General features: G+C 44.6%; 3 protein-coding genes across 3 annotated transcripts; 1 reads left to right on the top strand and 2 right to left on the bottom strand.

Moving 5' to 3' along the window:
• The first annotated feature begins 9,637 nt into the window (after positions 1–9,637).
• Positions 9,638–15,436, top strand: LOC130405711 (uncharacterized). Its single transcript, XM_056610879.1, has 5 exons — positions 9,638–9,819; positions 11,094–11,488; positions 11,665–12,727; positions 12,932–15,130; positions 15,256–15,436. The coding sequence occupies exons 1-5, from the start codon at positions 9,638–9,640 to the stop codon at positions 15,434–15,436; spliced, it is 4,020 nt and encodes a 1,339-aa protein (XP_056466854.1).
• A 7,395-nt stretch (positions 15,437–22,831) lies between these two features.
• LOC130406303 (uncharacterized) lies at positions 22,832–24,963 on the bottom strand. The gene is made up of 5 exons (XM_056611798.1): positions 24,694–24,963; positions 24,465–24,593; positions 24,204–24,344; positions 24,024–24,129; positions 22,832–23,921 (listed from the first exon to the last, which is right to left on the bottom strand). The coding sequence occupies exons 1-5, from the start codon at positions 24,796–24,798 to the stop codon at positions 23,755–23,757; spliced, it is 648 nt and encodes a 215-aa protein (XP_056467773.1). The 5' UTR covers positions 24,799–24,963; the 3' UTR covers positions 22,832–23,754.
• Positions 24,964–28,243: 3,280 nt separating this feature from the next.
• LOC130406302 (uncharacterized) lies at positions 28,244–32,702 on the bottom strand. The gene is made up of 2 exons (XM_056611797.1): positions 30,150–32,702; positions 28,244–28,532 (listed from the first exon to the last, which is right to left on the bottom strand). Exon 1 carries the CDS (start codon positions 32,656–32,658, stop codon positions 31,063–31,065), a length of 1,596 nt encoding a protein of 531 aa, XP_056467772.1. The 5' UTR covers positions 32,659–32,702; the 3' UTR covers positions 28,244–28,532; positions 30,150–31,062.
• Positions 32,703–72,089: the final 39,387 nt, after the last annotated feature.

The raw sequence follows: 72,089 nt of genomic DNA, 5'->3' as shown, positions 1-72,089 counted from the left end.
TTCTATTACTGGCCTTATTTGTTTTAGCCTATTTTAATTAATTACGTTCACGTTCTTCATGTTCTGTGTGTTCAATTCAGTTCAGTTCAGTGTTCAGTTCAATTCAATTCAATTTTATTTGTATAACCCTTAATCACCATTACAGTCTCAAAGGGCTTAACAGGCCAAATATTTGTGACACCCTCCTTTACCCATGCCCCCACACGGGCAAGAAAAAACTCCCTTGAATCAGCAAGGAAGAAATTTTGAGAAGAAACGCAGTGTAGGGGATCCCTTCTACCAGGGATGGTCAGGAGTGCAATGGGTGCAATAGCCACCCTTCCTTTTCTGACCACCATTGTACACTGTATTGTATTGTAGTATTGTATTGTATTGTAGCACTTAACTGTGTAGCAACTGCAGCAGCTGCTATCATGTCTGTAATACGGGGAATTGATTAACCTAGCGATTGTGGTACTTGCACTTGGTTCTATGAACATCCTTTCTGTACCGACAGCGATATATTGATGCACTTCTTATGACAAATGTACTTATTGTAAGTCGCTTTGGATAAAAGCGTCTGCTAAATGCCCTAAATGTAAATGTGCCACAATTGACATACAGGTAAATACATGCACATCATATAAAAATGGTGATAATTTCTGTAGACATTATGCGCTATAGCTTTGGCTATAGGCGTACAATTAAATAATTCATTCATCTGTCAAGGCAGTAGCTCGTTGTGTAAACATTTTATATGGATATGAATTAATGAGTTTGACGTAAACCAAAAAAAAAAAAAAATTAGAAGTCATGCTTCCAAGTGAACAATACGTTTATAGGTCAGTGCCCAATCGTAGCACATTGTACTGGTGGGGAAACACGCCAGCATCCGACAGAAAATAATCTGCCAGCTGCTCCCTGACAAGTGCCGCTCTTTGAGATGGTCTGGCTCTGCCGACCGAACACCGTGGTCCGTCGACCATATTCCGGTCCCCCTCGACATGCTGCCTCCACTCTCCAGGCTGGACCTCTCCGGTGTCAGCGGTCGTATCCACAAAGGAGGCGGGCATGTATCTGGCTCGTTCGGTGGATGCCAGGAAGTTGTGGAGAGCCACGCACGCCTTCACAATCTTCACGGCCTTTTCAGGTTGGCAGTCAATTGGACGGCCAAAGATTCGGAAGCGCGCAGCCAATATGCCAAAGGCATTCTCCACTACGCGTCTCGCCCTGGCCTGTCGGTAGTTGTAGATGCGCTTCCTATCCTGCAGGTTAGTACCTAATGAGAAGACAAATAAGTGTCATGCAGGAACACAGAACAGATGACAGAACAGATGACTTGGCTGACTCCAACTTTACACGGCTTTTGAATAGTAATGGTCAAGTGTGCCATTGCGCGCACTGTGCCTTCCTGGGTAGGCTATGCATTTTTTTCGTCAGACTAATTCATGTATAATTAATTCAAACATGTATAATTAATTAATGTAATTAAAACAATAAATAGATATTCAATATTTTTATTCTCACCTGGATAGGGACGCATCAGGTTCACCTGTAGGGGAAAGGCCTCATCCCCCAGAAAAAAATAAGGACTGGGCGTTGTGGTGCCTGGTAGGACAACAGGGGCGGGTAGATTGAGGTTGCCCTCTGCCAGTCTGGATCCGAAGGCACTGCGACCCAAGACACCTCCATCGCTCTCACGCCCGTATGCGCCAACATCTACATAAATGAATCTGTAGTTGGCATCAGCAGCAGCCATAAGGGCAATTGAAAAAAAACCTTTGTAGTTGTAGTAGTCACTTCCCGATCGTGCTGGAGCTCTGAGTCTGACATGCTTCCCGTCAATCGCCCCGACACACAGGGGAAACTGCCACTGCCTCCAAAATTCCTCCGCTATGTCCTGCCACTGACCGCGGGAAGGAAAGGCCATGAACTCCCCCTGAAGGGCGTCCCAGATGGCAGAACACATCTCCTCCACGATGCCCGACACAGTGCTGGTGCCCATCTTGTAGCTCGCCGAAAGAGCTTGCAGGCCGATGCCGGTTGCCAGGTACCTCAAGGTAACCGCAAGCCTTTGGGAAGCCCCGATCGGGTTCCGGTGGTTTTGGTGCGAGTCGGGAAGGTAACGGATGACTCGCGAAAGGAGATCATCGAACTTTGGCGCCGACATACGGAAATATTGGAAACGCCTCTCCTCATCCAGGCTTCGCATTGGAAGCACCAGAGAAACAAACTCCCCATCCCGATCTCGTGTGGTATTCAAAGGGCGCACATACCACCGCCTATCTCTGCGCTTCCTGCGTTGTCGTTGCCGGTGTAAAAGGAGCAATAAAATGCACTCTTCTTCCGTAGACATTTTGATCGGAATGGCACTCGGAATGTCACCCGCAATATAAGCCGCGAAAACACCGGCGATTTTGCTGCCGCCCGTGGCGTAAGTGGTGTATTGCATGTAATGCAATACACCACTACGCCTGCGACGTTCGCGTATGTTGTGTAGACTATGAAAGGAAGCGCGACGCTCGCGTCACTCACGTCGTTTACGCGCGTCGCTCGCGTCGACTATGTAAGGGCCCTTACTCTAAACATCCTTTGGGTGGAGTCTCGCAACGTTTTCAAAATAAAACCCTTCACCTACGTGCGTAGATATATAGAACACTAGCTGTCTTACGGCGGCGTCTAGAATGTCCGCACTTGCGGACATCTTGCCAGGCAGCTGCTCACCCATAACATTGTGTTGGTAGTGGTACATGTACTTTTTAAATAACCAAAACTTGCTACATTTTCAACCGGTTTACCAACGGTTTGGTTTCTTACAAACCTTATTAACGTGGTTATAATATTGTACCTATTTTAGAACATTTAAACTAAGAATCTAACATAATTATTCATCAGTATCAAGTATACAGTGCCGTAACTACATCTCTGACGTTTATAACAAAACAAACCGTTTGAAAATGTAGCAAGGTGGTTATGGTTATTTAAAAAGTACATGTACCACTACCAAGTCAACACGGTGTTATGGATGAGCAGCTGACTGTGGCAAGTTGGTCGCCAGTGCGGACCTTCGACTCCATTGGCCAGCAGAATATGCATGTGTACGTTTTTCAAGTGACATTTTCTCTAAATCTATACAGTAAAATCAAATGGTTCCTTGTGTACAAGTAGTCGGTACAACAGTTAGTATGGTCATATCAGTCAGTGCCTGAACTTATGTGAAATTCGGTCTATAGCTCACTTCAAAGTGCTGACATAATGCAATTTTGCAAAGGCGAGAATATGCATGTGTACGTTTTTCAAATGACATTTTCTCTAAATCTATAAAGTAAAATCAAATTTTTCCTTGTGTACAAGTAGTCGGTACAACAGTTAGTATGGTCATATCAGTCAGTGCCTGAACTTATGTGAAATTCGGTCTATAGCCCACTTCAAAGTGCTGACATAATGCAATTTGCAAAGGCGAGAATATGCATGTGTACGTTTTCAAATGAAAATTTCTCAAAATCTATACAGTAAAATCACATAGTTCCTTGTGTACAAGTAGTCAGCACACCGGTTAATATGGTCATATCAGTCAGTGCCTGAACTTATGTGAAATTCGGTCTATAGCTCACTTCAAAGTGCTGACATAATGCAATTTTGCAAAGGCGAGAATATGCATGTGTACGTTTTTCAAATGACATTTTCTCTAAATCTATACAGTAAAATCAAATGGTTCCTTGTGTACAAGTAGTCGGTACAACAGTTAGTATGGTCATATCAGTAAGTGCCTGAACTTATGTGAAATTCGGTCTATAGCCCACTTCAAAGTGCTGACATAATGCAATATGCATGTGTACGTTTTTCAAATGAAAATTTCTTAAAATCTATACAGTAAAATCACATAGTTCCTTGTGAACAAGTAGTCAGCACACCGGTTAATATGGTCATATCAGCAGAGGTGGAAAGAGTACTAAAATATTTTACTCAAGTACAAGTACTGTTACTCTGTTGAAATTGTACTCAAGTACGAGTAAATTTACCGGTCAAAAAATCTACTCAAATAAAAGTAAAAAGTAAATTATTTAAAATGTACTTTAAGTAAAAGTAAAAAGTTACTTTTTTACAATCAGTGTTTTCTGCCTCTACTGTGATGTGCAAAAGCCCACCTGGGAAATTCCCATTGTCATTGTGACACAGCACACAGTGCTCAGTCACTGCACACAACAAAATTGCATTTATGCCTCACCCATGCAAGGGAGCAGCCCCAAATGGCAAAATGACTACTCACGGTAAAATCATTTCCAAAACACATGACTTACCTCAACGTGCTTTCGGAGATTCGACGTCGAATTCTTGTAAGCTGATATGTTGGACTTCTTCGGCACACATAGTTTACATTGCATGATATAGCTTTCTCCACGTTTCTCCACGAAGCTGAACATGTTTTCAAGATAGGGCCAGGGGTGCACTAGGTTAGAGGATGAACGGCTCGTGTTGGTCTCCTCTGAAGTACCAGGTGAATCTCCATCGTCTGCCTCCATGTCAGCCATCATCGTTTCAGTGATAGACAGATCGTACGCGCCAACACTCATTATCAAAGAACTAGGTTCTAGGCTAGAATTCTAGAGCTGCCGGCGCGCAGGGGCACAACGTTCAGTTTTTTACATCCCATAATTCATTACCAGAACACGTTTTTTTTTGTTTCAGTGAGATTTTTTTTTACTCAGTAACACTTGTGCTGTAAAATGTACCGAAGTACATTACTCCAAAGAAAATGTACTGAAGTAAAAGTAAAATTACACATTTTAAAAAGTACACAAAAAAGCTACTCAATTACAGAAACGCGAGTAATGTAATTCGTTACTTTCCTCCTCTGCATATCAGTCAGTGCCTGAACTTATGTGAAATTCGGTCTATAGCCCACTTCAAAGTGCTGACATAATGCAATTTGCAAAGGCGAGAATATGCATGTGTACGTTTTTCAAATGACATTTTCTCTAAATCTATACAGTAAAATCACATGGTTCCTTGTGTACAAGTAGTCAGCACACCGGTTAATATGGTCATATCAACCAGTGCCTGAACTTATGTGAAATTCTGTCTATAGCCCACTTCAAAGTGCTGACATAATGCAATTTGCAAAGGCGAGAATATTCATGTGTACGTTTTTCAAATGACATTTTCTCTAAATCTATACAGCAAAATCACATGGTTCCTTGTGTACAAGTAGTCAGCACACCGGTTAATATGGTCATATCAACCAGTGCCTGAAGTTATGTGAAATTCGGTCTATAGCCCACTTCAAAGTGCTGACATAATGCAATTTGCAAAGGCGAGAATATGCATGTGTACGTTTTTCAAATGACATTTTCTCTAAATCTATACAGTAAAATTACATAGTTCCTTGTGTACAAGTAGTCAGCACACCGGTTAATATGGTCGTATCAGTCAGTGCCTGAACTTATGTGAAATTCGGTCTATGGCCCACTTCAAAGTGCTGACATAATGTATTGTAATGACCACGCATGAAAGCCACTGCATGCGTCTCAGCACGCGTTCTTAAAGGGGTAGTTTGGAATTTTGGACATAGGGCCTGATTCCCAAGTGAGCATTGGTATTCTATATCACTGGAGACAGTTTTCAACCCTTTTTATTCAGTCCTTCTAGTTGCGGAGTTCTCTCGTGCTAGGCTAGCGCAAGTGAACGGGAAAAGCTAGCCTGCTATTAAAAACAGTCTTACCCACTCCACAGTACACCCGAGGTCAATCAATAATAACACCAGACTATAGATTTAAATGTCTGTTTATAGAATAATGTTAGAAATAAAACCAACCTTGCATTGCATTGCATTTTGAGGGAATTGCTGGGTCTCAGCAGCAGTGTTATATTCCTGGTAGTAGGCTACGGCAGCGGCGGACTGATACCTAGGTTGGTTACCTAGATGGATGCTCAAAGGGCAGAACGAGAAAGAGCGTCTTTAGAGACCGTCCCCGCTGGAGCTGCAGTAGAGAACCGGGACAGAACAACGGGAGACTGGTGGTGCCAGTGCAGAAAATGTATTCAAATGCCAACAGGGGACGAATGCTTTTGTTGCAGGGAGTGGGACTTAGTCATGAGTCACATGTAGACTTAGTCCGCCGCTGCCGTAGCCTACTACCAGGAATATAACACTGCTGCTGAGACCCAGCAATTCCCTCAAAATGCAATGCAATGCAAGGTTGGTTTTATTTCTAACATTATTCTATAAACAGACATTTAAATCTATAGTCTGGTGTTATTATTGATTGACCTCGGGTGTACTGTGGAGTGGGTAAGACTGTTTTTAATAGCAGGCTAGCTTTTCCCGTTCACTTGCGCTAGCCTAGCACGAGAGAACTCCGCAACTAGAAGGACTGAATAAAATGGGTTGAAAACTGTCTCCAGTGATATAGAATACCAATGCTCACTTGGGAATCAGGCCCTATGTCCAAAATTCCGAACTACCCCTTTAAGGCACTTCGGCGCGCGTTCCAGAACGTTCAGGAAAGTTCAGGAAAGTTCAGAATGCGTTCCAGTTATACGCTAATTAGCTCCTCCTCTGAATTACTAAGCCAATAGCTTTGAACATTTTTCACCCAATCATATGCGTGGCTAAACACACAGACAACATCAGTCTATTCCAGAGATCTTCTTTCGCAAATCTTTCCTATTGCAAAGTTTGCTCAAACTTACCTACTCTACACTACAGGCCTACTTGTTTATGGTGATGGTTTAGTGTATAGTGTGTCACAGCATACAGGCAGGTTGTCCGCTGGGCGGAAGGAGTTCTAGGCAGGGACAGGGAATTCTAGGAGTTCTAGGCAGGGATTGCAAATTGCATTATGTCAGCACTTTGAAGTGGGCTATAGACCGAATTTCACATAAGTTCAGGCACTGACTGATATGACCATATTAACCGGTGTGCTGACTACTTGTGCACAAGGAACTATGTGATTTTACTGTATAGATTTTGAGAAATTTTCATTTGAAAAACGTACACATGCATATTCTCGCCTTTGCAAATTGCATTGTCAGCACTTTGAAGTGAGCTATAGACCGAATTTCACATAAGTTCAGGCACTGACTGATATGACCATATTAACCGGTGTGCTGACTACTTTTACACAAGGAACTATGTGATTTTACTGTATAGATTGAGATTTTGAGAAAATTTCATTTGAAAATCGTACACATGCATATTCTCGCCTTTGCAAATTGCATTATGTCAGCACTTTGAAGTGGGCTATAGACCGAATTTCAAATAAGTTCAGGCACTGACTGATATGACCATATTAACCGGTGTGCTGACTACTTGTGCACAAGGAACTATGTGATTTTACTGTATAGATTTTGAGAAATTTTCATTTGAAAAACGTACACATGCATATTCTCGCCTTTGCAAATTGCATTGTCAGCACTTTGAAGTGAGCTATAGACCGAATTTCACATAAGTTCAGGCACTGACTGATATGACCATATTAACCGGTGTGCTGACTACTTTTACACAAGGAACTATGTGATTTTACTGTATAGATTGAGATTTTGAGAAAATTTCATTTGAAAATCGTACACATGCATATTCTCGCCTTTGCAAATTGCATTATGTCAGCACTTTGAAGTGAGCTATAGACCGAATTTCACATAAGTTCAGTCACTGACTGATATGACCATATTAACCGGTGTGCTGACTACTTGTACACAAGGAACTATGTGATTTTACTGTATAGATTTTGAGAAAATTCCATTTGAAAAACGTACACATGCATATTCTCGCCTTTGCAAAATTGCATTATGTCAGCACTTTGAAGTGAGCTATAGACCGAATTTCACATAAGTTCAGGCACTGACTGATATGACCATATTAACCGGTGTGCTGACTACTTGTACACAAGGAACTATGTGATTTTACTGTATAGATTCTGAGAAATGTTCATTTGAAAAACGTACACATGCATATTCTCGCCATTGCAAAATTGCATTATGTCAGCACTTTGAAGTGAGCTATAGACCGAATTTCACATAAGTTCAGGCACTGACTGATATGACTATATTAACCGGTGTGCTGACTACTTGTGCACAATGAACTATGTGATTTTACTGTATAGATTTTGAGAAATTTTCATTTGAAAAACGTACACATGCATATTCTCGCCTTTGCAAAATTGCATTATGTCAGCACTCTGAAGTGAGCTATAGACCGAATTTCACATAAGTTCAGGCACTGACTGATATGACCATACTAACTGTTGTACCGACTACTTGTACACAAGGAACCATTTGATTTTACTGTATAGATTTTGAGAAATGTTCATTTGAAAAACGTACACATGCATATTCTCGCCTTTGCAAAATTGCATTATGTCAGCACTTTGAAGTGAGCTATAGACCGAATTCCACATAAGTTCAGGCACTGACTGATATGACCATATTAACCGGTGTGCTGACTACTTGTGCACAAGGAACTATGTGATTTTACTGTATAGATTTTGAGAAATTTTCATTTGAAAAACGTACACATGCATATTCTCGCCTTTGCAAATTGCATTGTCAGCACTTTGAAGTGAGCTATAGACCGAATTTCACATAAGTTCAGGCACTGACTGATATGACCATATTAACCGGTGTGCTGACTACTTTTACACAAGGAACTATGTGATTTTACTGTATAGATTGAGATTTTGAGAAAATTTCATTTGAAAATCGTACACATGCATATTCTCGCCTTTGCAAATTGCATTATGTCAGCACTTTGAAGTGAGCTATAGACCGAATTTCACATAAGTTCAGTCACTGACTGATATGACCATATTAACCGGTGTGCTGACTACTTGTACACAAGGAACTATGTGATTTTACTGTATAGATTTTGAGAAAATTCCATTTGAAAAACGTACACATGCATATTCTCGCCTTTGCAAAATTGCATTATGTCAGCACTTTGAAGTGAGCTATAGACCGAATTTCACATAAGTTCAGGCACTGACTGATATGACCATATTAACCGGTGTGCTGACTACTTGTACACAAGGAACTATGTGATTTTACTGTATAGATTCTGAGAAATGTTCATTTGAAAAACGTACACATGCATATTCTCGCCTTTGCAAAATTGCATTTTGTCAGCACTTTGAAGTGAGCTATAGACCGAATTTCACATAAGTTCAGGCACTGACTGATATGACTATATTAACCGGTGTGCTGACTACTTGTGCACAATGAACTATGTGATTTTACTGTATAGATTTTGAGAAATTTTCATTTGAAAAACGTACACATGCATATTCTCGCCTTTGCAAAATTGCATTATGTCAGCACTCTGAAGTGAGCTATAGACCGAATTTCACATAAGTTCAGGCACTGACTGATATGACCATACTAACTGTTGTACCGACTACTTGTACACAAGGAACCATTTGATTTTGCTGTATAGATTTTGAGAAATTTTCATTTGAAAAACGTATGTCGCGGAAGGCGACTAAAGGGGGGAACAGTATATTAACTAAAAAGACTGCTTTTCCCCCCCCAGATCCCAAACAATAGACTCTGGCTAGAGCCGATATTCCCTGCCCCTAGGGGCACTGTGGGTTGGGGTGTACGTTGTGTTTTCAGTGTTTCCTGTACACAGAAGAAGAGACCAGGAAATAAAAGGGGCGAAAACATGGAGTTCAGGGCGCTCCTCAGCCCGAGGACACAAGGATTTATGCCTGGACGCCGACAACCCGGACCGCTCATCACTACCCGCTACCTCCGGAGGACTACGCGACCAGACTTTGCAAGCCAGGAAGGACCTTTCGACCCTACAACGCCTGCGAGTCCCGTCAGAAAGGGACGTACTCTAGCGTAAGCGTGAGTGAGTCGGATTCCGTAACGTCTGATCACCCTGACGCATCGTTTTGTCTGTTCTGTCTAGAGGATCTGGTGCAGGTCTTCTGGCCCGCTCCGGCCTCCGTGACCAGCGAGGGACGGCGTCGGCGGACGGATCTCCACTATACATCCTAGAGCACTGTTTATTTGGTTTGCTCTGTTTTTCCAACTCGCCGGTTGAGGGACTGGTCTGGCGCGAGTTGGAACGAACGATTTTATACTCTTTTACTGTTTTGTCTGTTATAGGGATATTTTATCAACAAGTCTGTCTTCCTTGTATGGGATCCCTATAAACCAGTGGGTGGCTACGGCAGGCCCTGGTGGATACCAGGCTGAATCGTTCAGCGAGCCCTTCCTTCTGTGTTCTTGAGGTTGGTCCCCCTCACGTGTGTTCAACGTGTGCTGTGTGTAGCGTTCAGCGTTCAGTGTTCGCAGTGTGCAGTGTGTAGTGTGCAGTGTGTAGCGTTCAGCGTGTGCAGTGTGCAGAGTTCAACGTTTGCTGTGTCTATAGGCTTGCAGTGAGGGCAGGGTGTGCAACGTGTGCGGTGTCGAGGTTGGCTCATGAAGGTATGGTTACGGTTATCCAGAGTACCAGCCTACCCCCTGGCTTTCTCTCTCCCATATTAAGTGATAGGTAGATTTGACTTGCTTGTGCTCTATGTTTTATGAAATTGTATTAATAAAGCATTTCTGTTAATAATTGATCCATCGACTGCTGTTGTGGTATTTGGGGGAATCCTTAGTTAGGGGTTTGCGCGACACCTCTTTTGGCGTTGTCGGCAGGATCCCCCAATTCATCACAACAACATGTCTGTAGACGGTCATGCTGAGTCCGAAGAGCATCCAGGGGGTAGCCAAGAACAGGCGTCTGTTAGACCACTAATGAACACAGTGATGATGCCATGGTTTATGAGCTCTTCTTGGGTCCCTAAGTTCACAGGCGAGGACGACGGGCCTCGATTTAGCAAATGGCAACCTAAAGTAAGGTCCTACCTCAGAGCACAGGGATTAGACGCTAGTCAGACAGTAGACTTTGTGCTAGATGCGCTAGAAGGGAAAGCTCACCGACAAGTCATGTTGCTTCCCCCCGAACGGAGACAGTCAGAGGAAACTATTCTGGCGGAGTTGACCAAATTATATGGAGACACTGGGACATCATCCAGCATCCGTGCAGACTTTTTTGCCTGTAGACAAGAACAGGGGGAGGGAGTGGAAACTTTCACGTTGCGTCTTTGTGAGTGTTTCTCCAGATGGCAGAGGAGCTCCCCCGACACCACAGGCCCTCGAGACGAGGTCCTGAAGGACCACTTCGTTAAGGGCCTAAGGGAGGGCCCACTGAAGATCGAGCTGGAGCGACATGGCAGACGTAACCCTACGGTGACCTTTGGAGCTCTCTGCGTCGAGGCCGAGGCAGTGGAGAAGGAGACAACCAGGAGGGAAACGCTGGCTTGTAGGGCCTATGTGGCCCCCACCACCACAGCCTCACACCAGGGACCCATCCCTCCATCGGAGTGGGACCGGCTGAAGGAAGCTCTCCACGCGGAGCTGAAACAGGAGATACAAAGCCAGGTGTCCCTCCTGGGCAAGACCATTGTAGAGGACATACGCAGTCAGTTACAGCAGGAACCAGCCCTGGCCCCTCGAAGTAACTACCAGCCTACCCGGGGAGGACAACCGACGGGACGAGAGACCCAATCATTCCAGTGGGATGACCAAGGGCGCCCCCTATGTGCTGAGTGTGGAGTCGCTGGCCACGTTCAACGTTACTGCCCACGACGACGTTCCAATCGGTCGGGTTTTCCTGCTCCTCGGCCACTGTAGGGCAGGTGACCGAAGAGGGTAGCCCCAGCGAGACCCTAGACAAGCCCTTCTTGGTGGGCCAATGCCCCGAAGTAGAGCTGATGATCCATGGGGTTAAAATTCCCTGCGTTTTGGACACGGGTTCCCAAGTCACTCTGTTTAGCTACTCCTTATTTCAGCGCTGCGTGGCTCCAGAACTGCTACAAGACCCGGAAAGGATCCCCTGGCTAACCCTCAAAGCCGCCAACGGACTGCGGATCCCCTACGTAGGATATGCAGTTTTAGACTTTGTCGTTGGAGGGATCGAGGTCAAGAACAAAGGGATAGTGATTGTAGAGGACAGCTGTATGGGCACAGAGTATGGCCTTCTAGGGATGAACGTGATCAAAGACTGTTGGGAGAAGCTTTTCCTAAATGGCCATCCTGGGGAAATGGCGTTCAAGTCCACCGTACCCAAAGCCTCGGTCAAGGCGTGGGACAAGGCATTTGCCATATGCAAGAGGATCCAGGCCCCAGACGAGCCCCTTCAAGTAAGGGCAAGGCTGACTCAGCAGAGCCCCATCTCCATCCCCCCACGCACGGAGATGATCGTCTGGACTGATGTTTCCCCAGTAGCAGGCTCCCCTGATCATCTCGTTCTGGTGGAAAACCTCCCAGACGATACCGGAGCAGAGGAGCGCGGTTGGCGAGTGGCCCGGACCTTGAGCTGGGCACGAGGGGGTAAAGTCCCAGTACGTATCTGTAACCCCCAGCTGTTCCCTGTGTTTCTCCCCCACCGACAGGCATTGGCAACCGTTACTTCAGTTGACCCCGGGGACGTCCAGGGGCGGAACCATTTGGTACTACGAGACTCAACCCCAGGAGTGGTGGAGGTGGACGTGCGGCCCGTGTGCCAGGGCCCAGCAAGAGAGACACCACTGCAGGGAGAGGAGAGCACTGAACTTCTTCCAGGGCAGTCGGAACAGTTCTCAGCCTTGCTACGAAAGTGGCCAGGGGTGTTTTCTGCCCACGAGGAGGACTTTGGTTTTACCACGGCCGTGCACCATCGTATCCCTACCGGAACGGCACCCCCCATCCGGGAAAGGTATAGACCTGTTCCACCCACATTGTACCCTGAACTACGCGGACTGCTGAAGAGTATGCTGGACAGTGGTGTGATTCAAGAGAGTTCGAGTCCCTGGGCCGCCGCAGTAGTCCTTGTTAAGAAGAAAGATGGCTCATTGCGCTTCTGCGTAGACTATCGGAGACTTAACGCAGTGACTCATAAAGATTCGTTTCCCCTCCCTAGGATTGAGGAGTCCCTGACGGGCCTCCACCAGGCGGAATGGTACTCGACGCTGGACTTAGCCAGTGGGTACTGGCAGGTCGGGGTGGCACCCCCTGACCAGGAGAAAACTGCGTTTGTCACCCCACTGGGCCTGTATGAGTTCTCCCGGATGCCTTTTGGTTTGTGCAATGCCCCCGCCACATTCCAGCGACTGATGCAACGTTGCCTAGGGGACAAGGTACACGACCACCTTCTGATATACCTGGACGACATCATCATTTACTCCCCTGACTTTGAGACCCACCTGCGACACCTGGAACAGGTTTTCGAACGCCTCCAAAGCCATGGCCTTAAGCTGCAGCCCAAGAAGTGCCAGTTCTTCCAGCGACAGGTCCTCTACCTGGGACATGTTGTAAGTGGCCGAGGAGTGGCCACCGATCCAGAGAAGACGAGAGCGGTCCAAGATTGGCCTGTCCCCACCACTGTCAAACAGGTACGCTCCTTCCTGGGCTTTGTAGGGTATTATAGGAGATTTATCGCTTCCTTCTCAAAGTTAGCTGCCCCCCTCAATCGCCTTCTCCAAGGGACAGCCAGCCGTTCCTCGGCACCAGTAACGTGGACCGCAGAGTATCAAACTGCTTTTGAATTCTTGAAACAACAGTTGCTCAGTGCACCCATTCTGGCGTTTGCTAATTTCAATCTACCCTTTAAGCTATACACTGATGCCAGTCTGGACGGCTTGGGTGCAGTACTAGCCCAGGTGCAGGATGGCAAGGAACGAGTGATAGCTTACGCGAGCCGCAGCCTGGTTCCGGCCGAACGCAACGACCAGAACTATAGCTCCTTTAAATTGGAGCTACTCGGTATGAAATGGGCTATAACCGAAAAGTTTAAGGACTACCTTTGGGGTGCAACGTTTACCGTATTCACTGACAACAACCCGTTAGTACACCTCGACACCGCCCGTCTTGGAGCGACCGAACAGAGATGGGCCGCCCAACTGGCCAATTTCTCTTACGACATCAAGTATCGGCCAGGTGCCTCTAACCAAAATGCAGACTTGTTGTCCAGGCTCCCAGGGGCCCTGAGTGCAGGTGTCCAGGTGACAGAGGACAGAGCGGAGGCCACCCCTGCTGAACCCCTGACCCACCTGGGAGACCCAGAAGAGACGCCCTGGTTGGAGTGGCAACGCCAGGACCCCGACCTCCAACAGATCTGCCTCTGGGTAGAAGTGGGCACTCTACCACCGGACCTGGACAAGCGTTCCCTCTCTCTCCAGATGCGCCAACTACTGCGTGAGTGGGACCGACTGAAGATGGACAGGGGTCTCCTGATGAGGCAGGTGCTAGAACCTGATACTGGGGTGACAAGCCTCCAAATAATCCTCCCGCCTAAGTGCTGTTTTGGACTTTGGCTGGAGTACCACCGGGCCGCGGGGCATAGTGGAGTGGAGAAGGTCCTGTCCATTCTAAGACGACGGTTCTTTTGGCCAGGAATGAGTAGGGACGTCCGAGTGTGGACGCAAGAATGCCCTACGTGCCTTGTAAGTAAGGCCGGCCCTGAGATTCGTGCACCCCTGCAGTCAATAAAATGTAGCTACCCCTTTGAACTAGTAGGGCTAGATTACCTATCCTTGGGGAGACCGGCTGATGCCTTCCCATACATCTTAGTTATTACGGACTTATTTTCCCGCTACGCTCTGGCCGTACCCACACGGGATCAGACAGCCACAACCACGGTAAAAGCTTTATGGACAGCCCTAATCCAGCCGTTTGGGTGTCCAGAACGAATTCTGACCGACCAAGGGGGCGCCTTCGAGTCGGCATTGATGCGTCAACTCTGCGAGTTGTATGGCTGTACAAAAAGTCGTACCACCCCGTATCACCCCCAAGGGAACGGGGCATGTGAGCGGTTCAACCAAACAATTCTGGGATTGCTGAGCTCGCTGGATCCCACAGACCACCCGCGATGGCATCACAAACTTCCAGCCCTGATACAAGTTTATAATAACTCTGTCCATGCAAGCACAGGGATGACACCCCACTTTGTTCTGTTTGGACGCCATGCCAGACTACCGATCGACATGATCCATGGAGTGACCCCGCCCCAGCGGCGAGGTGACCTCGAAGAATGGGTCCACCAGCACCATAATACCCTGATGGACGCTTACGCCCGAGTGCAGCGAAACGTCTCCCGCCGGCAGGCGTGGGACCAGAAACGGTACAATAGACGGGCATTGGCTGTTCCTCTGCTACCTGGCGAGCGAGTGCTGATCAAGAACTTCCGCAGAAGGGCGCAAGGGAAACTGACATCAAGGTGGCTTCCCACACCTTATGTTGTGCTAGATCGACCCCGGCCAGAACAGCCCGTCTACCTCATTCGTCCGGAAGGGGAAGAAGGGCCCACTCGCACTTTGCATCGGAACAACCTCCGCCCATGCCCAGCAGGAGTGCTGGGCAGCCCGCAGGTACAAGAGGAAGGCCCACCTGGGGCCAATGTGGATGTTCAATCTTCCCAGTTTCCTAGTGCCCCCGTGCCCCTCCCGTCCAGCCGTCACTGGTGTCTCGCCTAGGGCAGTATACCCCACGCTACCCCCCGGTCGTTTTTCCCCTATACGATCCACCTCCATTCCCATAGGTCCTCCAAGGCCTTCCTTAAGCATCCCCACAATGATGCCTCCTCACCCCCCTACTGCCCGACCCTTTGAGTTGGGGACCCAAGGTAGGACCACTGGGGGGGGACCAGGGTTAGTAAGTGATAGGAATGTTGTTAACAATGATTCGTTGTTGATTAATGATAGGAATGTTGTTAATTATGATCCGCTGTTGGTTGATGATGAGGATGTTGTGTTAAATGATGAGGTATCCGTGTCCACTGATTCGGAAGCGGACCAGCACACAATGGGGCCTCGTCGCTCCCAGCGAAGCAACTTTGGGGTACGACCTACACGCTATACTTGATTCACCAGGTCGGGCGACCATGGTTAAAGAGGGGGGGAGTGTCGCGGAAGGCGACTAAAGGGGGGAACAGTATATTAACTAAAAAGACTGCTTTTCCCCCCCCAGATCCCGAACAATAGACTCTGGCTAGAGCCGATATTCCCTGCCCCTAGGGGCACTGTGGGTTGGGGTGTACGTTGTGTTTTCAGTGTTTCCTGTACACAGAAGAAGAGACCAGGAAATAAAAGGGGCGAAAACATGGAGTTCAGGGCGCTCCTCAGCCCGAGGACACAAGGATTTATGCCTGGACGCCGACAACCCGGACCGCTCATCACTACCCGCTACCTCCGGAGGACTACGCGACCAGACTTTGCAAGCCAGGAAGGACCTTTCGACCCTACAACGCCTGCGAGTCCCGTCAGAAAGGGACGTACTCTAGCGTAAGCGTGAGTGAGTCGGATTCCGTAACGTCTGATCACCCTGACGCATCGTTTTGTCTGTTCTGTCTAGAGGATCTGGTGCAGGTCTTCTGGCCCGCTCCGGCCTCCGTGACCAGCGAGGGACGGCGTCGGCGGACGGATCTCCACTATACATCCTAGAGCACTGTTTATTTGGTTTGCTCTGTTTTTCCAACTCGCCGGTTGAGGGACTGGTCTGGCGCGAGTTGGAACGAACGATTTTATACTCTTTTACTGTTTTGTCTGTTATAGGGATATTTTATCAACAAGTCTGTCTTCCTTGTATGGGATCCCTATAAACCAGTGGGTGGCTACGGCAGGCCCTGGTGGATACCAGGCTGAATCGTTCAGCGAGCCCTTCCTTCTGTGTTCTTGAGGTTGGTCCCCCTCACGTGTGTTCAACGTGTGCTGTGTGTAGCGTTCAGCGTTCAGTGTTCGCAGTGTGCAGTGTGTAGTGTGCAGTGTGTAGCGTTCAGCGTGTGCAGTGTGCAGAGTTCAACGTTTGCTGTGTCTATAGGCTTGCAGTGAGGGCAGGGTGTGCAACGTGTGCGGTGTCGAGGTTGGCTCATGAAGGTATGGTTACGGTTATCCAGAGTACCAGCCTACCCCCTGGCTTTCTCTCTCCCATATTAAGTGATAGGTAGATTTGACTTGCTTGTGCTCTATGTTTTATGAAATTGTATTAATAAAGCATTTCTGTTAATAATTGATCCATCGACTGCTGTTGTGGTATTTGGGGGAATCCTTAGTTAGGGGTTTGCGCGACACGTACACATGCATATTCTCGCCTTTGCAAAATTGCATTATGTCAGCACTTTGAAGTGAGCTATAGACCGAATTTCACATAAGTTCAGGCACTGACTGATATGACCATATTAACCGGTGTGCTGACTACTTGTGCACAAGGAACTATGTGATTTTACTGTATAGATTTTGAGAAATTTTCATTTGAAAAACGTACACATGCATATTCTCGCCTTTGCAAATTGCATTGTCAGCACTTTGAAGTGAGCTATAGACCGAATTTCACATAAGTTCAGGCACTGACTGATATGACCATATTAACCGGTGTGCTGACTACTTTTACACAAGGAACTATGTGATTTTACTGTATAGATTGAGATTTTGAGAAAATTTCATTTGAAAATCGTACACATGCATATTCTCGCCTTTGCAAATTGCATTATGTCAGCACTTTGAAGTGAGCTATAGACCGAATTTCACATAAGTTCAGGCACTGACTGATATGACCATATTAACCGGTGTGCTGACTACTTGTACACAAGGAACTATGTGATTTTACTGTATAGATTTTGAGAAAATTCCATTTGAAAAAAGTACACATGCATATTCTCGCCTTTGCAAATTGCATTGTCAGCACTTTGAAGTGAGCTATAGACCGAATTTCACATAAGTTCAGGCACTGACTGATATGACCATATTAACCGGTGTGCTGACTACTTTTACACAAGGAACTATGTGATTTTACTGTATAGATTGAGATTTTGAGAAAATTTCATTTGAAAATCGTACACATGCATATTCTCGCCTTTTCAAATTGCATTATGTCAGCACTTTGAAGTGAGCTATAGACCGAATTTCACATAAGTTCAGGCACTGACTGATATGACCATATTAACCGGTGTGCTGACTACTTGTGCACAATGAACTATGTGATTTTACTGTATAGATTTTGAGAAATTTTCATTTGAAAAACGTACACATGCATATTCTCGCCTTTGCAAAATTGCATTTTGTCAGCACTTTGAAGTGAGCTATAGACCGAATTTCACATAAGTTCAGGCACTGACTGATATGACTATATTAACCGGTGTGCTGACTACTTGTGCACAATGAACTATGTGATTTTACTGTATAGATTTTGAGAAATTTTCATTTGAAAAACGTACACATGCATATTCTCGCCTTCGCAAAATTGCATTATGTCAGCACTCTGAAGTGAGCTATAGACCGAATTTCACATAAGTTCAGGCACTGACTGATATGACCATACTAACTGTTGTACCGACTACTTGTACACAAGGAACCATTTGATTTTGCTGTATAGATTTTGAGAAATTTTCATTTGAAAAACGTACACATGCATATTCTCGCCTTTGCAAAATTGCATTATGTCAGCACTTTGAAGTGAGCTATAGACCGAATTTCACATAAGTTCAGGCACTGACTGATATGACCATATTAACCGGTGTGCTGACTACTTGTGCACAAGGAACTATGTGATTTTACTGTATAGATTTTGAGAAATTTTCATTTGAAAAACGTACACATGCATATTCTCGCCTTTGCAAATTGCATTGTCAGCACTTTGAAGTGAGCTATAGACCGAATTTCACATAAGTTCAGGCACTGACTGATATGACCATATTAACCGGTGTGCTGACTACTTTTACACAAGGAACTATGTGATTTTACTGTATAGATTGAGATTTTGAGAAAATTTCATTTGAAAATCGTACACATGCATATTCTCGCCTTTGCAAATTGCATTATGTCAGCACTTTGAAGTGAGCTATAGACCGAATTTCACATAAGTTCAGGCACTGACTGATATGACCATATTAACCGGTGTGCTGACTACTTGTACACAAGGAACTATGTGATTTTACTGTATAGATTTTGAGAAAATTCCATTTGAAAAATGTACACATGCATATTCTCGCCTTTGCAAAATTGCATGTCAGCACTTTGAAGTGAGCTATAGACCGAATTTCACATAAGTTCAGGCACTGACTGATATGACCATATTAACCGGTGTGCTGACTACTTGTACACAAGGAACTATGTGATTTTACTGTATAGATTCGGAGAAATGTTCATTTGAAAAACGTACACATGCATATTCTCGCCTTTGCAAAATTGCATTTTGTCAGCACTTTGAAGTGAGCTATAGACCGAATTTCAAATAAGTTCAGGCACTGACTGATATGACCATATTAACCGGTGTGCTGACTACTTGTGCACAATGAACTATGTGATTTTACTGTATAGATTTTGAGAAAATTCCATTTGAAAAACGTACACTTGCATATTCTCGCCTTTGCAAAATTGCATTATGTCAGCACTTTGAAGTGAGCTATAGACCGAATTTCAAATAAGTTCAGGCACTGACTGATATGACCATATTAACCGGTGTGCTGACTACTTGTGCACAATGAACTATGTGATTTTACTGTATAGATTTTGAGAAAATTCCATTTGAAAAACGTACACTTGCATATTCTCGCCTTTGCAAAATTGCATTATGTCAGCACTTTGAAGTGAGCTATAGACCGAATTTCACATAAGTTCAGGCACTGACTGATATGACCATATTAACCGGTGTGCTGACTACTTGTATACAAGGAACTATGTGATTTTACTGTATAGATTCTGAGAAATGTTCATTTGAAAAACGTACACATGCATATTCTCGCCTTTGCAAAATTGCATTTTGTCAGCACTTTGAAGTGAGCTATAGACCGAATTTCACATAAGTTCAGGCACTGACTGATATGACCATATTAACCGGTGTGCTGACTACTTGTACACAAGGAACCATGTGATTTTACTGTATAGATTCTGAGAAATGTTCATTTGAAAAACGTACACATGCATATTCTCGCCTTTGCAAAATTGCATTTTGTCAGCACTTTGAAGTGAGCTATAGACCGAATTTCACATAAGTTCAGGCACTGACTGATATGACCATATTAACCGGTGTGCTGACTACTTGTGCACAATGAACTATGTGATTTTACTGTATAGATTTTGAGAAATTTTCATTTGAAAAACGTACACTTGCATATTCTCGCCTTTGCAAAATTGCATTATGTCAGCACTTTGAAGTGAGCTATAGACCGAATTTCAAATAAGTTCAGGCACTGACTGATATGACCATATTAACCGGTGTGCTGACTACTTGTGCACAATGAACTATGTGATTTTACTGTATAGATTTTGAGAAAATTCCATTTGAAAAACGTACACTTGCATATTCTCGCCTTTGCAAAATTGCATTATGTCAGCACTTTGAAGTGAGCTATAGACCGAATTTCACATAAGTTCAGGCACTGACTGATATGACCATATTAACCGGTGTGCTGACTACTTGTATACAAGGAACTATGTGATTTTACTGTATAGATTCTGAGAAATGTTCATTTGAAAAACGTACACATGCATATTCTCGCCTTTGCAAAATTGCATTTTGTCAGCACTTTGAAGTGAGCTATAGACCGAATTTCACATAAGTTCAGGCACTGACTGATATGACCATATTAACCGGTGTGCTGACTACTTGTGCACAATGAACTATGTGATTTTACTGTATAGATTTTGAGAAATTTTCATTTGAAAAACGTACACATGCATATTATCGCCTTTGCAAAATTGCATTATGTCAGCACTCTGAAGTGAGCTATAGACCGAATTTCACATAAGTTCAGGCACTGACTGATATGACCATACTAACTGTTGTACCGACTACTTGTACACAAGGAACCATTTGATTTTACTGTATAGATTTTGAGAAATTTTCATTTGAAAAACGTACACATGCATATTCTCGCCTTTGCAAAATTGCATTATGTCAGCACTTTGAAGTGAGCTATAGACCGAATTCCACATAAGTTCAGGCACTGACTTATATGACCATATTAACCGGTGTGCTGACTACTTGTACACAAGGAACCATGTGATTTTACTGTATAGATTCTGAGAAATGTTCATTTGAAAAACGTACACATGCATATTCTCGCCTTTGCAAAATTGCATTTTGTCAGCACTTTGAAGTGAGCTATAGACCGAATTTCACATAAGTTCAGGCACTGACTGATATGACCATATTAACCGGTGTGCTGACTACTTGTGCACAATGAACTATGTGATTTTACTGTATAGATTTTGAGAAATTTTCATTTGAAAAACGTACACATGCATATTATCGCCTTTGCAAAATTGCATTATGTCAGCACTCTGAAGTGAGCTATAGACCGAATTTCACATAAGTTCAGGCACTGACTGATATGACCATACTAACTGTTGTACCGACTACTTGTACACAAGGAACCATTTGATTTTACTGTATAGATTTTGAGAAATATTCATTTGAAAAACGTACACATGCATATTCTCGCCTTTGCAAAATTGCATTATGTCAGCACTTTGAAGTGAGCTATAGACCGAATTTCACATAAGTTCAGGCACTGACTTATATGACCATATTAACCGGTGTGCTGACTACTTGTACACAAGGAACCATGTGATTTTACTTTATAGATTCTGAGAAATGTTCATTTGAAAAACGTACACATGCATATTCTCGCCTTTGCAAAATTACATTTTGTCAGCACTTTGAAGTGAGCTATAGACCGAATTTCACATAAGTTCAGGCACTGACTGAGATGACCATACTAACTGTTGTACCGACTACTTGTGCACAATGAACTATGTGATTTTACTGTATAGATTTTGAGAAATTTTCATTTGAAAAACGTACACATGCATATTCTCGCCTTTGCAAAATTGCATTATGTCAGCACTCTGAAGTGAGCTATAGACCGAATTTCACATAAGTTCAGGCACTGACTTATATGACCATACTAACCGGTGTGCTGACTACTTGTACACAAGGAACCATGTGATTTTACTGTATAGATTTAGAGAAAATGTCACTTGAAAAACGTACACATGCATATTCTGCTGGCCAATGGAGTCGAACGTCCGCACTGGCGGCCAACTTGCCACAGTCCGCTGCTCACCCATAACACTGTGTTGGTACTAGTGGTACATGTACTTTTTAAACCATAACCACCTTGCTACATTTTCAAACGGTTGGTTTTGTTCTAAACGTCAGAGATGTAGTTACGGCACTATTTGATACTGATGAATAATTATGTTAGATTCAAAAAGAAAAATTAATAATGTTCTAAAATAGGTACAATATTATAACCACGTTAATAAAGTTTGTAAGAAACCAAACCGTTTGTAAACCGGTTGAAAATGTAGCAAGTTATGATTATTTAAAAAGTAGGCCTACATGTACCAATACCAACACAATGTTATGGGTGAGCAGCTGACTGGCAAGATGGAAGCAAGTGCGGACGTTTTAGACGCCGCCGTAAGACATCTAGTGTTCTATATCTCTACACACGTAGGTGAAGGGTTTTATTTTGAAAACGTTGCGAGATACCACCCAAAGGCTGTTTAGAGTAAAGGCGCACGAAGATTTTGTGTGACGGCTGGCTTAACCGCGGATGAACGAATAGCGGCTCACTTGACCGCAGTGAGAGGGGGGGGGGGCTAATGTAACTACAGGTGTGGGATGACGATGACTGTGCTTATGTGTGTGGCAGTATGGTAACTGTTTGGCAAAACGTACCCGGGGATTCCACCGGACGCGTTACGGCAACGTTACGCCTGCGGCACGGAACGGCTGCCTGCGACTCTGCCCTGCTTGCATTTCCACCGGGCGCATTACGGCAGCGCAACGTTGCCTTGCGAGCCAGCCGTATTCACACGAGATCACGCGATAATCCTAAACCTAATGTACTCACCTTCCACTCCCAAAACTACTGCAATTAAATGCCACGCTTTGTCCTTCCGGCCATTGCCCTTATAAAAAGGATGATTTGGTACATAAATGACGTTGTGATAGGCTACATGAGCTGAGTATTGTGTTTTATTTTGAAAATTGACCGGATGCTCTATGGCTTTTACTTTTTAACTTCCTGCCCTGCTCGATCTGCTCTGTTGAAATTGACGCGGTTCAGCAACGGCTTGCGGCAAAAATAGAAATGCTACGGAATGATAGCGCTGCGGCACGGCGAGCCGCTCCTGGGACGCTGCTGAGACGTTCCGCAGCCGCGCCCGGTGGAAATGGTCTCATTGATTAGAGTGGAACCTATCTGCTGCGGTGATCGCGGCCAAGACGTGCCGCAGCCGTAACGTTGCCGTAACGCGTCCGGAATCAGGCCTTTACACGTCAGTAAAGTCACAGCAGTTACAAGACATTTTTCAAACAGCATGATGTTCTCTCCAAGGATTTCCAAATATTTGTTAATATTTGTAAATATATATGAATCTACCTTCCCCTTTACATGCAGTGTATGCTTAATTTTTCCTCATCCAAACATACTGCAGTTCCATTGGCATGAACTGAACCAAAATAATATAAATGAGTGACAATACTGTGACAAACTAGCTTCTGCCTATTGAGCTTTGCTTTTATTAAAAAATTAACTAATTAACTAAATTCAATGCTCGAAACGCCCTTTTTGGCATTCTTAGAAAACTGCGGTTTAGCTCCAGCAGTGCATGATTGAATATAACATTGCAAACTGCAAAAATGAACAATATGAACTAAAAAGGTAAGACAAGGTAAAATGATAGAAACCAAGACCCAAAACCTTGATCCTTCCAAAACCAAACTTAGTGGTGCTCACAGCTACCCCCAATTTAAAACAAAAATCCCTGTTGGGATTTTCAATGTGGTGAAACAGGTAGAAGCTGTCGGGTAGGTGGCATCCCGGTCAACACTGACGTACAGCTCGTCCGGCAGCAACGCCCACCCCGTCCAAAACTCAATAAGCTGCTGCAGTTCGGAGGATGAAGCTAAGAAACAGACAACAAAAAAACACATTTTGGTTGAGGTGTGTGTTTGTTTGTGTCTGTGTGTGTGAATAAGTGAGAGAGAGCGCTGTAGCTATTTCTCACCTAAGCTGATGTACTGCCGCAAGTAAGCAACCACACTGCAGTAATCATCAATTTCTTCCTCTTCATCGCTGTCTGGTTCTGGCCACACAATCCGTTCTATTATCATCTGAAAGAGAACATGAATTATAAAACACGCGACCATGCAAGCCCTGTACATGGTCTGTAGGCACGACAGGTTACCTCTGGCTCCAGCTCTGCCTCTGCAGATCTGGGGAACAGGGTAGATGCCAGTTCAAGCCGTTCTTTTAACATTTCCAGGACGCGAGTGTCCTTCAGCCCTTTCCGCAACTGCACCATTTGCCTCTCACGTCTGACAATTACCTTTAGAAAGGAGAGGGCACCAGAAACCATATTTAGCAGCATACTGTATCCAAGAACACATTTACTGTACATGTAAATAGCTTTCTTATTATTTGTATATTTGATTGGGCATTCTCATACTCCATGATGGAGGATTTGTTGGGCCAACAACTTCCTGTTGTTCTCTGTAAGATTGGGCAGGTCCCAGCTGAGGGCCAAGTGGTTCACCTGGTCCACATTTTCGGGGGTCAGGACAGTCTGGCTTTCAAGCTGTTAGAAAGCAGTTATCATTGTATACAACACTGGTCAACAATTAGATGACACATGGGCAGATGAAAAGAGGCAGCACAAATTGAATTGTTACACTTACAAGGCTGACAATGTCCAAATCTGGAAAATCTTCCAACTGCAAGACTGCAGCATCTATGACCCCCATGTCCTTGCTGGCCAGCAGAGGGAAAAGGCACTGGCCCATCCCACTCAAAAGTGGACCCCGATTTAAGAAAGAATGTCCGATTATTCTCCCTGCCACGCGGAACAGATCCCCCTGGAGCAATGGCAAGGAGGTGGATGGGACCAAGTGGTCTGCCGCTCCAGTGAAAATAATTGTTTTCCCACCAGTGTAGTCTAAGGAGATAAACCAAGAACTGAGCTATCAGCACATCCGTATATCCACATATATTCAGAAACGTATAACTTAACATTGACTTACCAAGGTGTAAATGTAGGCCTGTTTGGACCTTATTCAGGCATAGCGAAAATAAGTACTTCTTCACGCCATCCCCAATTGCACAGTCTCCTGTCATATACAAAACAATGAAAAATTCTTGAGGATTGTGTGGTAGAAATTAACCTTACATTCTATGTTAAACTATGATTATTATTAGGCCTACATATCATATATATACTTTAATGGTGGAGAAGAGCTGATCACCTTTAACCTAGATGTTGTGTGCCGTGTGACACCAGTGAGTGGGTCCAGGACATTCTCACCTGATGGGCCATGTGACACATCAGTCAGAGAGTCCAGTCTACTCCCATTTTGATGTACTCTCTGAAGACAATGCTTACATTCACACGTGTGCATCATCTCTGTTTGTATAAGGATAATATATGTTCTAAGGTCACAATGGGATTCAGAAGACATAGGGGTATGCTGACATCCACACAGTATGACCCTGATGGGAAATTCTATATTTGATGAAAGTCCAACTTTGTATTGTGTAAGAATTGGGGATATAAGGAGCTGTCCGGGATTCATTCAGTAGTGTGTATTCGCGAATACCATTCAGCTTTGTTGTCTCTCGTTTGCGGGTGGCAATAAACTCTCCATCTATACTTGACCTGGACTCCCCGATTCCTCTTTGCTTATAGCTAGTTGAAGTGAATTAGATAAGTTCTTATTAGAAATCCCACCACAATTGCACATTTTAGGTGTGTTACTAGGTGTAGTAGATGTACCATACAGTACATATGTACATGTTTTGTTCAGCATGGAGAGGGGAGGGGGCTAACTTGTGGTATACAGGTAAAAGTTCAAGTGCTTTACCGAGTGCAACTGAGTAAGGAAGTTGCAGGTGAGGATGCATACATGTTTTAGTTTTTTACATACCCTTGAGTTGGACTTCAAAAGGACGGGTCCAATCAATATTTGTCTGCTTATAGAAGCCAATAATTGCTATTTCTCTGTCCTCTTCTGTGACGTGCATGTCCAAAGTCAACTTTAAGGTTGGCTTCTGGTCGGCATCTTTGAGCAAATGGGTCTGAAACATTTTGGCTGCTGCCTTGGCATCTGGCTCCAGCTTCTGTCGTGGATTAATCGAGATTTAAAACACTTAGGCTAATTCAAGAGAGAGAGAGTAAAATAAAACGAGGGGTCCGGAGCAAGAATTGACAAAATACTTTATCGTGCAGAAAAACAACAACGATAACAGCCGAGTAGGGTCTTAAGAGTCACTAATGTTCACAAACTGCGGCGTCTTTTTATACACACAAAGAGAGCCTCCATTCAGTCATAAATCCACTTTACCCTGAATGGTCAGAAAATAGACAACAAATGGTCTGCAAATATAGCCCGGCTCCTTTTTAGGGGGCTCCATCTGTTCTAAACCCAGACGCCTAGGCACCGTGTTTTTTCCACTATTAAATATAAAATACCTCATAGTAATCACAGTTTCCCATAGAATATAATCAGTAATTTCTACCACACATCCCCCCTTTTTTGTAAGATAAGATCACAACAAAAACATAACAGTCGTTTAGGCTATATTTTGCACTACATTTGATCATCATTAAAAACCTTTAAGCATGTTCAGGAATCTCAACCTGCATAATTCTCAGGATTTGAAACCTGTTTAAGGCAAAAAGATCTATCAAATGTTTAACTAGAATTCACACAAAACATAGTATTTTCAGAATGCATTGAAAATTAGCATTTCAGAATATATTACATAAAAATATGAAACTTAAAAAATAACATTTCAAAAAATAAGTAAATGATAGAAATTAAAAACTAAGATTGTCAACAAGCTTGCATAGATTTTGATAGCTATGATTATCGTCATGTACTGGTATACTATATAAACGTGGGGGGTTTGGGCATTGTGGTTGTTGCTTCCATTTGCAGCCACCAGCCCTGAAACCCATTAGTCCAATGTCCATGTGTTCACACTGTCTGAAATGGTTGTGGTTCACATGAAGGGGGTCTGATTCTCACATTCCGGTCTCCTCTCTAGTTTCACTCCAATCTATCTCCCCATAGAGCATCCTCTCCCAGTCACCCGACTCCTGTAGGTTGTTCGTCGCAAGTGTGAATGATCCATCTGGGGCAGTGTTATTTGGAATGAAGGTACAACCCATTTCACCTATAAGAGCACAAACTCCCCCCTTTTCTGCTAAAAGCCAATCTAAAGCTTGTCTGTTCTGCCAAGCCACAGCTTTAAGAAGTATATATTCTCTCATATTTAATTTATACTTTCTGTTATAGCCCCATGCATCCCTGACGTTACTGTTAAACACCATTTCATTGGATTAAATTGGATATTTACTTTACACCGATTCTTCCTATGCACATGTTCATAATTCTGGCGGAAGGTTAATGCACATAACGGTTGGTTATCCGACATAACAGTAAACACAAATTCATTAACTCGGTCTCGCGGTGGTATCTGAGCATATAAGACTATTTTCCCTTTCTTGTTGACTGTTCCTGAATGATTTTGGGCCGGATTATCCTGTGTTCCTCTCTGGCTTTCTTCAGTAGGCCTACCACCCCCTAATTCCTGGCCCTTCCAGGTTTGTGTTGTCCCCGTGGTATCATCCTACCTTGGGGTCTGTGCTTGTGCCAGCGAAATCTGGCACAACCCGTAAAGGATCAGAAACAGGCTCCCCGTTTTCAGCATCATCATGCTGCTGTATCTCTTGGCTCGACTGGATCTGGTCCTGGGGCAGCTGGTCAGCCCCACGTGTGTCTGCGTCTGGCTCCTCCTCCTCACGGTCGTCTCTGTCTTTGGGTTGAGCAGCTTTTGTGCAGTGGTTGAGATGATACCACGTGGCACTTCCTTCCACTTGGATGGCTGTTGGTGTTGCGTTGGTGACTTTGTATGGTCCTTCTTTCCTGGGCTCGTTCGAATTTCTCCTGAACATCCTGAGGCACACTTAGTCACCCGGCTCCACCCCCCTTGGTGGCTCCTTCTCCAACTCTGGAACTCTGTCTTTCTCTTGTTGAAAAATAAGCCTGTGTATGCCAGTTAGTTGTCCCATATAACGTCTTAATTCAGTTTCCAATTGTTCTAATGGAGGTCCTTTATGAGGCCCTCGAATGACAGGTGAAGGCATGAGTCGACCTGTAAACATTTCATGCGGGGTTAGATGCGTCGTTCTGTTAGTTTTCATGCGATAACTCATTAGTGTCAGTCGTAGTGCATTAGTCCTTTAATTTAGTACTCTAATTTAATTTAGTTAATCTTTGTCTTAAGCGTCCGATTCCTCTCTCCACCATACCTTGTGGTTTGAGGAATGTAGACACAGCCTAATCTTTCTTTGACATGCAGATGTTAAATCACTTGTTTGAGTGTTTTCTGAATAAACGCTGCCCTATTGCCTGAGCTAATTTGTGACGGAATTCCAAACCTTGGCATGACTTCTCTAGTCAGAACCTTGATTACCGTAGCCGCACTTTGGTCTTCTGATGGGACTGCTTCTACCCATCTGTTGAACACTGTTTTTTCAAATAATTCACACTCATTTAGCTGGATGTTAATCATTATTTGCAAGTATGGTGAAGAAAAACCTTGTTTTCAATTTTTTTCCTAATTCTCCTCAATACCTCCCCCCTTGCGCAATGGTCAAAACCATACGCATTAAATGATAAACAAATCTAATAACGCCGTTGGTGCATCCAACGTCGAAAGTCTAACCTTAAGCATCAGTAAACTGAAACCAATCTTTTGGGAAGGGAAATCAAAACCAGTATGTCCAAATCCTAAGCCCAATATGGGTGGGTTTACCATCAGCCGCCCGAAACCACGCTGTTCCGAAGTCATGCACTAAACCGAAAAAACATACATGCATTAGTGGCCTTCTATGCCACAAAGGTAAAATAAAATGAAATAAAACGCGACATGCCCCGTTTCAAGACGACCTCTGCTGCCAGAGCTGACATATCTGACTCCTGTTCCCTCTCCACCTTTCATCAGCCGGCTTTTCCTATGATGGTTGCAGTCCGTCACTCCATGATCAGGTGAGCCAGTGCTCACAGTGACTCTGCCAAGTAATCGTGACTGTGCCTGAATTAGGTTGTCCCGGGCTTCAAGGTGGGATCTTACCCGTCGTTGGCTAACCAGCCTTCCATACTGGCTTATTGCAGGATGCCGTACCTGGGATACGATCAATCCCCACCTATATGGTGGTATAGATCGCAAAGTGGAGGGATGGAGACAGAGTCTTCAGCCGCATCTGCCTTATGCAGCCATATGTGTGCGTCATGAATGCACATCAGGGCGACTATAAAACAAAATATAATTTATCAGTTAAAATTATTAAAGTGTTGCAGCAGTATTAGTGGCATTTGAAGGTAAACCCACTACTTCCGAATCCAATTTGACAACATAGCATGTATGTCTCCTTCCCAGCAGATGTAGCGTCAATCCACCTATTGTCCTTAACTAGGGAGATGTGAAAGAAAACAAAAATCACAATATTAAAACTTGCATCTTCAATATTGGGCGACTCACTTTTGTTTTAACCGTTACTCAAAATCACAATTCTCTTCATAATCCTACCCGATTGCCCTTCACTATCTATTCAAATTGGACGACCTAATTAAACCTTTTATTCTACCTATTGCTTGCATTTAGTGTTTTCCATATTTTGATTCACTACTATACCAAACCCAAATCCTCTATGTTGATCTTAACTAGTTTATTCAACACTGAATTGATACATTGTTTCTATTTAGTAATTTATTTGTGTTGTTATCTTAGCACCTAGACCTCGTCAGGTCCAAGCACCAAAATAACATCCACCTATCCACGCAGAGTCCATGGGTTGGGTCTGCTCCTCGTTTGATGAGTCACTTTACCCAGGCGCCATTGAACCCATTGACTCCTGTGGAGTGTGGTGTGCAGACAATTTTTAACGCTAATTGCTCATGTTTGAGTCTAAATAATTATTCCTAAATCCTGTAATCACCATTTAACTTGCTCAGGGACACATCAACACTCAGCTAGGAGAGATGGGGATCGAACCAGCAACCCTTCGGTTACTAGACAACTGCTCTACCTCCTGAGCTAAACGACCCCAGCCACCTCTTCGCTGATTTATTACCTCCGGGTCGGTCCGTGTCCGCCCTTTTTGCTGTCATTACATTCCTCTCCCTTCTCCAAACACCTTCTCTCTCCGATCCAACCCGTTGTCTCACCAGTGCTCTGTGTACCAAGATGTAATGATATATACCATATGGTGTTCCGACGCGTTGGAGAGTCTCCAAGAACCACAGAATCACCCATCCCAGTGGTGGTTCTACGTTTTTTCTAAAACAGTGGACATGGGTTAAATTCAGGAACCAATTACAGAGTACATCCAAACGCACAAATAATCTATTCAGCACAATGCAAATTCAATCTCTTTCTCTCTGTTGTCTCTCTGTCCAGCCCCCACCGGCGGGTTTTCCTTACTTACGTTCCTTCTCTCTAACTCTCTTTACCTCTCTTTATCTACTTCCTTTGCTTTCACAAATCTCCATAACCATTTTCACTTTCAGTAATCCTTTCCTTTCCTTTCTGGTTTATTTTGTTTTTGGACACACTCCAAAACTAGATTATTAATCTTAAAAGGCCATCGAAAGATATGAATGTCCCCAAAGAAAACTTAACTCAATATAACTCTTTCTCACTCACTCACTCACTCACTCACTCACTCACTCACTCACTCACTCACTCACTCACTCACTCACTCACTCACATATACAACTTAAAATAAGAATGGAGCTATACCTATGACTTGGAGCTGTCATATGTATTAACTGCGTGTGTCCCGAGAATTCTAAAGTTTTGGTGAATTTTCCTGTCATGGGGAGGTGTGAGGCATAATTTGGACCTACGCAAGTGTTAGTGGCTCCAGTGTGGGCCATCATTGGCATGCCTCTATATTTTATCAGAACCTGCAGTATCGGTTCCTCATCAGCTTGTTTTGTGATTGCTACAAGCTGACCCTCCCCCTGTGGATTCTCTGGGCACCCCTAGTATCCCTGTCCCATAAAGGGACCCTGTTGTCCCTGGTTGTAGTTCCCTTGATCTTGCCTCCCCTGATAGCCGTTACCCTGTCCTTGCTGGGATGGAAAAGGGTTAATCAAACAATGTTTCTTAATATGTCCTTCCTGGTTGCATCCAAAACATATTAAAGGACCTCTGCGTTGTCCTTGGAATCCCTGCTGTTGATTATTTATATTCTGCCCTTGGGACCCCTGCTGCTGATTATTTTTATACTGCCCCTGGGACCCCTTGTTGTGATTCTGCTTGTTCCCACCCATTGGATTCCCATTGTTATGTGTGTGTATATTTATGGCAGGTGGAGTGGGTGACCATTGGCTCTGAGGCTGTTGTACTGGGGGGGAGAATGCCTGTTGAGGAGGTTGGGTTTGTGGTGCGCCCTGCTGGACGGCTTGCAATATTGTATCAACAGGTTCTGAAACAACCGCCTGTTTCTTCTTCTCTTTCTCTCTTCTTGTGAGTTCTTCCAACTGAAGCTGAGATAGCTTCCTCTGCACCTCTTTGCTTTGTTCCTGTATTTTATGTTCATTTTGCCGATATTTGTCCACTGCATGAACCACATGATCGCAAAAGTCTCTGTGAGATTTATTTGTAACCAGTCCAACCACATCATCCAGCTTAACTTTGACTGGGCTAGGTAGAATCTCTATCACAGAGTTTCTGAACATGACCGAAAACACAGGATGGCTCTCAGGATCCTCATTCGTCTCCAAGCGCCATCTGTCCACTTGGGCCTGGAGGTAGGATGCAGGATTCTCTGTGTCGTTGATAGGGAGACCTCTCATGTTTTTATGATCGATATGGGTCGGGAACTCCCTTCTGAGTGTGGCCCACATCGCCACTCTGTAGCGATCAAGTGAAATCCCATCGAGCATTACGTCCATTATATCCAACCCTCCATTCCTCAGTACAGACTCCATTTTAGATAACCCCAATACTCTTGCCAACAGAGCTTTCAGGTCCCCCACTGCCATTAGCTTTCCCACTGTGAGTTCCTCAAATGTTCGAATCCATTTAGACGCCCCGTTATGAATGTTAGGGAGTTTAGAAATAACTCCCTCCAAGTCCTGTGTGCCCCACGGTTGATAGTGGACCTGATGTCCTTTGACTAAAATAGGAAAAATTCCTGGGACGGTGTCGGGTGCCTTTTTTCCTCTTTGTGATTTCCTTAGTTTCTCATCTAACTCGAGTGGTGTGAGGCTTGGTAATGATGTACTGCAACTAGGCTCCTCTGCCCCTTGTGTCCCACTAGACCACTCCTCCTTCTTTTTGTTCCGCTTCTTTAATTTCCTTTTAGCATTCTTAGTAATGTGTTTTACACATGGTTGTGATGACCCTTCACCAACATGCTCAATGTCATCCTCCTCCTCTCCTTCATTCTCGTTTTCACCCTCACTACCACAAATGTCAGTATTGTTACACTCTTCCCTTGTTTTCCTAAGGCCCTCATAACAGTCCATGTGTATGGGTGCGCCCCTCCTCCCCTGTGTGTTACATTTATTATCTCCTTCATCTAGTGTGACTTCCCCTTTAATTTCTACGTTGCCTGTTACCAGTGGATACATGTTAGTTGGTTTGTATGGCGGTGGCTCAAGCTTCAGAGGCAAAGGTTGAGCCTCTTCTTTCTTTGTCATTATTTTCCTGGCCACTCGTTGCAATGTGCGCCACCTCTCTCCCTCCTCTTCGAACAAAGCTAACACTAACTTTTCCCTGTCTCTCTTCTCCAAAGCCTTTTTACCACTTCTGTTAGGTTTGTAGTTCCTTATTACTACCTCCATGTCTCTACACATTGTTGGAACAAAAGTCCCTCCCGCGGGCCATATTGTGCCTGATTTAACAGTCCGCTTCTCCCACTTCTCAGAAATTCGTTTTATCTCATTTCTGAGGAGTGGGTTGTCTCTACTCAAAACTTCTACCGCTGTTGGTGCCATTTTTAATTATTACTTTATTACCTTATTTATTTTTCTGAAATACACTGTTTATTCTACTAGTTAGTTTAAATACTTTACTATCTCTAAGCTACAAACGTGAACTCCTCCCCAGCGCTCGTCTCCCTCCCTGCTTTGCAGGCTCCTGCTCGTCCCGTGTGATTGCTCGTGCACGTGCAGTTAGTCAGCGCGGTGATGTCAAAGAAGATTTACACATTTATTCAATACTTCAACAAATTAACTATTCTCTATCCGTCTAATTTATTTATGATTATCAACTACTTTAAACAAATTAACTATTCTCTGTCCGCCTAATTTATTTATGACAGAATCAACAACAACAAAAATGAACCGGGTCGTAAAAACCTCCGAGGTAACTTAATCCTAACACGACTTAAATACAGACAATAAGCCGGTTCATACAATTTCTTTATCTTATATTGAAAAATGTCCGAATTGTTTGTAATTAATTACAAATAAAAGGTTGACCGAGTGTAGAAACTGGCCTTTTGGTTAACACATGAACAGTCGGATGAATAATGATTCAACCAGAATTTCAAACAAGAATGATTGCCACAAAGCACCAAGATCAGAATTAAAGACTGGCCCCACCTCCAGATCCAATATCTGCAGCTTAATTGAATCACGTTTAGGGCATTGAACTCATACAAACGATGCTTCGCACAACTAGTCTATTCCTTCAAAATAATGGCTGAACACAAACACTCGACCAGATCACGAACAAACAAGAGACTCCTCAAAATACCAACTCAAACGGTACTCCAATCAAGAAACTTATCTATTCAAAAGCGCGAGAATCTGCTTTCTCAAAAATGCCAACATCGGAACTAGAAATTCACCAGTCGACATCCCAAGCAAACCTCTAAAATAAAAATGAATTCATCAACGGCAATGAATTCCAACAGACAAGAAACTTATCTATTCAAAAGTGCGAGAATCTGCTTTCTCAAAAATGCCAACATCGGAACTAGAAATTCACCAGTCGACATCCCAAGCAAACCTCTAAAATAAAAATGAATTCATCAACGGCAATGAATTCCAACAGACAAGAAACTTATCTATTCAAAAGTGCGAGAATCTGCTTTCTCAAAAATGCCAACATCGGAACTAGAAATTCACCAGTCGACATCCCAAGCAAACCTCTAAAATAAAAATGAATTCATCAACGGCAATGAATTCCAACAGACAAGAAACTTATCTATTCAAAAGTGCGAGAATCTGCTTTCTCAAAAATGCCAACATCGGAACTAGAAATTCACCAGTCGACATCCCAAGCAGACCTCTAAAATAAAAATGAATTCATCAACGGCAATGAATTCCAACTCAACTCTCTGTGATACTCTCAAACATCCAACAGGCACTTCAATCGACCTGCGGACCTGTTACTGTCCTATTGGAACTTTCCCACTAATTCGATCCTCTAGAATACAGCCACAGGACTTTATAATAGGTCTATTTGACCAAAACCTCAAAACTTAAAATAACAACAACTCGTATCAAAAATAGGGAGACACACAGCGTCTTGGTCATTTAGAACCACAGAGCGCGAATGGCCAATGTGCGCGCGCACGTCAATCTCTCCCGGAGCCCCCGTATCTCTCACTCGCTCATTTATCTATAATTTTGGTTCGTTTGATCGAAGAGACACTTTACCTGCTGCTCGGCGTTCAGACGGGGCAAGAACAGATCAAACGACTCTATCCTATATATGGCAAGACAACTTACCCTTGAGCTCTGGTCGTATGATCCGTTCGCGTCCCGTCCTCTGGCCCGGCAGCTGACGAGTCCCTATTTCATCCTGTTCGTGACGCCAAATTATGTCGTGGATTAATCGAGATTTAAAACACTTAGGCTAATTCAAGAGAGAGAGAGTAAAATAAAACGAGGGGTCCGGAGCAAGAATTGACAAAAGACTTTATCGTGCAGAAAAACAACAACGATAACAGCCGAGTAGGGTCTTAAGAGTCACTAATGTTCACAAACTGCGGCGTCTTTTTATACACACAAAGAGAGCCTCCATTCAGTCATAAATCCACTTTACCCTGAATGGTCAGAAAATAGACAACAAATGGTCTGCAAATATAGCCCGGCTCCTTTTTAGGGGGCTCCATCTGTTCTAAACCCAGACGCCTAGGCACCGTGTTTTTTCCACTATTAAATATAAAATACCTCATAGTAATCACAGTTTCCCATAGAATATAATCAGTAATTTCTACCACACTTCCATTCTAAGTATTAAACAAGTAGCATAACTCTTACATGAAATAGCGGACACACAAGAGATGGACACGCACATCTAAAATCATATGCAGTAAATCTAAGCTACAAAAAAATGAAATCAACTGGATCAATAAAGGACACATTCAACAAATCAATACAGAACCACATAAAACTGATCGTAATGTAGGGAAAGCACCTTCATTGCAAATCTCTGACACTGCCAGTGGACGAGGTCGAGGCAGAGGACTGGGCAGCTGAGGTTGAGGCAGAGGACCGGGCAGCTGAGGTCGAGGCAGAGGACTGGGCAGCAGAGGCCTTGGCAGCCAAGGTTGATTGTTGATGTGAACTGTAATCACAGACAGAGGGCAAGAATAAGACAAAGGCAAATAAAACATTTCACAGGTTTTACAATGGTGCTATCTCTGTTCACTGTATTGCACATGACTGGAAAAGGAAGTCCATAAGGCATTGTGTCAGGTCTGTTTTGTAGTAAAATTGTCTAATTGTTTGGATGACTACCTACATTTCACAGACATCAATGTGGTCTTGGATGCTGGCCATGTCAATCGCTTGACCACAGAACATACACTCCACCTCACACTGTGTGTGTGGCCCGGGCTCCTCTGTCTGGGAGATGGTCTGGAAAGACAAAATGAAGTGAAGAGAAAGAGTTCTATCAGCTGGTGTGGATCAGCTGATGTGGGCTGGCTTTAGCATACTAGCTGATAGCTGATATGGTGGGCTACAATTTAATTTACAAAGCGACTTCTAGAGAATTCAAATTCTGTTGCCTGAGTGTAAAAGGGAATTATATACTACTCTACAACAGGAATTTACAACAAATACAGAGATTAGGTGCAAGATTAACCACTTGATTAGAGAATAGCAGTAGGGCAAAGGAAAAGGAAGGGAGAGTCCATGGCTACATTAACTACATAGCCTGCCAGAACTAATGCAGAATGCTCAATTTGACATACAGCACATGATGGATAGAAAATGGTAGATATAGACAATCATGCAAAGTAATTACAGTCTTCATAAACAAAATATTGTTACCTCAAGATCAATATCCCTTTGAAGGGGCCTGGCATAAGGAATTGCCTGCCCGATATTTGCCGTACTACATAAGTAGTGTGGCGTATACCCTTCCCTGGGACAGTCGATGGGGATGAGGCATTTTGACCTTGTAGTTCCCCTGGACCTCAGGAGCTGGTATCCCCCACAGTCCCTCAGGGCCGGATAGTTAAATAACAGAATTGCAGTGAATTCTGTAGCAGTGCAGAATTTATCTGTAAAAAGAAATCAAGAAATCAAGGTCTGGATTTACAAATGTACAACCTACCTGCCTACCCACCCAACCACCCATACACTGTCATGGACGAAAGTATTGGCGTCCCTCTGGCTTAACTCGATAGCTCAAGACAATTGGAAATGTAATTTTTTTTTCCCTCAGTCCTGCCCTCTCCAACTGAAATCGCTCAGCAGGATTAGGGACTTCCTCCTGGCGCCTTCCAGTGAGACAGAAAAACCTGTGTGTAAATGTTTTGGTTTTCGGTGTGCGACGTGGTGGTTGTGGACGGTGCTGGTTGGGGGCCTGGTATGGCCAAAACATCCGTACAACCTCTCCTGCAATAAAACAACCAATGGCCATGAATATTTTCGTAGGGCTTTTACATTTTTTATACATGCTGAGATAATGCAGACATTCCTCCATACTAGTTGTAATACCTACAGGGGTGACATTGGGGGGGGGGGGGGGGAGCCCACAGTTTAGTTTTAACAATACTTAGCTAAACTTTTCTTGTTGAAGTTATTTATTTAGTTTAATTGATTATTGATGTTGTTTTTTTTCCACGTGTATCATATTAATATATATAGGTGTGAACGCAGAGTTACGGCTAAACATTGAACAGTAGTGGCCTACATACCCCGGTTTGCTCGCCCTTCTCCGGTGCGATCCGGTGCAGGCATGTTGGTCACTGACCCTACACCCCGCTGCTCATCTAGAGCTGTAGCGGGCTCCCGCAGCAGCTGCGCGACCGTCCTTTCCGCCATTTTCAGTTATTACTACGTAGTTACAGTAAGGGCGTGTTCACATAGGCAGTTTTTTTATATTAAAAAACACCTGACCCGGGCGGTTTTTTACCAACTAAAAAACTGACAAGGTGGTTTTGTCAAGTTCATTCTAGAGCAGAATGTTCTAGAGCCAACGTTGCAAATCGGTTACCGTATCAAAGTTGTTTGACTACGCTACAGAGTCAGTTACAATGTCGAGGATGAGAAAATTAGCCCTTGTTTTGGCGTTAGATGACAACGACGAGGATAACGATGAACCTTCCCGTTTGTGGGTGCATGACATAAACCGGGGAAGGCAGCAGTACGGGGCGTTTCATAGCTTGATTCAGGAGCTACGGTTTGATAACGCACGGTTCAGTGCGTATTTCAGACTCGACAAGAGTCAATTTGAAACCTTGTTGCGCATCGTTGCGCCTTCAATAATAAGGCAAGACACCCACATGAGGCAAGCCATCAGTCCATCAGCCCTAACCCTAACCCTATATTTATAAAAAGGACTATGAAATCAGACGCATGTCTCGTAGCTTATTTTACTACTACTACTTAAAGCGCTTTGAGTGTGTGAAAAGCGCTATATAAATTGAATCTATCATTATTATTACTAGTAACAAGCAGGTAGTAGGTTACCTAGCAACAGGTCTAATGTAAGCTATGTTGTCTTGCCTCCCATACTCTTTGGTGTTGCAGAGCTTGTTCTCACTTTTTCAGCATACGTAGGCAAGGCAAGGCAACTTTATTTATATAGCACTTTTCATACACAAGGCAGACTCAAGTGCTTCACATATAAACATTGTCATACAATAAAATAAAATAATAGATAAACATATGGAAAGAAATGGGTAAAATAGAAAGTTAAAAAGGCATTTTAGTATTAAAATAGAATATAAAGGCAAATTTAAAAAAGCTTTTTAGAAAGTGCAATGTATTTAAGATTTAGCAGAAAGCTAAAGCAAACAAAAGTCTTCAGTCTTGTTTTAAAGGTGCTCAGAGTAGGCCTATTTTATATGTATAGTGTCCCTCGCTGGACAGGATGTAGACTGCTAGCATTACCTACCTGACTGTCAGGCCTGCAAATGAAATAGAAACTGCTATCTAACTGCTAACGGCTACAATCAAGATCAACAGGTGTATGCGTGCTTGCTCAATTGTTTCAGACTAAACTAAATATCACTCTTTGGGCAGGTATCTGGCAACTGGCGATTCATTCCGGTCCATCGCTTTCGCCTTCAGGATGGGTGCCAGCACTGTGGCAGGCATAGTTCATCAGGTCTGCACAGCTATTTGGGATTGCCTCCTGCCAGATTACATGCCTATTCCAGACAAAGCAGCGTGGAGAAAGATAGCCACTGGATTCCAACAGCTTGATTTCCCTAACTGCCTAGGGGCAATGGATGGGAAACACGTAGTAATTGAGGCTCCTCCCTCCAGTGGCACTCTCTATTACAATTACAAAGGCACTTTTTCCATCGTCCTTCTGGCTGTAGTCGACGCCAGGTACTGTTTCAGGCTTGTTGACATCGGGGCCTATGGAAGAAACAGTGATGGGGGAACCCTCTCCTTCTCCGCTTTTGGTACTGCCCTACGGCAGAACACATTGGGTATCCCGGATGACTCCATCCTCCCAGGGGCAGAACATCTTGGCCCGATGCCTCATGTGTTTCTGGCAGACGAAGCCTTCCCCTTGCGCCGTAACATCATGCGCCCATACCCTGGCTACAACACTGGAGAAAAAAAAGTGTTTAACACCCTTCTCTCTCACGTGCGCAGAATGGTCGAGTGTGCGTTTGGCATACTGGCATCCCAATGGAGAGTAGGGGTGTAACGATCCATCGATGTAGATCGATCAATCGATTGATTGGCGAACGATCCTACTGCATCGATGCAACGCCCAAACATCGATGCACATCGATGTATTATATGCTTTTATTTTGACAATGTCCTTGCGCGGGTGCTTGTGACACTATTTCCGCCCGCGCAAAGCCGCTTCGCGCGCGTATGCGTTCAACGGTTAAACGGCTTAAAGCAGCGACAGCAAGCAGTAGTGTCGGCGGGATGATGGCTGGTTTATGTTTAGCTAGTAGCATCTCGGCGAATTCCAGCAACCGAGATTCCGATGACATTTTCTCTCCTCTCGGGAACAAATCTGCTGTGTGGAAATTCTTCGGATTTCGAAGAAAAGATGGGGCAATGGACAAGTCGCATGCTGTGTGTAAAAAGTGCCGGTCCGAAATAAAATATTCAGGAAACACCACCAACTTGTCTGTCCACCTCCTGAAGAAACGGTATCGAATCAAGCAAGGAATCAAGCAAGGAAGAAAGCAGTGGCAGCTCGGCGTCGTCAACGTCTACAAGCCTGACCAGTTTTTTTCCACATAAGCTGAACCACAACTCCAACCGAGCGAAGAGCATCACAGGTGCCATTGCATATTTCATATGTAAAGACATTAGACCGTACAGCGTCACCGAGAACGCCAGCTTTCGTGAGCTAGTTAATAATCTGGAACCGAAATACACCATCCCATCCCGGCAGTTTTTCAGTGAAACGTGCATACCAAAGCTGTACGCGCAAGTCAAAGAGGCCGTTAAAAGTGAGCTGATGACAGCGAACCGAGTCGCGCTGACTACCGACGGTTGGACCTCATGTACTACAGAAGCCTATGTCACTGTGACCAGCCACCACATCAACACCGACTGGCAGCTGAAGAACTTTGTCCTTCAGACTCGGGTTCTAAATGACTCACACACGGGGGCAAATCTTGCAGAAGTGTTGAGAGAGGCATGTGTTGAGTGGAATATCCGTGACCAAAAACCTGCACTTGTCACGGATAACGCCAGTAATATGACGGTAGCCGGAGCAGAGGCAAACATGTCGCCACACATCAAGTGTTTTGGCCACACGATTAATTTGGCCACACAAAGAGGCCTGAAATGTGTCGGCGCATCTCGTCTTCTGGGCCGAGTGAGGCGAGTTGTCACCTTTTTCCACCGGAGCACGGTAGCAACGGCACTGCTCAAGGAAAAGAAAGGGTTGCTTGGAATAGCACAACACAGGCTGAAACAAGACGTGAGCACACGTTGGAATAGCTCATTTGATATGCTTGAGCGTTTTTTGGAGCAGCAGGCTGCTGTGTGTGCTTCACTCCTGGACAGGAAACTCCGGAAAGGGGCACATGACATTCAAACACTCAGTGAAGGGGATATCACTGCCGCAGAAGACATCGTAAAGCTCCTTGGACCTGTCAAAACCGCCACCACAATCATGTGTGAAGAGAAGCAACCCACTCTGTAGGTCATCGCTCCACTCAGAGCAAAGTTGCTGTTGCATTACAGTAACACCGAAGAAGACTCGGGTTTACTCAGAGAGATGAAGGTAACGATGGCCAGGGAGCTAGCGCAGCGCTACGAGGATGTGCAGCAGGTCCTCCACACTGCATCTGCTTTGGATGCAGGGTTCAAGACTCTGCCCTTTCTCAGTGAGGAGGAGAGAGAAGCAACCTTCCAGAGCATCACTTATGAGGCTTCAGAGCTGTGGGACCAGAACGTAAGCTAATATTTTTTCTCTATTACGCCTGCCCGACACCACAGCCTGCCCGACACCATGGACACCGTTCCCTCCCCCATCGCTGATGCTGGCTTGGCGAGGAACGGCCACCCCCCTCCTCATCTCTCCCATAGCCACAACAACTCCAGCTCCACTGTCTCCTCCCTTTGCGATTTTCCAGCTGAATTTAAGAAACAGGAATATGTAGGCATCAAACTTGCATCTGTGTCAATGATAGCATCGCCAGGTCATTCCCACAGGCTGATAACACCAAAGCGGAGGGCGCCCCAGCCCCCCGCCCCCTGTACTGATAGTAGTCCTGAGTATTACTGAGACAAAAAAGGGTTCAGCCGAAGACAAAGTATAAAGGACGTTTCGCAAAATCTGCTGAACCCAAGGTTGCCTATGTCAAAACATGGCAACTTTTGCATTCCTGCTGTAACCACTAAGAGAGTAAACAAAGGGGAACTTAGACACACTGCTAACCTCACAAATCTCATACATATTTCCTCCAAACCAAAAACAACCTTAAAGCCTATCAACAACACCATCAGGATGGGTCTACTTAATGTTAGGTCTCTTAATAACAAATCATTTTTAGTTAATGATTTTATTACCACCTCTAAACTGGATTTTATGTTTTTAACTGAAACATGGCTGGAACAAAATAACAGTACAACCGTTCTGATAGAGACAGCTCCTCCCAACTATAACTTTTTTGATGCATGTAGATCTGGAAAAAGAGGTGGAGGGGTTGCTGTTATATTTAAAAATGATTTTCAGGGGAAACAGATGTTATTTGGTGATTTTCCATCATTCGAATACCTTTGTGCTGTATTGAAATGCTCCCCCAGAGTTCTCCTATTAATTATTTACAGGCCACCCACATACTCTGCACATTTTTTCGATAAATTCACAGAATTATTGTCTAGCATCTCCACAGACTTTGATTGTCTAGTTATAACTGGTGACTTCAATTTTCATACTGATGATTTGAATGACAAGTGTGCAAAAAAACTTTTTACCATTTTGGACACATTTGAACTGTCCCAACATGTGAAAGAGACTACTCATTGTAAAGGCCACACTCTAGACCTGGTTATCACAAAGGGCCTCAATGTTTCTGATCTCTCTGTGACTGATCCTTCCTTGTCTGACCACTTTTGTGTTTTCTTTAATATATCTTTTATTCCCGACATACAGACAAAATCAAATACGGTAAAAAAAAGAAAAAAAAAGGTATATCAATGAAGAATCGTATGTACTTTTTAGAAAGGCCATCTCCTTACTACCACCTCTCAACCCATGTTCTGCTGATGATCTTGTAGAAAACTTTAATTTGAAAATTTTGAAAATCATGGATGTCATTGCACCTTATAAGGTTAAAACGATTTCTGGAAAGCAAAAGGCACCCTGGAGGAAAGCTGCCTCTGTAACAGCACAGAAAAAAGAATGCAGGAAGGTTGAACGCATCTGGCGTAAAAGAAAACTTCATATTCACCATGATATCTACAAAGAGAGCCTCCGTGCCTACAATTCAGACTTAAAAAGTGCTAGAGAAACATTTTTCTCCAATATCATTAAATCCAATAATAATAATGCAAAAACCCTATTTGCAACTGTTGACCGACTGACCAACCCCCCAACACAAATTCCACCTGATCTCCATTCCACGCAGAAATGCAATGTGTTTGCAGCTTTTTATACTGATAAAATTGAAGGCATCAGACGCGCCATCAATATCTCCACTTCAAACAAAAATGTTGGACTACCACCCTGTTCAGGCAAAAGTAACGTGGCAGGGATGGCATGCTTTAATGTTATTGACTCTAAAACTCTTGTGGAAACTGTTACACAACTAAAGCCATCCACCTGTTGCCTTGATTCTTTACCTACCAACCTCTTTAAGAATGTTTTTGACTGCCTAGCAATAGACATATTGCAGATAGTTAACAACTCTCTCCAGTCAGGCAACTTCCCAAAAGCCCTGAAAACTGCAGTTATTAAACCCCTTTTAAAAAAGCGGAGCCTAGATACCTCTATTATTAACAACTACAGACCAATATCAAATCTGCCCTTCATAAGTAAAATCATTGAGAAAGTTGTCCTCCAGCAACTTAATCACTTCCTGGCATCAACTGGTTGTTATGACACCTTCCAATCAGGATTTCGACCCCTGCACAGCACTGAGACCGCCCTCATTAAAGTTGTAAACGACATCCGTCTTAACACAGACTCTGGCAAAACCTCAATACTAATGCTACTAGACCTCAGTGCTGCATTCGACACTGTGGACCATACAATACTTTTGGACAGGTTAGAAAACTGGGTGGGGCTTTCAGGCACAGTCTTAAATTGGTTCAGATCCTACCTACAAAATAGGAACTACTTTGTTTCCATCGGCGATTTTGTATCAGAATCAACCAACGTGATGTGTGGAGTCCCACAAGGTTCGATCTTAGGACCCTCTTTATTCAACATCTACATGCTCCCACTAGGGCAAATCATGCATAATAACAATATTGACCATCATTGCTATGCTGATGACACGCAAATCTATGTATCGCTATCACCAAATTACTATCGGCCCATAGATCTGCTGTGCCAGTGCATTGAGCAAGTGAAAGACTGGATGTGCCGAAATTTCCTTCAGCTAAATGAGGATAAAACAGAGATAATTGCATTTGGTGCTAAAACGGAAAGGCTTAAAGTAACCCAACACCTTCACTCTCTGTCCCTGAAAACCTCAATCAAAGCCAGAAACCTAGGGGTTATCATGGATTCTGATTTACATTTCGAAAGTCACATCAAATCAGTTACAAAATCTGCATATTATCACCTTGAAAATGTAGCAAGACTTAGAGGGCTCATGTCGACAGAAGACTTACAAAAACTTGTACATGCCTTTATCAAGAGTAAGCTTGATTACTGCAATGGTCTCCTTACAGGTCTCCCAAAACAAACTCTAAGGAAGCTTCAGCTTGTTCAGAATGCTGCTGCTAGAGTTTTAACAAAGACCAAATAATTTGAACATATTACACCTATTCTTAAATCGTTACATTGGCTTCCTGTAGGTCAGAGAATTGATTTTAAAATCATGTTGCTAACCTATAAATCCCTACATGGTTTAGGCCCAAAATATTTAACTGATGTGCTTCCACTACAAAAGCCTTCTAGAACACTAAGATCTTCTGAGACCAATCTGTTGATTATCCCCAGAGTAAACACGAAACATGGGAAAGCAGGATTTAGTTACTATGCAACAAATAGCTGGAATAAACTCCCTGAGGATTTAAGACTTGCCCCAACTCTGAGCACCTTCAAAACAAGATTGAAGACTTTTATGTTTGCTTTAGCTTTCTGCTAAATCTTAAATACTTTACCTTTATTTTACTAAAATGCCTTTTTAACTTTCCCTTTATTTTCTATTTTTACCAGAAAAATACATGACATTTGCTGAGTAATTAAGTTGTGTCATTAAGAGCTTGACGAAGTGAAAACCTGTATTAGTGATTAAGCGCTTAATCACTGAATATACGCCATATGAAACTCTTTTGAATTTGTTTGTTGTTTGCCTTTGGTTCTGGGCTAGAGTCCTAGAATAATCACTGAATATTTGTTTGTTGTTTGTTGTTTGCCTTTGGTTCTGGGCTTGAGTCCTAGAATATTGTAATAGATTGTCCTTTAGGTCGGGTTGTAGTCCCGACTTGGGTTCCAGAGAGTCTGTTGATCTGATCTTAAATAACTTTCAATTTAATTTTCTCACTTTCTTAAATACATTGCACTTTCAATTTTACTTACTAAAAAGCCTTTTTAACTTTCTATTTTACTAATTTCTTTGCATATGTTTTCTTTTACTTATCTATTATTTTATTTTATTGTATAACAATGTTTATATGTGAAGCACTTTGAGTCTGCCTTGTGTATGAAAAGTGCTATATAAATAAAGTTGCCTTGCCTACTACTTAAAGCGCTTTGAGTGTGTGAAAAGCGCTATATAAATTGAATCTATCATTATTATTACTAGTAACAAGCAGGTAGTAGGTTACCTAGCAACAGGTCTAATGTAAGCTATGTTGTCTTGCCTCCCATACTCTTTGGTGTTGCAGAGCTTGTTCTCACTTTTTCAGCATACGTAGGCAAGGCAAGGCAACTTTATTTATATAGCACTTTTCATACACAAGGCAGACTCAAGTGCTTCACATATAAACATTGTCATACAATAAAATAAAATAATAGATAAACATATGGAAAGAAATGGGTAAAATAGAAAGTTAAAAGGGCATTTTAGTATTAAAATAGAATATAAAGGTAAATTTAAAAAAGCTTTTTAGAAAGTTCAATGTATTTAAGATTTAGCAGAAAGCTAAAGCAAACAAAAGTCTTCAGTCTTGTTTTAAAGGTGCTCAGAGTAGGCCTATTTTATATGTATAGCGTCCCTCGCTGGACAGGATTTAGACTGCTAGCATTACCTACCTGACTGTCAGGCCTGCAAATGAAATAGAAACTGCTATCTAACTGCTAACGGCTACAATCAAGATCAACAGGTGTATGCGTGCTTGCTCAATTGTTTCAGACTAAACTAAATATCACGCTTTGGGCAGGTATCTGGCAACTGGCGATTCATTCCGGTCCATCGCTTTCGCCTTCAGGATGGGTGCCAGCACTGTGGCAGGCATAGTTCATCAGGTCTGCACAGCTATTTGGGATTGCCTCCTGCCAGATGACATGCCTATTCCAGACAAAGCAGCGTGGAGAAAGATAGTCTCTGGATTCCAACAGCTTGATTTCCCTAACTGCCTAGGGGCAATGGATGGGAAACACGTAGTCATTGAGGCTCCTCCCTCCAGTGGCACTCTCTATTACAATTACAAAGGCACCTTTTCCATCGTCCTTCTGGCTGTAGTCGACGCCAGGTACTGTTTCAGGCTTGTTGACATCGGGGCCTATGGAAGAAACAGTGATGGGGGAACCCTCTCCTCCTCCGCTTTTGGTACTGCCCTACGGCAGAACACATTGGGTATCCCGGATGACTCCATCCTCCCAGGGGCAGAACATCTTGGCCCGATGCCTCATGTGTTTCTGGCAGACGAAGCCTTCCCCTTGCGCCGTAACATCATGCGCCCATACCCTGGCTACAACACTGGAGAAAAAAAAGTGTTTAACACCCTTCTCTCTCACGTGCGCAGAATGGTTGAGTGTGCGTTTGGCATACTGGCATCCCAATGGAGAGTGTACCGTCGGGTGCTGTGTGTCTCTCCAGAAGTGGCAGAGAACATGGTAAAGGCCACCTGCATGCTGCATAACTTTCTGAGGTGGGATGCCAGCACTACAATACCGGCTAGGTCATCTACTGGAACATCCACAGCTGAGCCATCACAAGGTCTCCAGAACGCACCTCGCCTTGGCACCAACAATGCTGGCAGAGATGTTGTGGCAGTGAGGGAGAAGTTTGCTCAGTACTTCATGTCTGAAGCTGGACGAGTTCCCTGGCAGGATAACAGCTAGGCACAAACACAAAATGGTTGCACTTTTGCACAAATATATTAACATCAGTGCAGTACAATTTCCATGTTCACAAATAAAAGAATGACAGAAAACATATTTCAGCACAACAAAGAAAACGTAAACGTTTGCATTATTTGCTTCACTTACATAAAGACACCAAAATTAAACATAATCACACTAAAGGCATACAATAAACCAACATACCTCGCTCCGCTTGTCAAGGGTGCAAGACGAGGGTAAATTGAGAGGGAAAAGTTGCATTCACCGGACATTCATGGGTCAGCCGTTAACTTGCTTCATACGCTATTCACAGACATAAAACGGCATAGAAATGCGACCGGTGTAAGACAAATGAACTATAAAACTTACACACAAAATGTTTCAATATGAACCCAACATTTATATAACCAAAATACAGGCTTTAAGACATATTAACTTACGTCTTCGACGCGACTACGCGCGAAACACGCGTCGCCGTGAATGCTGCTGTGCGCCTCTAAAAGGGTACCGGGTGACACGTAAACAAAAGGTTCCTGGGCGCAATACAGGTGGATACACAATAGGTCCGTTACATAGGCCTTAAAAGAACCAACCAAACCAACAGCTCTTTTAAGAGCTACCCAAAGCTTCTGCTTAAAAGCTATTCCATTTCATCACCAGCAAACACCAGATGATGTGGTGAAGTTGAAGTTTTCTCTGAATCTTGGAAGCAGTACCACACCCATGAACGATAAAGCTGACATAAGTTTAAATAAATGTTTTATACCTAATAGAAATTGTGTGGCTCCTATGTATATCAAAGTGGGTATTGTAGTGATAAAACAAGATAAAATGTTAAATCTCCTTCAGAATATCTAATGTAAAGAAAGAGGTACAAAGCAGATGTCGGTGTTTAAATGTAATAATTTCATTTAATAATTTCATTCATTCTCCAAATTCGATATCATAAAACAGTGACTGCATTCAACACTATAGCAATGCCTGTTTGCGAGGCTCCAACCTTGCCAGTGTGGGTGCAAAGCTCAGAAGGAAACGCTCATGCTCATTCTCCTCTTTAGCAATGGCACTGAGGACCTGTTGCTGGTAGGGGGTTATGGTTGCAGTGGCCTGCCTCTTCCTCCCTCTTTGAACTCTCATGGGCCCGAATTCCTGCTGCTGTTGTTGTTGAGGTGGTTGTGGGGGTGGAGATGGAGAGGGTGGGGGCCTAGATGAATGAGGTGGGGGCCTAGATGAACTGCCATTTGAAGAACCAATCCCAGGTTGACTACTCATTGTGTCATCCAATGTAGTCTGTCAGGTAAAGGAAACACGGGACAAAACACAACATTACACAAAGCATGATTTTTCATGCTTCATCATGGCACATTAGCTCAATCTCATCTAGTCTTACCTCATTGTTTTCACACATTGCATTCAAAATGCTCTCTGCTGTCTTGCATGGCTGGTCGAAGTTACTAACAGTGAGCCTTTCCTGTACATAAGGCTCCAGAAAAGATAGTATGTTGACATATTTCCAACTATGCTTATGGCCTCCCTCCGATCCACTCCTCCTCTCCTTCATTTCCTTTCTTTCTTTGCCGTACTTGCCTCTAAGGTATTTCCATTTGTCACGGCAATCCTCCCCTATTAAGCCCTACCAAGACTTTCGCTAGCAGCTACTAACGCTTGCGTTGTCCGTATCAACAGCCCTCAGCTGTGCCCTCAGCTGTGCGAAAGCAGCGTCCCTAGCAACCGGACATCTTCCTAATAACTATAAAACTAAAGATCAGACACAATGACTGACTAAAGCTTATGCAAGTAAAAAGTATATTTCCCGCTAGAAATGTTATTAGAAACACGTTTCGGTGATAACTGGATAGTTTGTTAGGTGAGCAGATAAACATTAAAATGAATGCTTACACTTATGTAAGCATTCATTTTCCTCCAGATACTCTCCTTGTGATATGTTGTGGTATAACTTGTTGGTCATGTCATATAACTCAACATGTTCACTAACAAGAACAACAAGTTGCTCCGTCGGGAAAGACTTCTTGGTTTGGGTTGCCATTCTTGAATTTCCAACGTTTTTCCGAGTGACGTAGGTTCTCGTTCATTGGTCAGCTGTCAAAAAACTGCCTGACGTCGGGTGCTTTTTCTTGGCGAGTTGAATTTATCCCAACTTGAAAACCACCCAGATCAGTGAAAAAAACCCGCTGGCAGCGGTGTTTTTAAAAGCACCCAGGATGTTTTTACAAAAACACCCTGTATCATAGGAATATAATGTAAAACATCCACCCGCACCTGAAAAAAAAACTGCCTGTGTGAACACCCCCTAATCGGGCACAATGCTAGGCATAAAAAAATAACGTGCCACGTGCGTGGATGATCAGCTGGTCTGACGAGGAAGTGACGTAGTTCCCGCCCAGACGCTGATTGGCTGATACGTTTGCCACTTTGCATATTGACTTTTTGGAAAACGTTTTGGATTCCGTTTTGGAAAACGTTTTGGATTCCGTTTTGCCAAATCTTTTGCAAAGCGTTCGTTTTGCGGATCGAAATGTCATTTGAATATCGCAACACACGGAGCGTGGCGAAGTGGATTGCAATCACGGGGACGCTATAGCTTTTCAATTTGAATAAAAGAACTCAAAGCATTTGACAAAATGTTATTCTATTTTTATTGTTATAACTTCTGCAAATTTAATTGAGGATTGCATTGCCACTTTGCATATTAAAATACACTTTGAATAACGTATTTACAAATTACATTATGAAATTGCATGATGCATTGTCAATTGCATAACGTAATTACTTATTGAATTGCAAATTGCATTGCCATTTGAATTTTGTTACATACATGCTTCCATAGCGACATAGCGAGTATGTACTAAACACTTTTTTTTTTGCCAAGAGGGGACTTTCAGGGTCCCCTCTTGGCAAAAGTTGAGAAAATGCGTAAAAATATTTTAGGCATGTTTTTAGCTTGATTTAAGGCATGACCAATTTGACAGTGACCAAGGGAGACCTGAAAAATTTCCCCTCTTGGCTCGGAGGTCCCCTGTTGGTGAAGGTGTTACGACACCGAAGTCCACTGTTGGATAGCTAGGAGTGCAGAACACACACACACACACACACCTGTGCCCCAGAGTCTGTCTGGGTTCCTTAGTTCAGGTTCCTGACGTGCGGCGGCCCGTGGCTCGCCTTCAGCAAGCTTCATTGCTTACAGATCCCATATCATCCTTTTTTTGGGTTAATAATTGCATTTGGGAGTACTACTAGAACGAGTAAAAACAGAACTTTTTAATACTATAAATGATCTGTTTTGTATCGTGTCGTTTTAAGGCCTCTCCCGAGTTGCCAAGTTGGCTGTGATTGGGGGAACGCTTTGAGTGCGTGTTTGAGGGAAGACAAGCTGTTTCACACTTATCGAGGGATGTTCTCGGTGGGCGCGAATACTCCCCTTGGCTCGGAGTTCGATATTTCTAACTTAGCCACCGTAAACATGTATACATACGTTAACAGTCTAAAGCAGAGAGCAAAGTTGAAAAAGCATGAAATCAACCTGTGAGGGACCGACGTGGTCACCCCGAGTATTGGGATACCGACTCAATGGACTGGAGAGTGTGGACATGAGGGGCAATTCCGTTATTTTTTTAATTTACTTCATACAAAAGTCCAAAAATAAATAAAAATAAATAAATCCAAGGTTCAAAATACTAATGAATGTCTCAAAAAAATAGATGTTAGCAATTTGGCAGCTTAGCATAGCAGGATTTGGCATAGCATATCATAGCATAACATAACATTTGGTTCCTGGTACTGGCCAGCACCTTCCTTTAGCCACCCCAACATAGAATGAGCCACCCCTTAAATAAGGCAAGCAATTAGTCCCAGGTGGACCACTCAAGGCCAGTTAGGCCATACCATTTACATGTGGAATATTTCATGGCCAAGGCTAGATGGACTAACCAACTGCCCCCCTACTGCGACGGAAGTACAAGTTCAACAATCCTTTAGCTGGAATGGGAGGGACAATGAGACCGAGATTGTGGTCTTTTACAAACAAGTTAACGACAATCTGATAATTTCTGAAGTGAAATTAAGACAAATCCACTTAAAAGCCCTGCTAAAAATTGAACCCAATTAGTGTTGGGAAAAATAACCTGCTGAGTACATCACATGTACATTACAAATATAGCTAACTCCTACCCTAGCCTGATGAGCACATCACATGGCAGTCACATTACAATATAGTCAACTTTTAACACATAACACAAACATGATAATATAGTCAGGTCAAGGCCAGAGCCAAGGCCCCATTTCCCAAGCAGGCAAATGGTAAACACTCAGACAATGCAACAGTCATCCTCAAGAACGGGAGAGCCACATTAATTCATCACACAAGAGATACTTCGAGCACACAAGAGATACTTCGAGAACAAAGGAGACACTGAGGAGCTCTTCCCCGTTAGTAGGAACACAAGAAGATACACTTGCATACACCAGGGCCTGCGAGCCAAGGTCAAGCAAAAACACACAGAACCACACACACCTCAAACGCACACACCTCATCGAGAGGAGGATACAGCATAAAACTGTATCACACAGAGACTCTTCATCTTCTTCTGAAGCAGACCTTCCACGGAGGCGAAGCTCCGGACGAACCATCAGCGCTGATTAGGGACTTAGACATATTCGATTTCTCACGCTTTATGACTCTGTATAACCGTTGCCACTTTACTTAATAAATCCAAGGTCCTCGTGCCGACAGACTTTATTACCTCTCCGTCTCATTTTATCTGGTCCAGTAACTAGACAGACCGTTTTTCCCTTCAATTTGGTGACCTCCGACGTGATTTTTTCTGAATTGAACCGCAACTGGGAAACGAGAGACGGAGAGCGGCGCGACCTCGGGACCCCGGAGCACCGGACCGGTTCCTGCAGTCTCACCTCGTGCACGCCCAACAAAAGGTAGGCAGAACCTGTTGATAAAATCCAAACTCTGCATAGTTATATAGGAACCACATTAGGAGGTGAGACTGTGAGAGCGGTTCGCTACGGGATATCTCGTGGGGACGAATAGAGTTGCATTCCAGCATTTCCCCATAAACCCGATTAACCCTGAACGCGTGACACATCGAATATCGGCTCGTTGCATGGTGAAAGAATACCGACGAGACCATAGGGCCTATAAGAATCGGTCATAGTGATACGAGACTACCGATGGCCAAGTAATGGATGTGTAATAAATACACCTGTGTATCAAGAGGGTTAGAGGCCCCACCAGTGTATCAAGAGGGTTAGAGGCCCCACCTGTGTATCAAGAGGGTTAGAGGCCCCACCAGTGTATCAAGAGGGTTAGAGGCCCCACCTGTGTATCAAGAGGGTTAGAGGCCCCACCAGTGTATCAAGAGGGTTAGAGGCCCCACCTGTGTATCAAGAGGGTTAGAGGCCCCACCAGTGTATCAAGAGGGTTAGAGGCCCCACCTGTGTATCAAGAGGGTTAGAGGCCCCACCAGTGTATCAAGAGGGTTAGAGGCCCCACCTGTGTATCAAGAGGGTTAGAGGCCCCACCAGTGTATCAAGAGGGTTAGAGGCCCCACCTGTGTATCAAGAGGGTTAGAGGCCCCACCAGTGTATCAAGAGGGTTAGAGGCCCCACCAGTGTATCAAGAGGGTTAGAGGCCCCACCAGTGTATCAAGAGGGTTAGAGGCCCCACCAGTGTATCAAGAGGGTTCGAGGCCCCACCAGTGTATCAAGAGGGTTCGAGGCCCCACCAGTGTATCAAGAGGGTTAGAGGCCCCACCTGTGTATCAAGAGGGTTAGAGTCCCCCTCTTTGTTTGTGTATTAAATAATTCTATGTGGTAAGAAGGTTAGAGATAAACTAGGCTTGTTGCGTGGTGAAAGAACACCCTCGAGGCCTAAGGCTTGCCGCCCTTGATAAGTGAATCTGAGGTACCTGAAGAAGCACAACGATTTCTTGACCATATATTCATTGCATATGCGGGGACTGACGGACAGACACCTGAACTGACGCAGACTAGGGATAGCAGAGACCTCTCACCCCCACCTTCACGACCAGAGAGCAAGTGCGTGTGTATGGAGTCGAGAACGAGAGTCAGCGTGGGTGGAAGAATAGGAGAGCATGGGTGAAAGGGAGACAGAGTGAGAAAGACTGTGTGCGTCTCTGTGCGCGTGTACGCAAGAGTTGATATGTTTCTGTGTGTGTGTGTGTGTAAGAGGCCCAGAGAGAGAGTGACGAAGTGGCTGTGTGTGTGTGTGTGTGTGTGTGTGTGTGTGTAAGAGGCCCAGAGAGAAAGTGACGAAGTGGCTGTGTGTGTGTGTGTGTGTGTAAGAGGCCCAGAGAGAGAGAAAGAAAGAGAACGAGCGTATTTGTGAGCCGGTTAAATATAGAAATAAATCAATCAATGATAACCCGGCTATGTGTGCAACGCTTGCTTGCTTTGTTATGCTCAACGCTATCTTGCCGTGTCTGATGATTGTGGGTGCGGGACACAGAATGAGAAGTCTGTTGATATGTTTCTGTGTGCGTCTGCGAGAAAGAGGGAATCAGTGGGTGTGTATGCGTGGTCCGCTCTATCCTTACCCGTTAAAACGGGTAAAGGAAAGAATAGATAGATTGAGAATAATGAATAATGTCTCTCTGACGTATTGCTTCGGTCTATGGCTTAACCTGCGGAAATAGATAAATTGACAGTGATAAATAACCTTTTTTTACTGTAGGAAATAGACAAATTGACAATGATATATAACCTTTTTTACTGTGTTGCTTCAAGTTACTGTTTGACCCGTTAAAACTAAACCTAGATAAGTTGACAAGGATAAATGATATCTCTTTTACTGTGTTTCTTTGAATTACTGCTGGTCGCATAGATAAACTACGATACTAAACCACATCTCTTTGCCGCGTTGGTTGACGGTTTAGTCTGTTGAAGCAGATTAATCAATAAGGATAGATAACGATTATTGGCTATAAGGAATATCTGGATGTATTGAATAACGTCTCTAGGCCCTGCTGTTGTTTTTTGCTTCCCCCCCCTATTTTTTCCTCCTTTTTTTCTCGTTCTCCTCCTCCAAGAGTGACAAGGGTTACCCCCTAGTCTCTCATCCGCTCTCGTGTGTTAGACAGGCCACACAGAGTTATAGCATCACGGCCGCCATTTTTTGAGTTCTCTCACTCAGTCCCAAGCCACACCTCCCCCTCCGCCAAATCTGGACCACTCCAGCCCTGCCCTTCCCCGACTACACCGCCCCCTACTGGACCACTCCAGCCCTACCCTTCCCCAACTACACCGCCCCCTGCTGGACCACTCCAGCCCTGCCCTTCCCCGACTACACCGCCCCCTGCCCCCTACTGGACCACTCCAGCCCTGCCCTTCCCCAACTACACCGCCCCCTGCTGGACCACTCCAGCCCTGCCCTTCCCCAACTACACCGCCCCCTGCTGGACCACTCCAGCCCTGCCCTTCCCCAACTACACCGCCCCCTGCTGGACCACTCCAGCCCTACCCTTCCCCGACTACACCGCCCCCTGCTGGACCACTCCAGCCCTGCCCTTCCCCAACTACACCGCCCCCTGCTGGACCACTCCAACCATATCCTTCCCCAACTACACCGCCCCCTGCTGGACAGCAACAACCCGGCCCTTCCCCAACTACACCGCCCCCTACTGGACAGCATCAATACCAATCCAACCCCGACTCTCGATCACCCCCTGCTAGAAGAATTATCCCAGTTACTAATAAAGCTAAAAAGACAAACCTCCCCGCACCCGGCCTTCAGTGCAAAGGCGTCCACAACCCCGGCCAACCCCAATACCAGGCTGCTGTAAGAAGAAGCGGCGAACACGCCCACCATGTCGGACGAGCGACGAAGAGCCCCCGGAGAGGATTGGCAAGACGAACACCAGTGAAGCCAAGACAGAGAGCGATTCTCAGCCTCCCGGCCCACTGACAGCCACTCACCCCCACCCTCCCCGGAGAGGGCTCACCTACCCATGGCATCCAAGCCAAAATTGTTCTGTCCCCTAGAATCGACAACACCAGTTCAGTCCCAGCCAAAAGCCCCCGCCTCATACACCCTACCTTCCCCATTAATGACCCCCTCCCAGTTCAGCCCTGACCCAGATCACTTAAGGGACCCCCGTACCAATAAGAGCGAGCCCCGCCGCCCCCGGCCAGGTATACAAGAGGCTTTTATGGCACCTCTATTGATAGAATGCGGAGGGAAGAGCAGCATACACACCATGGAGCCACCGGGACATGGCCACCCTGGTCGCCCACTTGCCAACGCTCACGGCAGGAGCCTCGGCCTGGATCAGAAGATTTGAAACTGAGACGTCTGGCGATCTCCTGACCCTGGGAGACATACGAGCCATCATCGGCAGGGCACACGGTGCCAGACGAATCATTGAACTGGAGACACTGACCAAGACTGAGGCCCTACCTGACAACACCCCCTTCGAAGCTTACCGAAACCTCTTCTGGGAGAGTCTCAGGGCGCTCTTCCCAGCCGACGCAGGCAGAGTGGGAATCTCCGGCCTGACCATCAAACCTGAAGAATCTATCTTTCAGTACATAGAAAGGGCCGAAGGATTGTGGACGGATAATAATGACTGTCCCCCACACAGTAGCAAACTGGCGACACAGACATTCCAGCGGGCAATAATACAGGGACTGCCACCCACGGTCCAGAGGAGACTGAAGACAGTGGTGGCACTGCACTCCAAGCCCCGGACGGAATGGGTGGCTCACCTTGATCACCACCACCGACTCGAGGAAGGCAAACGACTTGAAAAGGATGACGATTACAAGGAATTGAAGAAGCAACTCGTGAGGATGCAGATCAAGGAGCAAGCCGAGAAATCCCCAGCCCCGACGCCTACCCCACCAATAACGCCAGCACCAATACCATGCGCAATGTATCAGATACCGGCGTGTCAAGGGCCCCCGCCACCTGGATGGCTGCAGCCGGGATACCAACCCACCAATTACCCTGGGTACACAATGGCCGCCCCGGTGCCGGCGCCCGCACCACCCCTGTTACAATACCAGCAACCACAATACCAAAACCAAGGACACAGAGGAGGAAGAGGAGGAAGAGGCAGAGGAGGGCCACAAACATCTCCATGGACATGTTTCCATTGCGGGCAACAAGGACATTGGACCAGGAACTGCCCCCTTCAACGCCGTGATCAACATCAGAAAGGCCCCCACCACACCCACCGCACCAGCCTCCAGGGCCAACACGACAACTCCTAAACCCCCGTCCGACCCATAATGACTTGCGACGGCCCGGTCACGATTTTTGATTTAGATTCCGTGGGGCAGCTCCCCACCCACGATTCCATCGCGCTCGCGACCGGCTACGCAGACGATAATGCATGGCTTAGCTGGATTGCTGCTACGATCCGATTCCTGTCCGACTGCGTAGCCTGTGCGTCAGCTCGCCCCCATCTAATCTCGACCCCAGTACTGTTCGATTTTACCAGCGACCCCATCGGTTCTCACTGCATGTTAGCTCTGTTTGTTACCCCCAAACCGGCCGGCTGCGGCCTCCTTAGCTCTCTGTTTCCACCCGGCCTTAACGACTCGATTCCCCCGGTGTACTCCCCTGGGGAGTACACCCACTCTTGCATCACCAGGGTCGGAGCGGTAAATGTTGGGGTGGTACCACCATCGTGGTGCCACTCCATCACGAACGTTACGCTTTGGCCCAACATGACCGAACCGGGCCTAGGACGCCAAGACCTATTCTGGTCCTGTGACAAATTCACCCTTAGACTTACACTCCCGGCACAATGGTCCGGAACCTGCATTATAGTGTGCCTACTTATGCCCGTCACGCTCTTTACCCGGGGTTCGCCCGGGCCCGATAACCAAACTACCTCTCGACACCGCCGCGACTCCGCTCTCACCGACCACTTTGACCTAACCAAGAACACCCCCACGTACATGGATAGCATAGGCCTTCCCCGGGGCGTTCCGAACCAGTTTAAGTTAGCAGACCAGATAGCCGCGGGTTTCGAGAACATACCCCTTATCTCTGCCATAATTCCAATCACCCCCAACAAAAACGTAGATCGCATTAATTACATTCACTACAACGTCCAGCGCCTATCCAAACTGACTCGCGACGCGGTAGAAGGGTTGGCCTCACAACTGGCCGCCACTTCTCTAATGGCGTATCAAAACCGTCTAGCCCTGGACATGTTGTTAGCCGAGAAAGGGGGAGTCTGTTCGATGTTTGGGGCTCAGTGCTGCACCTTCATTCCCAACAACACGGCCCCTGACGGGTCAGTGACAAGGGCCCTGGCCGGCCTTCGAGCTCTTTCCATCAAGATGGCGGAGGACTCTGGGGTCGACAACCCCATGGAGAAATGGATGACCGACATGTTCGGCAAGTGGAAGGGCCTTCTCATGGCCGTCCTGACATCCCTGGCTTGCTTTGTCGGGATTGTGGTCTGCTGCGGGTGTTGCTGCATCCCCTGCGCCCGCACCCTCTGCTCACGCCTCATCACCACGGCCCTCGAAAAGGAGAAACAAAAGCCCCCTCCCTACTCCGAAGCGGCCCCCCTCATGCCCCTTCTGAAATTGCCTGGACCTGCTTCCCCTGGACGACCAAACAGTGCCTGCAGACTTTGACTGTGAGTATGGCCTCCCTCGCCCTGCAACCCCTGACTTTGAGTACGAGCTCCCCTACACACTCCCAACCCCCGCCATCGACTGTGTCTCCGCCGAGCCGGACATCTACCCGTGAGTGCTAGTGGCCTCTCCAGGTGCACGGCCCCGGCGTCCTGTTTCCACCACCGTATGCTGAAACCCCACCACGACACCCCCTCCCCCCCCCCCCCCCCGCCTGTGACGTGCTAGTAACCTCTCCAGGTGGGCTGCCCCATTCCCGCATTCCCGTCCCCGCCAACGGCACCACCCCCCTCCCACCTGATGCACCCACGTCGCCCGGACCAGGGATCTGCGTTCCGGCACCAGGGGCTGCGCCCCGTTCCCTTAAGGCTTGAGGGCGCCCCTGGCTGTATTCGCTTCTGTACGCTTCACTGTGTTTAGCCGCTCCCATATCTATGCCCGCGTCTATGCAACCGACGCCGGGAACGCAAATGTTGTTGTTTATATCGCTGTCCCACTAGATGGAGCTCGGGGATACACACGGGCGAGATTCCAGGGGCCTTGATTGCCCGTTTATCAGATGAGGTCCTGAGCGCAGTTGAATAAAAGGGTCTAATGCTCAGGTGGCGCCTTGCGACCACCTGCCCGTGATGACGCTCAGGACTATTCCGTGGTTTCAGTTGTTCCCGTGCCCCGGGCCTACCCTGGATACCCCATGCGTGTGCTTGCTTATTGTTACACGACCAGTTAACTCCTCCTCACATCCTTAGGGTGTGGTCATCTAGGGATGGGTTGAGGGGGATTGCCATTCGTTGTCTACCTCATATCTTTCTGATATTATTATTATTATTTAGGGACACGTTTCATGGTTACATTTCTTTCCTGTGATTGTTATTGTGTAGTGTTTGTGTGGTTGTTGCATTTTGTTTATATCGTTATTGTTTACTGTTAGTTTTGTTGTTGCATTTTGTTGTTGTTGTTATGGTTTGGTGTTGGTTTTGTTGTGTATCATCTGCTGCCAGTATTGTTGGTATTGTCTGCTCGCGATGTAAGGCCGGGGTGGATGCCACCCCCTAGGTGGGGTGTGTATGGCATACCCATGTCTGAAGCAGGGGTAGCATTTCTCCCACGTGGTTCCCCATACACCCGGTCCAGCGAGTTGTTTTAGTCCCATGCTCATGGTTGTTTGTCTTTATGATCATTTTGCCTTCTTTCTGTTATTTCTAATGGTGTTATAATGGTAGTCCCGCGCTGGAGTCCTATCCCTCGTACCCCTAATGAGTAAAAGTCGTCTTGCGACGACTTGAGGGGGATATGTTGGGAAAAATAACCTGCTGAGTACATCACATGTACATTACAAATATAGCTAACTCCTACCCTAGCCTGATGAGCACATCACATGGCAGTCACATTACAATATAGTCAACTTTTAACACATAACACAAACATGATAATATAGTCAGGTCAAGGCCAGAGCCAAGGCCCCATTTCCCAAGCAGGCAAATGGTAAACACTCAGACAATGCAACAGTCATCCTCAAGAACGGGAGAGCCACATTAATTCATCACACAAGAGATACTTCGAGCACACAAGAGATACTTCGAGAACAAAGGAGACACTGAGGAGCTCTTCCCCGTTAGTAGGAACACAAGAAGATACACTTGCATACACCAGGGCCTGCGAGCCAAGGTCAAGCAAAAACACACAGAACCACACACACCTCAAACGCACACACCTCATCGAGAGGAGGATACAGCATAAAACTGTATCACACAGAGACTCTTCATCTTCTTCTGAAGCAGACCTTCCACGGAGGCGAAGCTCCGGACGAACCATCAGCGCTGATTAGGGACTTAGACATATTCGATTTCTCACGCTTTATGACTCTGTATAACCGTTGCCACTTTACTTAATAAATCCAAGGTCCTTGTGCCGACAGACTTTATTACCTCTCCGTCTCATTTTATCTGGTCCAGTAACTAGACAGACCGTTTTTCCCTTCATTAGCAGTCCTCTTCTTTTTTCTTTTGGCCACATAAAGTATTTAGCTGAGGTCCCTCATATATTGAAATAGGTCTTTGTGAAGTAGGGTCCATTACAACTACAATATTTGGCGTGACTTGCAGACATTGGGTGTTTCAGTGACTGTAGCCCTGTTGACCCACGTTGAGTTCTGTCACACACACACACACACACACACACACACACACACACACACACACGCTTGAATCGAATTCATACTTGGTCTTACACACACTATTATAATCTCGCATATACACCACTATACTCATACAAACACACTATTACACTTCCTTTTACATGTACAGTATGTATGAGAGTGTATAGTCGTGATTGTGAGAGAGTATAGTAGTGTATGTGAGAGAGTATAGTAGTCAGTGTTGTGCCTATGAACGATAGTTCATGAAGTCGTTCATATTTTGGGCGAACGTGAACTGAACCTAGTGTATTACTGCCTGATTAACATTACTGTGAACTCGTTCATTCTGGTGCCTGTGAACGGGCTTAGCTTAGTTGAACTTCGTTCAATATGGGGGTTATTTGTTTATCAACACGCCAGATGCGCGCGCAGAACGCCGTGTTGTTTGACCGGTTGCCATGGTCATCTCTTCGTGGTTAATTTGCAGTTGCAGTGAGTTCAGCTTACTGTTAAATTAAACTGTAATCAGAAAATGTGGTTATATGCTGTATAGACCCTAAAGTATCTGTCGTATAAAGGCTGGGATGAATTTCAAATTATAAATATGTAGACTTTATGTTGAAAGTATCCCATTGAAACGAATGGCGCAGTGATTATTTTTCAAAACGAGAGCTGTTAAATTGTGAAAAATGAATTCAACTGTAATCAGACAACGCGTTATATGCTATAGACCCTAGAGTATCTGTCGTATAATGGCTGAGATGAATTTCGAATTATAAATATGTACAATCCATAATGTTAGCTCTCTGGCTCATAGCTCAGCGGACTAGAATACCTCATAGAATCATTGCTTGTTGGCCGGAAACGGAGAAGGGGGCTGTTTACGTTTGGTTGTAGTCTTTTCACTCGGTTCTCCGTCTCAACAGTAGGGTTAGAACCAAGCAAAAAGACTACAACCAAACGTGAACACCCCACCTTTACGTGTCCGGCCAACAAGCAATGAGTCTTCCAACAGAAATCAATGGGATTTACAAAATGCGCTAAATGTAAGCTTGCTGGTAGTTCTACCAGGAGGACTCAAATCACGCACGGCTGGCCGCCAATCACCAGCTACCAATCACCTGCCTACACCTGCTCTATAAAGAGTAGTCTAACATATGTCTTTGCTGCTCAGGTCTTCGTTCGACGCATATTGCTGCTTTACTGTGCTTCTGATTATCTCGTCGCTTAGTTGCTACGTCGGTTAATACACACCAAGAGGTTATAACTTCGGATTCGTGCTGGTCGGCCTACTACTTCTGGTCCCGGCAAGCGAGCGCAGAAAGCCGTTTTTTCGGTCCCCGGTATCCTCAACAACACCACCAACAAGTTCCCAACACGGACATCCGCCTGGTTCTACAAACCCTCGCCGAGTTGGTGCAAAGCATTGGCGCCAGGATGGACGCCGTCGAAACGCCATGCGGAACTCCCGGACGGGTCCAGGCCCCCAACCCGCTGTCGTCGGTCGCCACGGCGCCTTTCTACTTCCAGCAACCATCAGGCTCGGCTTGCTCCGCCTTCACAGGCTACGCACCTGTGACCTGGCACGTGCCCTGCTACCATGGCTACTGCAGTCCCCGCGTTAGCCCCCGCAGCGTATTTTCTCTCACAGCTCTACAGTCCAGCTTCAGGTTGCGGCTCCCTCGGTTGGGTTAGGGGGTTTATTCCAAGGGCAATGGTTTGCTGAGGGATGGCCAGTCGAAGCTGGTATGTTCGCCCTCGGGTCAGAGTCGTCTGCACTGTTCGAGCTTTACGCTATCGTAGCAGCTAGCGTTCTGTGGGGCAAAGCATGGCGGCGTTAACGTATAACCATGTTTTGCGATAACAAAGCAGCGTCAAAACGGCTTGGAAGGTGGTCTTCCACAGCATACGGATTTTACATCCGGTTGAATTCGTTGAGTTCGTTGCACACGTCGGTGTGGTACAACACAGAACTCTACGTTCGCAATCAAAGGTTCATAATTATCTTTATACCGTGCACTGTTCGGTTAACTCCTTGTGTCTGAGGTTTTTCCCTTCACTTTAATATGAATGAAGTTGATGGGTTTTAGGCACTGTGGTAACTGATTATTATTAAAAGGTTTTTATTGACGAAGGGCCTTTTAGATTGGTTCAGCTGCTGCTCACTAACTCACGTTCCTCTGCTCGCAATGCGATTCACATATCGTTCAATTTATTCAAAAGATCCAAAGACAAAGAACGGGTACATTATGGTATCATTTATATTATTATTTATAGTCTTATTGTTAATAGTTTCAGTCGCGTTGGTATTTAATTTTTCATTTGCTCGTTTAGCTACGTATGACAGTTAACAATGTTGGTGTAGGCCTATTACAATTATTTACGCGTGTAGGCCACTCCAACGCACTCGATATCTCAAAAAGATTAGTGTGCTCTCTCAGAGCTGGGAGATTTCATCCTTATTTTAACATATTACTCGAGACGGTGTTTTCTCACAGTTCTACGGGTTCATGCGTTCCCGGGTTCATGCGTTCATGCGTACACGTCTCTTACTCAGACTTTTTCCCCTACACGGGGTATTTAATTTTTCATTTGCTTGTTTAGCCATGTATGTCAGTTAACAATTTTGGTGTATTACAATTATTTATGTGTGTTGGCCACTCCAACTCACTCGATATTTTGAATAGATTAGTGTGCTCTTTCTGGGAGTTTTCATCCTTATTTTAACATATTACTCGAGTCAGTGTTTCTCACAGCGTTCTACGGGTTCATGTGTTCTACGGGTTCTTGTGTTCTACGGGTTCTTGTGTTCTACGGGTTCTTGTGTTCTACGGGTTCATGTGTTCTACGGGTTCATGTGTTCTACGGGTTCATGTGTTCTACGGGTTCATGTGTTCTACGGGTTTATGCGTTCTCGGGTTTATGCGTTCTTGGGTTTATGCGCAAATGCGTACATGTCTCCTACTCAGACTTTTTCCCCTACACGGGGCCTAACTTTCGCTGATGTCACCTTCTCTGCAAGGCATTTTTCATCTAAAAAGCTGAACAAGGGTTGCCGGTCGTGTCTATCAAACGGCTGGGAAGGCGGTCTTCCACAGCTTACGAATCCTACATCCGGTCGAATTCATGGTTCTTCCTTCAAGCGCACACGATGCTCTAACGTCGGTTAAGGCAGGTTTATCACGTTTGCTACTACAGCTGTTTTTGGCGGCCTGTTTCCATTCTAGTCTTAGTCTTTGTGTCAAGGTGTCACTTTTGTTTTTATTAGTTTAGACACGTTCATACTCTTTCTTGTGATATGTGATAAGTATTTTAAGAAGCTGCATTTCCCTCACATAGCCACAAGGGGAGCAAAACCTTATTGAAGGCTGCTCCACTACAGAAGGAGCCGAAGCCTTTACGTCACCCCGGCCACGCCCACTAGGCCACGCCCACTTGACGTCCTCTCTAGCGGGTGGTTTCGAACTCGAGAGGCCAGAGATCAATAGGTAGACGGCAGAGAGCCACCCCGGGCCTATGCCCGGGGGCTTGAAGTAGATCACGGTATTTTCCTCTCTCACGCGTTAGATACAATTCCCTCCGTTAAGCTTCAGTTACCATACCGAAACATGCCGACTTTATAATAAATGAAGTCAGTTAAAAGCATCCCGGGATTGGACAACTTTCTTCAAGAATATGCAACATATTGAAATTCCGTTTAGGTATCATCAAAGATACAAGTGCGTAGATTTGTTAAATAAGGTAAACGGTCGAAAATTGATGTTATGTCTTAAACAGTTGAAGTTCCGTTTGGACAAAACGTTATTACAGTTTATCGCCTAGTTTAGGTCAACGGAAATGAAGACATTTTAGCAGTCTTATTTTGTAAAAACACTTTCAGTCTCGTTCGTATTCGCCAACAACATTGCACTACGCATTTAATTATAGTATTGTCATATGACCAGCATTGTTTTCCTCACGCGATAAAGGTTTGTTGATGACGACATTTAGTCATAATTTTCGGTGTCAAAAGCAACACTATTTGCAACTACTGGTGGTGGTGGTTATCAGGTACTAAACTCATAAAGCAAAATCGGCTATATAACTCAAGGTTAACCTGCAGCAACCCCGGCAAGTTCGACCACGTCGGTGGATCATCTAGAAAACACTCTTTGAGTTCGGTGTCACGTTGGTGGCATATCATGGAAAAAATAAAACTCAAGGTTCGCAGCGGCGACCCCGGTGAGTGCGTTGACCAAAGCGCAGCGGTAACAACTCGGGCACTCGTGACTATGACCACGTCGGCGGCACGTTATCTATTACTCATGGTTGACTGCAGTAACCCCGGTGAATGCGTTGACCACGTCAACGCACAACTGGGGCACAACTCGGGCACTAGTCGTGAGTTCGTTGCACACGTCTGTGCGGTACAACACAGAACTCTACGTCCTACATCCGGTAGAATTCAAGGTTCTTTCTTCAAGCGCACACGATGCTCTCTAACGTCGGTTAAGACAGGTTTCACACGTTTGCAACCATAGCTGTTTTTGGTGGCCTGTTTCCTTTCTAGTGTTGGTCTAGTCTTGTGCCAAGCTGTCATTTTAGTTTTTATTTTTAGTTACATTCATACTCTTTCCAGTGTTATCGTAATTCCATTTAGATATTATCGAAGTTTACAAGTGCGTAGTTTTGTTAAATAAGGTAAATGGTTGAAAATTGATGTTATGTCTGGAACAGTTGAAGTTCCAGTCGAACAAAATAACGTTATAAGTCTTTATCGCCTAGTTTAGGTCAACGAAAATGAAGAGACATTTTAGCGGTCTTATTTTCGTAAAACACTTTTTAGTCTTGTTTTATTCGCCAACTATATTGTACTATGCATTTAATCACTGCTATTGTCACATGCCCAGCATCCACGTTGCGTCCAGTCTCGTTTTTCTCACGCGATAAAGGTTTGTTGATGACGACTCTTAGTCATAATTTTCATTGCCAAAAGCAACACTATTTGCAACTACCGGCGGTGGTGGTTATCGGGTACTAAATTCATAAAGCAAAATTCGGTTTCATAACTCAGGTTAACCTGCAGCAACCCCGGCGAGTGTGACCACGTCGGTGGATCATCTAGAAAACACTCTTGAGTTCGCTGTCACGTCGGTGGCGTACATAGGAAAATAAAACTCAAGGTTGCAGCGGCAACCCCGGTGAGTGCGTTGACCACGTCGGTGGTAACAACTCGGGCACTCGTGAGTATGACCACGTCGGTGGCACGTTATCTAATACTCATGGTTTGACTGCAGTAACCCCGGTGAGTGCGTTGCTCACGTCGGTGGGAACAACTCAAGCACTCGTGAGTTCGTTGCGCACGTCGGTGCGGTACAACTCAGAACTCTAGTTTGTTGCAGCAACCCCGGTGAGTGCGTTGCCCACGTCGGTGGGAACAACCCAAGCACTCGTGAGTTCGTTGCGCACGTCGGTGCGGTACAACTCAGAACTCCACGTTCGCTGCAGCAACCCTGGTAGTGCGTTGACCACGTCGGTGGGCACAACTCGGGCACATGCAAATTTAATTACCACGTCGGTGGCATAATATCAAACACTCAAGTGCAGGGCACTCGGAGTTCATTGAACACGTCGGTGTTCAACACGGAAGTACACAATATTTGCTGCAGCAACACCGGTGAGTGCGTGACCACGTCGGTGGCACATCAAGGGCACTCGTGATTTCGTTGACCACGTCGGTGTTCAACATGAAAGTTCACAATACTTGCTGCAACAACACCGGTGAGTGCGTGACCACGTCGGTGGCACATCAAGGGCACTCGTGAGTTCGTTGACCACATCGGTGGTTCAACGCGAAAGCACTCAGGTCACGCAGCGACCCCGGAGAGTGAATCGACCACGGCAGTTGGTACAGCACGAAAGCACTCGTGGCTCGCTGCGTAACAGCTGCAGAGTGCTCTAAATTTTAATTGATCTCGCTGAGGTATTTCAAGTCAACTGCTTTTACGTGATTCATCGATCTCGCTGACGGTTTTAAGCTTATCATTTTACGGTATGTATGATTGACTCTTAATATGTCGTATATTGGGTATGCCTTTTATCTTCCAGAAGCAGTATAGATCCTTGTCCACTTCTTCTACGCGGGTATGTATGGTCTCATTACCTCCTTTCGCTATTCTATTTTTGGGGTCGGCTCCGCCCCTGCCAGTCCCGGCAGGACATGCCGAGTTATCACCTATTTCCGGCGTAGGCCTACGTCCTCTCTTTTGGGGAAGGCTCCGCCCCTGCTAGTCCTGGCAGGATACGCCGAGTCCGCACGTCACCCTGGATCAGTGACGGGGCTCATGCCAAAGATTTACCATGCAAAATATTCCCATGTCGTTATTTAAATAAATCCTGTTCATACTTATCAGTGATCGAGTCTTTATGGGAGAAATGTAAGCTTGCTGGTAGTTCTACCAGGAGGACTCAAATCACGCGCGGCTGGCCGCCAATCACCAGCTACCAATCACCTGCCTACACCTGCTCTATAAAGAGTAGTCTAACATATGTCTTTGCTGCTCAGGTCTTCGTTCGACGCACCTCCATCCACCCCACCACCACCAGGTCGGCCTCAGTCTACTTGTCCAGGGGAAGGCTCCGCCCCTGCTAGTCCTGGCAGGATACGCCGAGTCCGCACGTCACCCTGGATCAGTGACGGGGCTCATGCCAAAGATTTACCATGCAAAATATTCCCATGTCGTTATTTAAATAAATCCTGTTCATACTTATCAGTGATCGAGTCTTTATGGGAGAAATGTGCAATAAAACACGATATAAACTGTATTTCGCTACGATACTTGATTCAACCACTCTATTTCATCCTAGACACACCAGAAAGCGGGCTCAATGTTCAAAATACCTGAAAAAACGAATAGCTCAAAGCAACATATTGAAAAAAAGAACTATGAACTAGTTCATATTTTGGAACTGTGAACTTAGTTCAAAATGTTGAATTATGAACGTTCAACTGAACTAGTTCATTTTAAAATATGTGAGCTGAACTTTGAACTAGTTCACGTAGAAAGTGAACTTTCCCAACACTGATAGTAGTGTATGTGAGAGAGTATAGTTGGGTATGGGAGAGAGTATAGTTGTTTATGCAAGAGAATATAGTAGAGTATGTGAGAGAGAATAGTATTGTGTGTGAGAGAGTACAGTAGTGTGTGTAGGAGAGTTTGACTGAAACGGAAGTGAGTTTGATTTCTCAGTTCCTGATTGGCTGACAGAAGCGGCGGTAGCTTCTGGCGCTCAAAAATACTGCGCTGTCATTACACTCTGGAATTTCCAGAGATTTTGTTATGCTGCGTTCGCACTGTGGCAACCCCGATCCGACGGTGGAGTTCGAGCCCCGCCAGCGCCCTCTCCGCGGACAGATACACAGTAAAATTACAAGAGTAAATTTACTCAAATTGAAGAAATTGTTACTCTATTTTGGATAACATTTGGTCCCTCTCTAAAAAGAGTTAAGTTAACTCTTTCGATAGAGTTGTTTAATCTGAGTAATTTCTCTTCAATTTAGAGTAAAAATTCTACTCTTTAATAGTACAATTCACTCTATGTAGAGACTATTTCAAATGACTCTCACTCTATTTTTACTCCTACTAGAAGAACTACAAATTTATTCCACAGCAATTTACTCCCTTAAAAAGAGTTAACGTTCCTCAATTTTGAGTAATTGTTTCTCTGTAAGGAGTCCAATTTAGAAATTGCACAATTCAACAATGTCCTTTTATTTGGCACCAAATATTTGCTCTCAATCGAAAATTATCCTCATCATCACAAAAAGCATTACATGAAAAAAGAAGGGATTATAAACAAATCTGAATCAAGACCACATGACATTAAAATATCAAAACACTTGTAGTGCAAAAGGTCTTTAAATTCCAAAACAATGGGTGCATCTGTGGTGTGCATAACCTTGAAAGCATGGACATGTTCCTCTAAATAAAGAGTTTTCATAGCAGTCGTTATAAAAAGAACACACTCATCTCTTACAACAATATTCTGGATTACATGAAACACAGGCATCTCATTCTCCACTCCTATGCAAACAGCCATCCCAGGCCGATACAAATTCCCAAAACTCTTTATCCATTTTACATTGTAGATCGTTGTAGACATTGAGCTTAACAGCGATCTCTGTGTAGGATTCTAGTCTATTCAAGGGGACCATTTTGCCAGGGCCTAATTTCAATTCATTTGGATTAAATGTTTGCCACAAATATGCCACATGACATTGGTGTTTTTTGGCCAATGTTTTTGTAATGTTTTTCAAACTTTTTATTTGTCTTTTGAAGTAATTGCGTTTTCCTTCGAAGCGCATGCACCAGCTATGTATCAAAGGGCCAAGTTTCTGCATCGACGTCAGGTAGTGGATTAAGAAATGATGTTTGGGCAATCATTTCTTGTGGGGATATAAATACTTGAATAGACTGTGGTGTATAGAAATCAGATGCTCCAAATATATAGTTATGCCACTCGATATGGCTGGAGACAAAACTATGCTGACTATTTGAAGCAGTAAAATGAATAGATACCAGTTTTGGTCACTTGAACAAACAAGATCCCCGTATATAATCGGGAGGTGGCGCAGCAAACACCAGCTTTGTGTAGCATTAAGGCTTAAGTCATTAGAACCCTCAACTAAATTAACACCTGGAGGTTTGTTGCACTGTTCCAAGGGACCATAATTTAAACTCTGAATTTGTCTGTGTATTTCTGCCGGTGTTGTGTAATTGTGACCCAAGTGTTGCAGAAGGAGCTTCATCTCAAATTGGGCAACCCCTTCAAATATGTTGTGCATGATATCGACTGAAAAATTTGACGCCGTATGAAAATATTGCAAGGAATTTAAAAGGCACGACTTTTTCACGCCCATAACATAAGGAAGTTGAGGGTTACTCTTGATAACCTCACAATGTTCTGCGTGAAGTTCTTTGGTTCGAAGTGAGATCTTACTGCTATCTTCACTGAACTCCGTTTAAAAATCTTCCTTCTCAAGTAGGCAAAAACGACAACAATAACGAGCACTGAACGATTCTACAAAACCAAATAAAGAATGGATACCAAGGTTGTCTCCTGTAACTTGAATGATGGTTCCGTAAACAGCATGATCATAAAGGGGAATCTGAACTCCTTCAGTTTCAAGACGAGATATATCCTTGACCAGTGGCTCAAGGATCTTATCAAATCCATACGTTTTGATTTCTTGTGCGTGAAATAATTAAACCAAATGGATGGCAAGTAAATTTGAGTTATATTTTGGAGAAATATTTCTCAACGTAAAATAGATGGCTCCTAACTTGTGTATTCCACGCTTGGACCCAAGGGGGTTTGAACACTCAAACTTCTGGATCTGAAACGCATGGTTTTGCTTCAAGAAAAGGGCATGACTTTTAAAGAATTCTCCATCCTGTATATCATAGAGAAACGTTTCTTTCTTTTCCCAAAATATATATGGGAATATATGTAAACTTATCTCGGACAACAACTTGAGAAAATGACCCATTTGTCGTATTACGTCTGGTAGCAAACCTTGTCCCAAGGACATATTCGACTGGATCAATTTTCCCCCATTGCTCAGAAAAGTACTGCATTTTCTTGCTTTCAGAGTTGAATGCCAAGAATGGATTTTCAATTTTGGAATGACTGATCAATTTGAGATTCCCCAACACTTTTCATTGGTTCCTGTAAAGATAAACAGTTTTTCACTGACACTAGAGTTTCGTTTTGTATGTCATCGATAACTTCCCCAACAGAGTTGACAACATTATTAATGGTGGTCTCTGCTACCCCAGCAACTTTCAGTTCTGCAACAATTGTCGCACAACTTTTTACTATATTTTTTTGAAGGAGTTCAGATTCACAAGCTACATTTTCATGTGGTAAAAGGTCTACATCCCTAACTGAAACAGCACTGGCTGAAGATGAACTTTCATTAACACTTGAACTGTCACGCAAAGAACACTTAGTGAGATGCTTTCGTAATCCAGAAAAACTATTATATACATGTGCACAACCCCTTTGAGCACATTTTAACCTGAGAGTTTTTCCGGGACAAAGACCATGAACCAATTTAAAGTGCTTAATCAAGGCATTGACACTGGCATGACATCTTGCACAAATGAAGCAGATCATAGGAGTTTACTTCAGCGTCCTGGCCCTCAACTCTGCAACTCTAGGATTTACCTTGGTGTTTTCCACATCTATGCCATTGCAACCCGGTATCACGCGATAATCTATTGAAGCGTGTTCCAGAGTACGATAGTCCGACTTTTTGCGTGCTACACAGAACGAAATGTAAACCAATGCTTTCTGAATGGGAGTGTTGTCAGACAATGAACGTGCTCCACAAAACGCTACGAGAGAGAGAGAAAGAGAGAGAGGGAGGGACAGAGAGAGAGAGAGCGAGAGAGAGGCTTCAGAAAGGGTGTGCGCAGATAGTACAGTGCACCCTAGTTATGTTTATGCCAAAACCACAAATGTTATGTGTATATATATATATATATATTGCCTAATTATATATATTGCCTATATATATGTATAGGCTATATATATAATTAGGCTATAATTATATTATTTAGCGTGTAATGAGACAATCTATAGCCAAATTGTCGAAGATGCCCGATAATCTCCGGGGATATCAGCATGGTAAATCGGCGAATCAGACCCATGAACCTATAAAGAAAGACGTCATCTCAAGCGGGAGAGAACGTTTGCGGTGCTCGTTTGTGTCACGTAAGTACAGTGCCGTGTTCCAATACCCGTACTGTCCGTACTTACTAGCCAAAATTTGAGTACGCAGTACGTTCCAATTCAGATCCGGCGAAAAGAAGTATACTTCAAGGACCCGGATGCCGTACTCAAAACGGGCTAATCGTGAAGTGTGGATCGAAGGACACTCCTCGTACTCAACGGCAGCCATCTTAGCTACGTAGCGAAAGAGGCGGAGCCAGGCTGAGCCAAAGTCGGCGCATTTCCCACATAGTCTGCATTAATAGAATCATTTTGTAGTTTGTATAGCTTTTTATAGCTGCTAGGCGTAAAGAGTTCACCGTTCAAAGCGGGATGTTTATTGCGGGGGAGGAGCCACGGCGGCAAACGTGATCGTAATTTCCGGTTAGTGCACCACGGAGTACTCGATTTGGAACAGCACTCACATCTGAAAAATTAACGTAGTAGACAGTGCGGATAGTATAGCCTACTTCCTTTAAGTATACTCATGGAAGTACGGTATGGTCTCACGAAAATACGTGAAACTGTCACGTTATTTAATCTATTGAAACGTGTTCAGGGACACGTAGGCCTATTTTCTAAATGTTGTATTTCAATTGGAAGTAGGCTTTTTGTCGTGTCACTAAGCATGACTTCCAAACTAAGGTTCTGTCCGGGAGCGTACTCCCTAATGTCCCTTATCCGTACAGATCATTCATTGTTGAAAATTGTCTGTGATAACTAACAAATGACAGCTTTTGGCCACCCGTTTCTACTTAAAATTGTCTGTGATAACTAACAATACGACAGCTTTTGGCCACCCGTTTCTACTTTCACCTTTGATACTGAGAAATTGGGACAATACACGGATATATTAAATGCAGGTGCGCTGCTCTGTAGGCAAACCGCGAAGGAAAAAAGGGTAGCTGCTTCATCTGTTCTTTTTAGAATTGTATGTCTTGATGTTTATTTTATCTAGCCATCTACTCTCTTGTTTTTGGCTATGTGAATGAACGTCCGCGTCGATGCCTCAATCGCAAGTCCAGTGTCGCGAGCGGACGTTGCCATGACATCTAGAAATCATACCGTATTTAAAGGGACTCTTACCTTTGTTGCATTTTTACACTTTTTTTGGATAAGGTTAAATTGGTATTAATAAGGTAAGACAGACCCACCAGGAGTAAAAACAAACAATTATTTTACTCTCATAATATTTAGTGAAAACTTCAACCAATAAAATTCTTCGGACCGAATGACCTTATTGGCCGACAGACCTGTCTGTTTGCTGCATATAACCTTATATATTATATGGATATATAAGGTTTTCCGTCTGCTTCTTGTGGCGCATTCGGGCCCGCGTCATCAAGGCGCGTCCTCAACTAGAGGGTTTGTTTTGATTCCACGGCAGACGGTAGCGAGTAGCGACCGTAGCGACTGACGATGGCAGACCAAAGTGGTCCACGGCGTACTGAAACTGCACCATTCAGTCCGATTAGGGGACTCATCTCGGACTCAGACTCACAGAGTTACCCTCCTCTGGAGCCTCAGGAAGACCTCCAGACTGTTGGCCACCAACTGCACCATTCAGTCCGACAAGGGGACCCGATTCGGCCTCAGAAGCCAAGTGGTCCCGCTCCCCTGGATGATTCTCAGGACCTCCAGACCGTTGGCAACCAACCGCACCACTCAGTCCGATTAGGGGACCCGTTTCGGACTCAGACGCGACGTTGTCCCGCTACTCTGGAGCTACCGGAAGACCTCCAGACCGTTGGCACCCAACCGCACCACTCAGTCCGATTACGGGACCCATTTCGGACTCAGACGCGACGTTGTCCCGCTACTCTGGAGCTACAGGAAGACCTCCAGAACGTTGGCACCCAACCGCACCACTCAGTCCGATTACGGGACCCATTTCGGACTCAGACGCGACGTTGTCCCGCTACTCTGGAGCTACAGGAAGACCTCCAGAACGTTGGCACCCAACCGCACCACTCAGTCCGATTAGGGGACCCATTTCGGACTCAGACGCTACGTTGTCCCGCTACTCTGTTTGTAATGCTCATACACCTACATACATCTTATACTCAGTGGGACCACTGTCCTTCAACATGGGGCCTCAAAACGGTATCGCACGAAGCCCATAAAATTACAGTGAGCCACCTGCTAAATTTCTTGTTTACTAGACCC

This window comes from Gadus chalcogrammus, chromosome 16 (assembly GCF_026213295.1).
Source record: "Gadus chalcogrammus isolate NIFS_2021 chromosome 16, NIFS_Gcha_1.0, whole genome shotgun sequence".
Lineage (NCBI taxonomy): Eukaryota > Metazoa > Chordata > Actinopteri > Gadiformes > Gadidae > Gadus > Gadus chalcogrammus.
This window is presented reverse-complemented; position numbering and strand designations above follow the sequence as displayed.

Bases quoted from the DNA above. Each gene is read 5' to 3' on its own strand.
- LOC130405711 (XM_056610879.1), top strand. From the start codon at position 9,638: ATGGAGTTCAGGGCGCTCCTCAGCCCGAGGACACAAGGATTTATGCCT. The intron at 9,820-11,093 runs GTAAGCGTGAGT...GTGTTTCTCCAG, and splicing joins AGAAAGGGACGTACTCTAGC to ATGGCAGAGGAGCTCCCCCG. The intron at 12,728-12,931 runs GTATAGACCTGT...TCCCCTCCCTAG, and splicing joins GCACCCCCCATCCGGGAAAG to GATTGAGGAGTCCCTGACGG.
- LOC130406303 (XM_056611798.1), bottom strand. From the start codon at position 24,798: ATGGGCCAGTGCCTTTTCCCTCTGCTGGCCAGCAAGGACATGGGGGTC. The intron at 24,345-24,464 runs GTATGAGAATGC...TCCTTTCTAAAG, and splicing joins AACAAATCCTCCATCATGGA to GTAATTGTCAGACGTGAGAG. The intron at 24,130-24,203 runs GTAACCTGTCGT...GTTCTCTTTCAG, and splicing joins AGGCAGAGCTGGAGCCAGAG to ATGATAATAGAACGGATTGT.
- LOC130406302 (XM_056611797.1), bottom strand. From the start codon at position 32,658: ATGTATCCACTGGTAACAGGCAACGTAGAAATTAAAGGGGAAGTCACA.